This window comes from Rutidosis leptorrhynchoides, chromosome 8 (assembly GCF_046630445.1).
Source record: "Rutidosis leptorrhynchoides isolate AG116_Rl617_1_P2 chromosome 8, CSIRO_AGI_Rlap_v1, whole genome shotgun sequence".
Classification (NCBI taxonomy): domain Eukaryota; kingdom Viridiplantae; phylum Streptophyta; class Magnoliopsida; order Asterales; family Asteraceae; genus Rutidosis; species Rutidosis leptorrhynchoides.
Window position 1 is genome coordinate 193,969,357 of NC_092340.1, and position 72,089 is coordinate 194,041,445.

The window sequence follows — 72,089 nt, forward strand, 5'->3', positions numbered from 1 at the left end:
CTTTGGCATAGCTATTTCTGATTGTTGTTGTTGTTGCGGTTATTATTGTTGTTAAGATGATTGTTGTAGTTGCTGTTGCTGTTGTTGTTGTTGTTGTTGTTGTTGTTGTTGTTGTTGAGCCTTTTGTTGTAGTTGCGATTGATGTTGCGATTGTTAGGATAGTTGTTGCGATTATTGTTGTAATTGCTGTTGTTGTTGTATTGGTGATTCTTATCACCGTTTTCCTCCCACTTTCTTTTGACTTGCTTCACATTGGCCTCTTCAGCAGTCTGTTCTTTAATTCTTTCTTCAATCTGGTTCACTAGTTTGTGAGCCATTCTGCATGCCTGTTGTATGGAGGCGGGCTCGTGTGAACTTATATCTTCTTGGATTCTTTCCGGTAATCCTTTCACAAACGCGTCGATCTTCTCTTCCTCATCTTCGAACGCTCCCGGACACAATAGGCATAATTCTGTGAATCGTCTTTCGTAAGTGGTAATATCAAATCCTTGGGTTCGTAACCCTCTAAGTTCTCTCTTGAGCTTATTGACCTCGGTTCTGGGACGGTACATCTCGTTCATCAAGTGCTTGAATGCTGACCACGGTAGTGCATAAGCATCATCTTGTCCCACTTGCTCTAGATAGGTATTCCACAATGTTAACGCAGAACCTGTGAAGGTATGCATAGCGTACTTCACTTTTTCCTCTTCAATACACTTACTTATGGCAAACACCGATTCGACCTTCTCGGTCCACCGTTTCAATCTGATCGGTCCTTCGGTTCCATCAAATTCCAAAGGTTTGCAGGCAGTGAATTCTTTGTAGGTGCATCCTACATGATTTCCTGTACTGCTAGATCCAAGGTTATTGTTGGTATGTAGCGCGGCCTGTACTGCGGCTATGTTTGAAGCAAGAAAGGCACGAAATTCCTTTTCACTCATATTCAAGGTGTGTCGAGTAGTCGGTGCCATTTCCTTCAAAATAGTCAAATGAAATGAGTTAATCATATAGAATATCAAGAGTAGTCAATAGTATTTCGTAGCGTAATATGAACTTATTTATAAAAGCTCTTTCTTCATATTAGCGTTTTATACTCTTTAATTCGGGTAGTACCTACCCGTTAAGTTCATACTTAGTAGCTAACATACCATTTCAACTACTACAATTCTATATGAAAAACTAATCCCAAAAAAATATATATATCATATTCAAACCTTTATACAATAACTTGTAAACTTACAATACCGCTATTTTACATATAGCATGAAATATAGCACATAAAACTTTGATACAAAGTAGTTGCGAAGATAATTCTAGTTAATAAATAAGGCGTTCAGTAAAGGCAACAATGACACGTAATTCATACGTCCAGAAACAAGTCATGCATTCTGGTTTTACTAATACCACTTCCCATCCTTGGTCTTGTGGAACGTAACCGTTGTGACCGATAGTATGACAACGTGTTGTAACGTCATCAAAAAGACGAAGGTTACGTAATGACCAACAGTCTTGTAATAACCTAAAAACCTCATTTCTTACCCCAATTACCGACTCCGTCACTTGTGGGAATGTTTTGTTTAATAGTTGTAGCCCGATGTTCTTTTTCTCACTTTGGTGAGAAGTGAGCATTACTAACCCGTAAGCATAACATGCTTCTTTATGTTGCATGTTAGCCGCTTTTTCTAAATCATGAAGTCCTATATTCGGATACATTGAGTCAAAATAATTTCTTAACCCGTTGCGTAAAATAGCATTTGGGTTCCCCGCAATATATGCGTCAAAGTAAACACATCGTAACTTATGGGTTTCCCAATGTGATATCCCCCATCTTTCAAATGAAAGCCTTTTATAAACCAAGGCATTCTTGGAATGTTCTTCGAATGTCTTACAAACTGATTTTGCCATAAATAGTTGTGCCGAGGAATTCTGACCGACTTTAGACAAGATTTCATCAATCATGTCTCCGGGTAAGTCTTCTAAAATATTGGGTTGTCTATCCATTTTGTGTTTTTATACTGTAAAATAGACAAGAGTTAGATTCATAAAAGATACTTATTAATACAAGCAATTTTTACATATATCGTAAAGCATAAGCACACTATATTACATATATTACACCGCACAAATACAACTATCTTATTCCGACTCACTCGTTTCTTCTTTTTCGAACTTGGTTCTTTTTGCTAAGTTTTTAGGGATATATGATGTTCCCCTAATACGAGCCGTCGTTTTCCACATTGGACTAGAAAAACCTGGTGGTTTAGAGGTTCCCGGGTTATTGTTACAACTTAAGAAATACGGGTGTTGACGATACATATAAAGTTCATCGGGGTTGGAATCAGATTTCTCTATTTTTATGCCCTTTCCCTTATTGTTCTCTTTTGCCTTTTTAAATTCAGTTGGGGTAATTTCTATAACATCATCGGAATCCTCGTCGGGATCCGATTCATCGGAGAATTGGTAATCCTCCCAATATTTTGCTTCCTTGGCGGAAACACCGTTGACCATTATTAACCTTGGTCGGTTGGTTGAGGATTTTCTTTTACTTAACCGTTTTATTATTTCCCCCACCGATTCTATTTCTTCTTCCGATTCCTCCTCCTCCGGTTCCGATTCTTCTTCCGGTTCCGATTCTTCTTCCGGTTCCTCTTCGGGAACTTGTGAATCAGTCCACGAATTATTCCAAATTACATTTGACTCTTCATTATTATTAGGTGAGTCAATGGGACTTGTATTAGAGGTAGACATCTATCACATAATATCAAACACGTTAAGAGATTAATATATCACATGATATTCACATGTTAAAAATATATAGTTTCCAACAAAATTTGTTAAGCAATCATTTTTCAAGTAAACATGGTCGAAGTCCAGACTCACTAATGCATCCTAACAAACTCGATAAGACACACTAATGCAAAATTCTGGTTCTCTAAGACCAACGCTCGGATACCAACTGAAATGTCCCGTTCTTATTGATTAAAAACGTTCCATATTAATTGATTTCGTTGCGAGGTTTTGACCTCTATATGAGACGTTTTTTTTTAAAAAAATTGCATTCATTTTTAAAACAAACCATAACCTTTATTTCATAAATAAAGGTTTAAAAAGCTTTACGTAGATTATCAAATAATGATAATCTAAAATATCCTGTTTACACACGACCATTACATAATGGTTTACAATACAAATATGTTACATCGAAATCAGTTTCTTTAATGCAGTTTTTACACAATATCATACAATCATGAACTCCAAATCTTGTCCTTATTTTAGTATGCAACAGCGGAAGCTCTTAGTATTCACCTGAGAATAAACATGCTTTAAACGTCAACAAAAATGTTGGTGAGTTATAGGTTTAACCTATATATATCAAATCATAACAATAGACCACAAGATTTCATATTTCAATACACATCCCATACATAGAGATAAAAATCATTCATATGGTGAACACCTGGTAACCGACATTAACAAGATGCATATATAAGAATATCCCCATCATTCCGGGACACCCTTCGGATATGATATGAATTTCAAAGTACTAAAGCATCCGGTACTTTGGATGGGGTTTGTTAGGCCCAATAGATCTATCTTTAGGATTCGCGTCAATTGGGGTGTCTGTTCCCTAATTCTTAGATTACCAGACTTAATAAAAAGGGGCATATTCGATTTCGATAATTCAACCATAGAATGTAGTTTCACGTACTTGTGTCTATTTTGTAAATCATTTATAAAACCTGCATGTATTCTCATCCCAAAAATATTAGATTTTAAAAGTGGGACTATAACTCACTTTCACAGATTTTTACTTCGTCGGGAAGTAAGACTTGGCCACTGGTTGATTCACGAACGTATAACAATATATACATATATATCAAAGTATGTTCAAAATATATTTACAATACTTTTAATACATTTTGATGTTTTAAGTTTATTAAGTCAGCTGTCCTTGTTAGTAACCTACAACTAGTTGTCCACAGTTAGATGTACAGAAATAAATCGATAAATATTATCTTGAATCAATCTACGACTCAGTGTATACGTATCTCAGTATTGATCACAACTCAAACTATATATATATTTTGGAATCAACCTCAACCCTGTATAGCTAACTCCAACATTCACATATAGAGTGTCTATGGTTGTTCCGCAATATATATATATATAGATGGGTCAACATGATAGGTCGAAACATTGTATACGTGTCTATGGTATCTCAAGATTACATAATATACAATATAAGTTGATTAGGTTATGGTTGGAATAGATTTATTACTAACTTTCACGTAGGTAAAATGAGTAGTTTTTATCAATCTTGTTTTACTCGCCATTTCTTCGTTTCTAATCCGTTTTGAGTGATTCCAGTGGCCACGGTTTCGTATTGAACTTAAATTTATGAATATAAATAGAAAATTATAAGTTTATAGTTGGAAATACAAGTTACAAGTCATTTTTGAAAGAGGTAGTCATTTTCGTCGAAAGAACGACATCTTGATGACCATTTTGAAAAACATACTTTCACTTTGAGTTTAACCATGATTTTTGGATATAGTTTCATGTTCATAAGAAAAATCATTTTTCCAGAAGTATAGCTTTTAAATCAAAGTTCTTCTTAGTTTTTAATTATCCCAACCAAAACAGCCCCCGGTTTTACTACGACGGCGTATATCCAGTTTTATGGTGTTTATCGTGTTTTCGGGTTTTAAATCATTAAGTTAGCATATCATATAGATATAGAACATGTGTTTAGTTGATTTTAAAAGTCTAGTTAGAAAGATTAACTTTATTTACGAACAAGTTTAGAATTAACTAAACTATGTTCTAGTGATTACAAGTTTATAACGTTGAATAAGACAGCTTTTTATGTATGAATCAATGATGTTATGGACATCATTACTACCTCAAGTTCCTTGGATAAACCTACTAGAAATGAGAAAAATGGAACTAGCTTCAAAGGATCCCTGGATGGTTTGAAAGTTCTTGAAGCAGAATCATGACACGAAAACAATTTCAAGTAAGATTTCCACTCGAAATAAGATTGTTATAGTTATAGAAATTGAATTAAAGTTTGAATATGATTATTACCTTGTATTAGAAATATAACCTATTATAAGTAACAAAGGTTTCTTGATCTTGGATGATTACTTGGAATGGATTTAGAAAACTTGGAAGTAAACTTGCAATCTTGGAAGTATTCTTGATTTTATGAAACTAGAACTTTGGGAATTTATGAAGAACACTTAGAACTTGAAGATAGAACTTGAGAGAGATCAATTAGATGAAGAAAATTGAAGAATGAAAGTGTTTGTAGGTGTTTTTGGTCGTTGGTATATGGATTAGATATAAAGGATATGTAATTTTGTTTTCATGTAAATAAGTCATGAATGATTACTCATATTTTTGTAATTTTATGAGATATTTCATGCTAGTTGCCAAATGATGGTTCCCACATGTGTTAGGTGACTCACATGGGCTGCTAAGAGCTGATCATTGGAGTGTATATACCAATAGTACATACATCTAAAAGCTGTGTATTGTACGAGTACGAATACGGGTGCATACGAGTAGATTTGTTGATGAAACTGAACGAGGATGTAATTGTAAGCATTTTTGTTAAGTAAAAGTATTTTGATAATTGTCTTGAAGTCTTTCAAAAGTGTATGAATACATATTAAAACACTACATGTATATACATTTTAACTGAGTCGTTAAGTCATCGTTAGTCGTTACATGTAAATGTTGTTTTGAAACCTTTAGGTTAACGATCTTGTTAAATGTTGTTATCCCAATGTTTATAATATCAAATGAGATTTTAAATTATTATATTATCATGATATTATGATGTATGAATATCTCTTAATATGATCTATATACATTAAATGTCGTTACAACGATAATCGTTACATATATGTCTCGTTTCAAAATCATTAAGTTAGTAGTCTTATTTTTACATATGTAGTTCATTGTTAATACACTTAATGATATATTTACTTATCATTTAACATACTTAACCAAGTGTATCAATATCTTAATATGATTCATATGTACCTAGTAAGACGTTATAACGATAATCGTTATATATATCGTTTTCGAGTTTTTTAATTTAATAGTCTCATTTTTATGTATATAACTCATTGTTAAAATACCTAATGAGATACATACTTATAATAAAATCATGTTAACTATATATATAACCATATATATGTCATCGTATAGTTTTTACAAGTTTTAACGTTCGTGAATCACCGGTCAACTTGGGTGGTCATTTGTCTATATGAAACCTATTCCAATTAATCAAGTCTTAATAAGTTTGATTGCTTAACATATTGGAAACACTTAATCATGTAAATATCAATTTCATTTAATATATATAAACATGGAAAAGTTCGGGTCACTACAATATACATACTTGCAAACACTTACACACATACCGCATACATGCTAGCAACACAATTAGCTTATCATCTCAATACAAAGCTATTAACCTCTGATGCCACAAGCTAGCACAACAATAACATATATATAACTCGAACAATACAATATGCTTACGCTACAACACAATAACCATGGTTAACCAATCATACAAGGGAATGACACTCGCGAAAGGCCATCGGTGTTCATAACATCCGTTAGTGCACTTAACACCTCGTATCACTAAACCCTCGGGTGACATCTTAACACCTCGATGCTTCACCCTTTATCTTACGGAGTGGTGCCTTAACACCTCGGCACTTCACTCCTAGGTGGCATCTTAACACCTCGATGCTTCACCCCGAGTGGCATCTTAACACCTCGACGCTTTACTCGTCGCGTGAAACGTGGTGTCTTAACACTTCGACACTTCACATCTCGCGCTACAACAAATAAATACATTATATACCTACGCATATAATTATTCCACTCACCTTATAGTCTTTTGTGAAAGTTAGCCGAACTTTCAACCTTCAACGTAACGTACCTATTACATTAGGAACATAATCAAACACACAATCAAGTTGGTCAACCAACTCACTCACCAATCTAGCGTCATTTTGACCCTTGGTGCAATTCCAACCCGTTTGCACACTTAACCCTAAAATTTGGGTCAACTTCGACAAAACCCTAACGCTAGCCAATTATGGTCTTAATACCCATATAATCACAAGTTTAGTGTGTCAACATACTTATTTAACAACTTAGGTCATCAAAGACCCGTTTGACCCATTTCGAGGTTTACACCCCCGTTCGGGTCACCACATTCCCAAATAACACCCACATACATAACATCTAGGCGTGCTAGTAGTTAACTAACCAATTTAAGGTTCATGAACACATTTAACATTTCAAAACCCTAGGTTAGTCAAACCTTTGAGTACTCATGACTCAAACTTACCCCAAAACCCCCAAATTACTAACAAATGGGTTTTATGTTCATCACCATCCCAAACCCTAACCCCTAACCAATTAAAATAAGGAAATCAAGGTTAAGACTTACCACTACCCTCAAAATGTAGCTAGGGACTATATGAACAACTTTAAAGCACACGCCTTGACCCGAAACAAGCTTTTTCCTCCACGATTTGAGCTTTCTCACACAAGAATCACTCTCTCTCTCTCTAGAATTAAAGTGGTTATGAAGTGGTGGTTGAAAATGGAGTAATGGCACTCCATGAACTGATATTGTGGCCTTAGATTCGTCCCACAAGTAAAAAGACCAAACTAACCATTTAATATCTAAAAGAACACAGCTGGCCCGCCAGTTCAACTGGACGGCGTCCAGATTTCATGACGGCGTCCAGTGCTTCACATTGGGACGACGTCCCACCTGTTTGGACGGCATCCCACACTACTGGAAAATAGGATCTTACATAACCCCTCCCCAGACTTGAGATCATGTAATGCCCTCATTTGCATGAAATCAGATAAAATTAAATTCGAGAGGGCAAAAAGTGTAGGAATGGAGTTAAAACCTCTTTGATTTAAAAATGAAGATCATGGAATGTTGTTTAACTATGAAGAACATCGTCTATTCTTCACATTATATTACACATGTGTTTCGTCAAAATGGTAGCTTTTGCTGAACTTAATGATATTTTTTGAAAATTGATCCTTTTACCCTGATTTTACAATCAATACACACAATAGAAACAAACATGATTTTGAAATTGGGTTTTATTTACCCCACTTCAAATATGAAACCCTGATATTCTTGCGTAAATTCCTAAAATTAAGCCCTAATATTTTTTATTTTATTTTTTATTTTTTTATTTTTACTTTTAGAACAACTAATTGTTAATAACTTAAAAGTTTGTTTCCTTTCGTTAGGTAGAGGTAGTTTCGGTGTTTTACACCTAGTCTTTCCCACGACAAAATTTATAAATTATTAAAAGTTATTGAATTAAAAGTAAAAATTTTATATTTTTTTATATTTTTTTTGTTTTTATTGTTTTTATATTTTTTTTATATACTTTAAATAAATAAACTTAAAATAATAATAACAAAATTTTTGTCCCGCCTTTGGGTAAAGTGATTTCAATTTTTACACTTAGTTTTACTCACGAAAATTTTTCAGAAATCATCATTTCAAGTTACTCACGAAAAGTAAATTTTTGATTCTGTTTTCAAACAACAATTTTGAATTTCGTAATTTAATTTGTTCTATCTTGATAAATAGCAATTTCAGCTGTAACGCTTAGTTTTACCATATACTAATTAAATCCAAAGGTTTATCATTTTAGAAATAGAAGTTTTAAATCACACAACTGTACAAACAAACTTTTGATTCTATTTTAGAGTTTTAGAATTTCACAGATTCAGTTTTCTCGCTTCGTCAGTAAGGCGACCGAGTTGATTCTCCATTGCTACATAAGCATACCCTCTTTTGTTTAATAATTTTTCTTGCAGACACATAACAGGGCTTTCTCTACATAGAGTTACGAACTCGTAATTGGAATCTGTTTGATTCTTTGAGCATTTTCCCTTGTGGGACCATTTTTCACACTTGTAACATCTTTCAAGATGATGCCCTCTTCGTTTTGAAGCAGATTTAGACGTTCCTTGTGCAAAATGTTTTCTATTATGTCTTTGCCTTAATTCTCTCCTCACTTTATTACATCTATTTTTAATTTCTAAAACTAATTCAATCGGCAAACGGTTTTTATTATATTTACAAATTATCGCGTATATTACTAGAAAATGATTATACTCAAATGGATCACACATTTTGAAAGTTGAAAATTTGAAATTTTAGAAGGGGGGAGAAGACTAGTTCTTTAGGGTCTGCTAGGGAAAGACTAATCGGGCTCCACTCTCGAAATATATTATCATCTAAAAAAGGTGAGTGGTTAGCTAAAATTACCCCGTATTCATTTGTCCTTAGGGTAGAATGTGATGTCATCTCTTTCAGTGTTGTTGAACCCTTCATAATAGAATTTAAGTCTATTACCGTTCACATTAAAAGTTCCACCATTCTTGTCATAAAACTCTACGTATCCAGATGGAAATGCATGTTTTACTTCATACGGTCCCATCCATCGGGACTTAAGTTTCCCAGGTGAAAGCTTGAAATGTGATTGAAAAACTAGAACTTTGTCACCCGGTTCAAATGCTTTCTTCTCCTTTAAGTGAGCATCGTGCCATTTCTTAGTTTTCTCTTTACAAGATCTTGAGTTTTTGTATGCTTGAAGTCTTAGCTCGTCTAATTCATGCAATTGTAAGAATCGATTTTCTCCGGCTTCCATAAGGTCTGCATTACATTCTTTTAGTGCCCAATACGCTTTGTGTTCAACCTCGACAGGTAGATGACATGAAATGTCCCGTTCATATTGATTATAAACGTTCCATATTAATTGATTTCGTCGCGAGGTTTTGACCTCTATATGAGACGTTTTTCAAAGACTGCATTCATTTTTAAAACAACCATAACCTTTATTTTATCGATAAAGGTTTAAAAAGCATTACGTAGATTATCAAATAATGATAATCTAAAATATACCGTTTACACACGACCATTACATAATGGTTTACAATAAGAATATATTACATCAAAAATAAGTTTCTTGAATGCAGTTTTTACATAATATCATACAAGCATGGACTCCAAATCTTGTCCTTATTTTAGTATGCAACAGCGGAATCTCTTAATAATCACCTGAGAATAAACATGCTTAAAAGTCAACAAAAATGTTGGTGAGTTATACGTTTAACCTATATATTATCACATCGTAATAATAGACCACAAGATATCATATTTCAATATACATCCCATATATAGAGATAAAATTCATTCATATGGTGAACACCTGGTAACCGACATTAACAAGATGCATATAAGAATATCCCCTATCATTCCGAGAAATCCTTCGGACATGATAAAAACGAATTCGAAGTACTAAAGCATCCGGTACTTTGGATGGGGTTCGTTAGGCCCAATAGATCTATCTTTAGGATTCGCGTCAATTAGTAGATCGGTTTACTAATTCTTAGGCTACCAAGCAAAAGGGGCATATTCGGCTTCGATCATTCACCCATATAATGTAGTTTCATTTACTTGTGTCTATTTCGTAAAACATTTATAAAACTGCATGTATTCTCATCCCAAAATATTAGATTTTAAAAGTGGGACTATAACTCACTTTCACAGATTTTTACTTCGTCGGGAAGTAAGACTTGGCCACTGGTCGATTCACGAACCTATAACAAATATGTACATATATATCAAAGTATGTTCAAAATATATTTACAACATTTTTAATACGTTTTACTGTTTTAAATTTATTAAGTCAGCTGTCCTCGTTAGTAACCTACAACTAGTTGTCCACAGTTAGATGTACAGAAATAAATCGATATATATTATCTTGAATCAATCCACGACCCAGTGTATACACATCTCAGGCTAGATCACAACTCAAAGTATATATGTTTTTGGAATCAACCTCAACCCTGTATAGCTAACTCCAACATTACTGCTTATAGAGTGTCTATGGTTGTTCCAAATAATATATATACATGGGTCGATATGATATGTCAAAACATTTACATACGTGTCTATGGTATTCCAAGATTACATAATATATCAGAATACATATATAATACAATATAAGTTAGCTAGGATATGATTTGTATAGAATTGTTACAATATTTTCCGTAGCTACAACAATCAAAAAATATCCAATCTTGTTTTACCCATAACTTCTTCGTTTTAAATCCGATTTGAGTGAATCAAATTACTATGGTTTCATATTGAACTCTATTTTATGAATCTAAACATAAAAAGTATAGGTTTATAGTCGAAAATATAAGTTACAGGTCATTTTTGTAAAGGTAGTCATTTCAGTCGAAAGAACGACGTCTAGTTGACCATTTTGGAAAACATACTTCCACTTTGAGTTTAACCATGATTTTTGGATATAGTTTCATGTTCATGAGAAAAATCATTTTCCCATAAGAACAACATTTAAATCAAAGTTTATCATAGTTTTTAATTAACTAACCCAAAACAGCCCGCGGTGTTACAACGACGGCGTATATCCGGTTTTACGGTGTTTTTCGTGTTTTCCAGTTTTAAATCATTAAGTTAGCATATCATATAGATATATAACATGTGTTTAGTTGATTTTAAAAGTCAAGTTAGAAGGATTAACTTTTGTTTGCGAACAAGTTTAGAATTAACTAAACTATGTTCTTGTGATTACATGTTCAAATCTTCGAAGAAGATAGTTTTATATGTATGAATCGAATGATGTTATGAACATCATTACTACCTCAAGTTTAGTAGGTAAACCTACTGGAAGTGACACGAAATGATCTAGCTTCAAAGGATCTTGGATGGCTTGAAAGTTCTTGAAGTAGAATCATGACGAGAAAACAAGTTCAAGTAAGATTATCACTCGAATTAAGATAGTTATAGTTATAGAAATTGAATCAAATTTTGTATATGAGTATTACCTTGATTTAGAATGATATCTTACTGTAAACGACAAGGATTTCTTGAGGTTGGATGATCACTTTACAATATTGGAAGTGAGCTAGTAAACTTGGAAGTATTCTTGATTTTATGAAACTAGAACTTGTAGAATTTATGAAGAACACTTAGAACTTGAAGATGGAACTTGAGAGAGATCAATTAGATAAATAAAATTGAATAATGAAAGTATTTATAGGTGTTTTTGGTCGTTGGTATATGGATTAGATATAAAGGATGTGTAATTTTGTTTACATGTAAATAAGTCATGAATGATTACTAATATTTTTGTAATTTTATGAGATATTTCATGCTAGTTACCAAATGATGGTTCCTACATGTGTTAGGTGACTCACATGGGCTGCTAAGAGCTGATCATTGGAGTGTATATACCAATATTACATACATTTAGAAGCTGTGTATTGTACGAGTACGAATACGGGTGCATACGAGTAGAATTGTTGATGAAACTGAACGAGGATGTAATTGTAAGCATTTTTGTTAAGTAGAAGTATTTTGATAAGTGTCTTGGAGTCTTTAAAAAGTGTATGAATACATATTAAAACACTACATGTATATACAATTTAACTGAGTCGTTAAGTCATCGTTAGTCGTTACATGTAAATGTTGTTTTGAAAACTTTAGGATAACGATCTTGTTAAATGTTGTTAACCCATTGTTTATTATATCTAAAGAGATGTTAAATTATTACATTATCATGATATTATGATATATTAATATATCTTAGTATGATATATATACAGTTAAATATTGTTACAGCGATAATCGTTACATATATGTCTCGTTTCGAAATTCTTAAGTTAGTAGTCTTTTTTTACATATGTAGTTCATTGTTAATATACATAATGACATGTTTACTTATCATTTATCATGATTAAACATAGTGTATCAATATCTTAATATGATTCATATGTATTTAGTAAGACGTTGTTATAACGATAATCGTTATATATATTGTTTCGAGTTTCTTAATTCAATAAACTCAATTTTATGTATATAACTCATTGTTAAAATACCTAATGAGATACTTACTTATCATAATATCATGTTGACTATATATATAATCATATATATATCATCATATAGTTTTTACAAGTTTTAACGTTCGTGAATCACCGGTCAACTAGGGTGGTCAATTGTCTATATAAAACCTATTTCAATTAATCAAGTCTTAACAAGTTTGATTGCTTAACATGTTGGAAACATTTAATCATGTAAATATCAATTTCATTTAATATATATAAACTTGAAAAAGTTCGGGTCACTACAGTACCTACCCGTTAAATAAATTTCATCCCGAAATTTTAAGCAGTTGGAGGTGTTGACGTATCTTCTGGAAATAAGTGCGGGTATTTCTTCTTCATCTAATCTTCTCGTTCCCAGGTGAACTCGGGTCCTCTATGAGCATTCCATCGAACCTTAACAATTGGTATCTTGTTTTGTTTAAGTCTTTTAACCTCATGATCCATTATTTCGACGGGTTCTTCGATGAATTGAAGTTTTTCGTTGATTTGGATTTCATCTAATGGAATAGTGAGATCTTCTTTAGCAAAACATTTCTTCAAATTCGAGACGTGGAAAGTGTTATGTACAGCCGCGAGTTATTGAGGTAACTCAAGTCGGTAAGCTACTGGTCCGACACGATCAATAATCTTGAATGGTCCAATATACCTTGGATTTAATTTCCCTCGTTTACCAAATCGAACAACGCTTTTCCAAGGAGCAACCTTAAGCATGACCATCTCTCCAATTTCAAATTCTATATCTTTTCTTTTACTGTCAGCTTAGCTCTTTTGTCAACTTTTGGCGGTTTTCAACCGTTGTTGAATTTGGATGATCTTCTCGGCAGTTTCTTGTATTATCTCCGGACCCGTAATCTGTCTATCCCCCACTTCACTCCAACAAATCGGAGACCTACACTTTCTACCATAAAGTGCTTCAAACGGCGCCATCTCAATGCTTGAATGGTAGCTGTTGTTGTAGGAAAATTCTGCTAACGGTAGATGTCGATCCCAACTGTTTCCGAAATCAATAACACATGCTCGTAGCATGTCTTCAAGCATTTGCATCGTCCTTTCGCTCTGCCCATTAGTTTGTGGATGATAGGCAGTACTCATGTCTAGACGAGTTCCTAATGCTTGCTGTAATGTCTGCCAGAATCTTGAAATAAATCTGCCATCCCTATCAGAGATAATAGAGATTGGTATTCCATGTCTGGAGATGACTTCCTTCAAATACAGTCGTGCTAACTTCTCCATCTTGTCATCTTCTCTTATTGGCAGGAAGTGTGCTGATTTGGTGAGACGATCAACTATTACCCAAATAGTATCAAAACCACTTGCAGTCCTTGGCAATTTAGTGATGAAATCCATGGTAATGTTTTCCCATTTCCATTCCGGGATTTCGGGTTGTTGAAGTAGACCAGATGGTTTCTGATGCTCCGCTTTGACCTTAGAACACGTCAAACATTCCCCTACGTAATTATCAATATCGGCTTTCATACCTGGCCACCAAAAATGTTTCATGAGATCCTTGTACATCTTCCCCATTCCAGGATGTATTGAGTATCTAGTTTTATGAGCTTCTCTAAGTACCATTTCTCTCATATCTCCAAATTTTGGTACCCAAATTCTTTCAGCCCTATACCGGGTTCCATCTTCCCGAATATTAAGATGCTTCTCCTATCCTTTGGGCATTTCATCCTTTAAATTTCCCTCTTTTAAAACTCCTTGTTGCGCCTCCTTTATTTGAGTAGTAAGATTAGTGTGAATCATTATATTCATAGCTTTTACTCGAATGGGTTCTCTGTCCTTTCTGCTCAAGAAGTCGGCTACCACATTTGCCTTTCCCGGGTGGTAACGAATCTTAAATTCATAATCATTCAACAATTCAATCCACCTATGCTGCCTCATATTCAGTTGTTTCTGATTAAATATGTGTTGAAGACTTTTGTGGTCGGTATATATAATACTTTTGACCCCATATAAGTAGTGCCTCCAAGTCTTTAATGCAAAAACAACCGCGCCTAATTCCTAATCATGCATCATATAATTCTGTTCGTGAATCTTCAATTGTCTAGACGCATAAGCAATTACTTTCGTTCATAGCATTAATATACTACCGAGACCTTGCTTTGAGGCGTCACAATATATCACAAAATCATCATTCCCTTCAGGTAATGACAATATAGGTGTCGTAGTAAACTTTTTCTTTAACCATTGAAACGCTTTCTCTTGTTCATCTTTCCATTCAAATTTCTTCCCTTTATGCGTTAATGCAGTCAAGGGTTTTGCTATTCTGGAAAAGTCTTGGATGAACCTTCTGTAGTAACCAGCTATCCCTAAAAACTGGCGTATGTATTTTGGAGTTTTCGGGGTTTCCCACTTTTCAACGGTTTCAATCTTTGCTGGATCTACCTGAATACCTTCTTTGTTCACTATATGACCGAGGAATTGAACTTCTTCCAACCAAAATGCACAATTTGAAAACTTAGCGTACAGTTTTGCTTTTCTCAGCAACTCTAGCACTTTTCTCAAATGTTCTTCGTGCTCTTGATCATTCTTTGAGTAAATAAGTATGTCATCGATGAAAACAATGACAAACTTGTCAATATATGGCCCACACACTCGGTTCATGAGGTCCATGAACACAGCTGGTGCGTTAGTCAATCCAAACGGCATAACCATAAACTCGTAATGACCGTAACGCGTCCTAAAAGCAGTCTTTGGAATATCATCCTCCTTCACCCTCATTTGATGATATCTAGAACGTAAATCGATCTTCGAATAAACAGACGAGCCTTGTAGTTGATCAAATAAGTCGTCGATTCTCGGTAGTGGGTAGCGGTTCTTGATGGTAAGTTTGTTCAACTCTCGGTAGTCGATACACAACCTGAATGTACCATCTTTCTTCTTGACAAACAAAACAGGAGCTCCCCATGGTGATGTGCTTGGTCGAATGAAACCACGCTCTAAAAGTTCCTGTAACTGTGACACCGCTAATTTTTTTTTTTTTAAACGTGGCGGAAGCATAATATTAATTAAATACGATATCCACATTAACTATTGTTAATACAACCCGTGTCACGTGTCATTACATGATACTTGTTTATACGGAGAAGACATATTTACAAAAAGTTTACAAAAGATTATTGTTTTCATAAAGCAAGACAACATCAGAGTTGACTCCTGTCAAACATAACATCACCATGCCCGTCTTCTCCCAAAAAGCATTATCTACAAAAGCTATCAACCTGCAGGGAGGAGACGGAGGGGAATTAGCACGAAGCTACGTGAGTACGACTAACTACAGGCCATAGCATACATAAGTGTTATACTAATCATGTCACAATAGTCTAACACACAAGCATCACCCAAGTGCCGTCTACAGAGACTCTGGCGGCTCGACCAAATCATTAACCAGCAGCTGATCGGACTGGGGCTTACCAGAAGTTCCTCCACCACCGTATGTATATACATAATCCACACGCGACGGACGCGTCATTCACATATATATACACCACGATTGTCTAGGCCACCACATGAGGAACCCAACCCGCAAGTTGATCTCTCCTACCGAGGCCACCACACAATAGGGACGCACTGGGCTCCAGCAGACAAGCATCAACCAACATGCAGTCATCACAATGTACTAACTAACCACATCAATAAGTATATCTAACAAGCATGGCAATCATAATATAACATGCTTCTATATACTATATTCTTCAGTTAGTCCCACTCACCGATTACCAGCAAACGAGAAGGTGTTTAGTTATCTAATCACTGAACCTTCTCTTTCTCCTTTTCTCCTGAGAAATACATATACACGAGTTAGTTTATGTCCATAAACACAAAATAACACAATACAGAAAATTTTGTCAGAAAACTGTCCACTAAAAATTTTCTCCTTAACACTTCTGCACTTTCAAAATTTACATCATAAACATCAAAATACAAACGGACAGCATAACGGCTAAAAATCAACACTTTGGTAAAATATTCTGCCCTGGAGACTCAGTCGGTCGACTGACACTGACAGTCGATCGACTGTCTACACAGTCGGTCGACTGACCTTCTCAGTCGGTCGACTCACTTGGTATTACATCAATCGGCCGAATGTAAATCTCAGACGGTCGGTTGTCTTCGTTAATCGGCTGGTTCGACCCTCAGTCGGTCGACTGTCGACCGACAGTCGGCCGAGTGTGTTCATCTTCATCAGAAACTGAACAAAGGCTACGGACTTCACGATAAAATCCTCAAATCTCGATCTAGAGCTCGTTTTAAACACCAAAATCGACCACAACTTGTTCACTACATGTTATAGACTAAAAACCCACAACAATTTGACCATAACAACACTTAAATCACTTGTTTTGACACAAATTTACACTTTTATGAAAACTAACACAAAAACTCCATTTTCTTGAAGATTAAAGCATGAAAAGCTATGAATCTTACCTTGTTAGAATCAGTGAGTCACAAGGAACACAAAGATATGAACAATTTGAGCTCTAGCTAAAGATTAAGGATTAGGGTTTGATTGTAGGTGAAAGGAAGGTACGGGAGTGTTTTGGGAATTTTCTGGAAAATGCAAGAAGGGGATAGACATCAGTCTATTATTTGGGATTAAATCCCATACTGTGTAACTCACGGGTATTTATCAATTATCTGATATCTTTCGTACATCATTTGGCAACCCAAACGAAGTCCAAATTAAATAAACAAACCTGTTCTGTGACCCTTGTCACAAACTGGTCCTAATCACATTATTATTTAATAATAAATATTAAATAAAAATAAAAACATATAATAACACAATTCTAACTTAAGGGCACTTTAGTAATCTTACATCTAGGCCCGATTGAGGATGTTACAAATCTACCCCCCTTAAGAAGATTCCGTCCTCGGAATCTGGTCAAGGTCAAATAAATGGGGATAGCGCGCCCTCATTAACTCCTCGGTTTCCCATGTCAAGTTAGAACCTAAACTGTGTCGCCACTCTATTAATACCATTGGAATCTGCTTCTTTCTTAACTTGGTGACTTTCCTGTCTACTATTCGAATTGGCTCTTCTACTAACTTCTTACTTAAATCCAGTTTCAAATCCTTCAGCGGAAGAATCAAACTTTCGTCGTCTACTTTACACTTCCTTAAATAACACACATTAAACGTGTTGTGAATTCCTGCTAACTCTGAAGGAAGATCTAAAACAACAGTCTATTCATTCATAATTTCTTTGATTGGAAATGGCCCAATAAACCTCGGAGCTAGTTTACCACGTTTACCAAATCTGATCACTCCCTTCCACGGTGAAACTTTCAGATAAACACGATCACCTACATTAAATGTCACCGGACGTCTGCGCAGATTAGCATACATCTTTTGTCGGTCTCTGGCTGCTTTTAACTTCTCACGTGCAATTTCGACTTTTTCTGCAGTTAACTGAACAAATTCGGGACCTGCAAATTGTTTCTCACCAGCCTCTAACCAACACGTCGGAGTTCTACACTTACGACCATACAACATTTCATACGGTGGCATTCTGATACTCGAATGATATGAATTGTTGTAAGCAAACTCTATCAATGGAAGATGCGAATCCCAAGAACCACCATACTCTAAGACACTTGCTCTCAACATGCCTTCTAACGTTTGAATCGTTCGTTCCCTCTGACTGTCTGTTTGTGGATGATATGCTGTACTTAAATTCACACGCGTACCCAGATTCTGTTGCTCTGATACCAACTTGTGACACCGCTAATTTTTTTTTTTTTTAAACGTGGCGGAAGCATAATATTAATTAAATACGATATCCACATTAACAATTGTTAATACAACCCGTGTCACGTGTCATTAAATGATACTTGTTTATACGGAGAAGACATATTTACAAAAAGTTTACAAAAGATTATTGTTTTCATAAAGCAAGACAACATCAGAGTTGACTCCTGTCAAACATAACATCACCATGCCCGTCTTCTCCCAAAAAGCATTATCTACAAAAGCTATCAACCTGCAGGGAGGAGATGGAGGGGAATTAGCACGAAGCTAAGTGAGTACGACTAACTACAGGCCATAGCATACATAAGTGTTATACTAATCATGTCACAATAGTCTAACACACAAGCATCACCCAAGTGCCGTCTACAGAGACTCTGGCGACTCGGCCAAACCATTAACCACCAGCTGATCGGACTGGGGCTTACCAGAAGTTCCTCCACCACCGTATGTATATACATAATCCACACGCAACGGACGCGTCATTCACATATATATACACCACGATTGTCTAGGCCACCACATGAGGAACCCAACCCGCAGGTTGATCTCTCCTACCGAGGCCACCACACAATAGGGACGCACTGGGCTCCAGCAGACAAGCATCAACCAACATGCAGTCATCACAATGTACTAACTAACCACATCAATAAGTATATCTAACAAGCATGGCAATCATAATATAACATGCTTCTATATACTATATTCTTCAGTTAGTCCCACTCACCGATTACCAGCAAACGAGAAGGTGTTCAGTTATCTAATCACTGAACCTTCTCTTTCTCCTTTTCTCCTGAGAAATACATATACACGATTTAGTTTATGTCCATAAACACAAAATAACACAATACAGAAAATTTTGTCAGAAAACTGTCCGCTAAAAATTTTATCCTTAATACTTATGCACTTTCAAAATTTACATCATAAACATCAAAATACAAACGGACAGCATAACGGCTAAAAATAAAATAACCAGATAATCCATCAAGGAAACAATAGTAATCTTTTCCCGCTAAACGTTCTAGCATTTGGTCGATAAAAGGAAGCGGGAAATGATCTTTCCTTGTGGCGTCGTTTAGACGATGATAGTCTATACAGACTCTCCACCCAGTTACTGTTCTCGTAGGAACGAGTTCGTTCTTTTCATTCAGAATGACAGTTGTACCCCCTTTCTTGGGTACCACTTGTACAGGACTAACCCATGGGCTATCAGATATAGGGTAAATTAATCCGGCATCAAGTAACTTGATAACCTCCTTTTTAACAACTTCTTTCATGTTAAGGTCTAGCCTTCGTTACCTTTGTACCACAGGTTTAAAATCTTCCTCCATGAGGATCTTGTGGGTACAATAAGCAGGGTTAATTCCTGGAATATCAGTTGTTTTCCAGGCAATTGCCTTTTTGTGGGTTTTTAAAACAGACATTAACCTACCCTTTTCTTCATCAGAAAGATTTGGTGAAATAATGACCGGTAATTGTGACGTTCCTTGGAGATAAGCATACTCCAAATGTTCCAGGAGTTCCTTAAGTTCCAAGGCGGGTGGTTCTTCCAAGGAAGATTTTATCCGAAACCTATCACCATTTGTGATTTCTTCAAAAGGTTCAACTTCCTCGGGAATATCTTCTTTCATGTATTCTTCATCCGTGACTATCTTCAACAGCTCGTCTAACTCCATATCGGCATCAAAATCTTCACTCTCACCCATCACGGTGAAATTCGAGGTGTCAACATTTAATAATTCTTGTAATTCTTCCTCAATACAACAATCAACAATGTCTATTTTTAAACATTCGTCATCAGATGAATTAGGGTATTTCTTAGCCTTATCTATGTTTAAGATAATTTTATCATCACCCACACCTAAACTGAGTTCTTTATCTTTAACACGTACAATTGCATCTGAAGTATTTAGAAATGGTCGACCTAAAATTAAGGGAACCTTACTATCTTCTTCCATTTCAAGGACAACGAAATCAGCAGGAAAGATTAAGTGATTCACTTTAACCAGCAGGTTTTCAGCAATGCCAATAGGATAGTTGTAAGTTCTATCAGCTAATCGTATACACATCCTGGTTGGTTTTAAATCAGCTAAATTCAGTTTTAAGTACAATGAGTGAGGCATAAGATTAATGCTCGCTCCTAAATCAGCTAATGCATCGTACATTACTGAATCTCCCATCAGACATGGAATGATGAAACTTCCAGGATCTCCAAGTTTTGGTGGCATCTTTTGTTTTTACAAAATTTTCGAGCATTCCTCATTAAGGAATGTGGTTGAAACTTCTGCATATTTTCCTTTGTCAGCTATGAGATCTTCGATAAACCTCCCATAATTCGGCATACCCGCAAGAACATCTACAAGTGGTACATTTATACAAATTTTCTTATGTCAGCAAACTTGTTGTATTGTGCTTGTAATTTATCTTTCTTCAAACGTTGCGGGTATGGAATTGGAGGTTTGTATACCTTCAATGATGGTTGAATTTGAGTTTTAGGTGCACTTGTGGTTGGCATCGTATTTTCTTCCACCATAGGTTCTTTGTCTTTTGAAACACGAATATGAGCATGAGGGTTTTGAATATTGTGGTTAATGGTTAACCCACTTTTCATAGTAATGGAATTAACTTGCAAAAAAATACTTGAATTTTGAGTTTCCTTGCCCTTCGGGTTTAGTTACGTGTTGGATGGTAAAGTTCCCGATTGCCTTTCAGCAAGCAATTGGGATATTCTTCCTATATCTCTTTCAAGGTTTTGAATTTACGCTTGATGATTCCTTTGCACTTGCTCGTTTCCCGTTTGGACTTGTAATTGTCTCTTCACTTGCTCATTCGTTTCTGATTGACTTTTCTCAAAATTTATCATAACTTCTTCAAAGTTAGATTTCTTCTCTATTGGCTGCGTGTTATGATTTTGTTGTTGATATGGTAACTGAGGTAATGGTTGTTGTTGGAAATTTTGTTGAGGTGGAAATGGAGGTTGGTTTCTATTGAAAAAAACCAGGTGGTCCATTTCTTTGAAAAACAAAAATTTTCAGGTTTTGATACCCAGGATATTGATATCTAGAGTTTGCAGGTTGATAACCAGAACTCCCTCCTTGAAAATTGCCTTGTCTTTGATTGGCAATAAAATTAACTTGTGCTACTGAGTTCATTGGTCGATCATTGATATAACAATCTTTCGTGAGACGTGGCTGTCCACAGATTTCACATCCTACTTGCAATGCTAAAACTGTTGAATTTAGCTTCTCTATTTCTCTTCCAAACTTTTTGAATTGGTTTGACAGTGAAGCTATGATTGTGTTGTTATCTTCATTTTCTTCAAGGCTTGCTACCATCCTTCTAGGCTGTTGATCTCTAGACGGTGTCCATTCAAAAGTATGAACTGACATGTCTTCTAACATGTCATATGCTTGATTTGGTGATTTGTACATAAATACTCCTCCAGCGGAGGAATCTAATATACCACGAGTATGTTCATCAATACCTCGATAAAAAGTTTGTACTATTTGCCCTTTTTGCAATCCGTGTTGCGGACAATTTCGTAACATTCTTTTTAATCTTTCCCAGGATTCATAAAGAGTTTCATCCGACTTTTGTTTAAAAGTGGTGATTTCAGTTCTAAGCCTTTCGGCTTTTGCCGGTGGAAAAAATCGGGTAATGAATTTTTCTCTTAATTCGTTGAAAGTTGTGATGGAATCATGCTTTCAACCATGCTTTTGCGTCTCCTATTAACGATTATGGAAAAGTTCTTAACTTAAATGCATCTGAAGAAACATCTTTGGTTTTGTACAGTTCACATAAATCTTTAAAAGCTTCTAGATGTTCTATCGGATTATTATTAAGTCTTTCGTCAAATTGGTTCTCACGAACCATGTGCATAAACTGTCCCTTGACTTCCCAGTTTTCAGCCTCAATTTCAGGTCTTCTTATAGGTGCAAGAGCGAGACGGGGAACAATTTGTCTGGTATTCCACATCGGTAGGTCATTTGGATCACGTGTTTCTTCAGCCATTTCTTCTTTAATGACGATGGTTTCAGATTCAATTTTGATTTCTGGTTGACCACTAGTGTTTCCTACTTGTTTATCTTTTTTGTTGTTTTTCGGTGTTTTCGGTTGACTAGTACTATCTAATTTTTTTTGTTTTTCCTGTTTTAATCTTTTGTTCAAGTTTCTTTCAGGTTCTAGATTAGGTGTAACGAGTTTAGAATTTCCTGAACGGGTCATACAATTAAAAAATTGTATGTAGTCTTGAAGGATTTATTCACTAAGTGTATAAACATTGAACTTTCTTGAAAAATGAATTTTCACGAAAGGATCGAATAACTAAATACAAATAAAAACCTTTAAACAAACAGACTTTTTTTTTCCGATTTTGCTCACGTTTTGAATAGCCAAAAGATGTAGCAGGTAGCCAGGATCCTTTAAATCGGAAAATTCACAACTTGCCACTAACAAATCCAACTATTACTATGAATCAGAAAATCATCTATTTCGTTTAACTGCCAACTCCTCGGCAGCGGCGCCAAAAAGTTGATGCGCGTTGAAACGATACCTTTTATTATGAACGGATTTGGATTGAATTTATTACACGAATTCGAATGTGTTTATATGGTGTTTTTATGATTTCGGATTGATTTAACACATATAGGCAACTAGTCATATTCATGTAGTAATAGTTCGTTGGTAAATCCGGTTCGTTCCACAGGGAGACGGAGTTTTTGAGAATTTTTAATCGCTAAAAGTTAAACTATTAAAAGGGGGTTTTAGATTATGTTTTAATTTTAACAAAACGGAATTTAAATGTAACTAAAACGAAATTACTAAATTAACGAAACTAAATAAAATTATAAAATTAAATGCTATCGATATTAAAACTACACTATATTAATCAAAATGCAAATAAACTAATTAAAACTAAATTTTGTAAAAATATAAATTAAAAACAAACTATTCATACTATATATTAAACTTATTGTAATTAAAGGTTGTATGTAAAAAGTAGTAAAATGGTAAAAAGTGAGAAGTGAAAGTAATTAAAGTTTATCTATGTAGTGAAAAGTGAAATTGATGAGATTTATAAGAAAATCAAGTAGTGGTTACTAAAATATGTCCCCTCTGGATTATGGATCGTTTTTAAGTCCGATTACGATGTTTTTATATATAACTTTATATTTTATCTTTCGATTTTTTTAAACTTTTAACTAACTAAAATTAAATCTAACTTTCGTTAGATCTCGTTTTAGCGAATTAAACTATACCCCGACGATTCAAATTGAGATTTTATCCAGTTTTAACTTTCGTTAAAACAAAAATTATAACGGTTTCCCTTTTTATAACTACACGATTATATAAACTATAATATTACCCAAATCACCGAATCATATTTCTAAATTGTTGTCAATAATTTGTTCATATGTCTGTCTAGATCACTAAAGTGTTGAAGCACAATTTATATAAATTTAATTAACTTTCGTTATCAATTTAATAAATTATGTGATAGGGGCAAAAATATTAAATTATATAATAATTGATCGGTGATTAAACTCAATGTTAAAAATAGTCAAAGTTACATCGTAATATTATAAATGATTCGGTCCATTGTCAACAGGTTCTACATTTTAGTAACCACTATGGTATTTAGTTGGACATTATAATGGTAGTATAAAAATATAAATTATATAAAGTGAACATGGGTACAATAATGACAATAATAATAACGATAGCAATAATTTAAAGGGAGATGATACTTACACACCAATTTTTGAGCCATACACATTTCTTACCATAAAACTTACAATAATATCCTCAAAGTTATCTAGGGAGTTGAACCACTATTATTGTAAGTAAGGACATATTAGTAAATTAAATGTGTATGGATTAAAAACTGGTGTGTGAGTATCACCTCCCTAATTTAAATGATACGACTTACAATAATCTTCACTTTCATTATCTTCAAACGGTTGAAACTAGAACTTAAAATACTCGTACAGTACTAAATTACAACAATACTTGAAAGCTAACTTAAATTTACGGAGTAAATTAAAATGTTCTTAAGGAATTGAACTGAAATATGAAAATTGGGTTTGTGTGTTGACTACCACACTTGTCTCCCCCTCTTTCTTGTGAATATACGGAGTATATATAAACGTCCAGTTGACCAAGTCAAATGGCTGTTCATCTCAAATAAGGCGAAGGTTCGATTCTTGAATCGGCCACCATTTGTGCTTGGCGCTGGAACAGGGGTTGGTTCCGACCACACTTGCCTGGGACTGCACACGACCCGGTAGGCAGTTGGCATCCAAAGGGTGCACGGGGTTAAAGGTTCCCCGCCGATCTAACCTTTTATCTCAAATATATATAGATATATTAGAGAGTGTTTTTTGTGTGTGTATAGTGTGTGTTTTGTGTCTAGTGAGTGTGTAATGTGTTTGTGTGTGATATTACTCAGCTCCCAATTACATTTACTCCCTCCGTTATTATTATTATTATTATTATTATTATTATTATTATTACTATTATTATTATTATTATTATTATTATTATTATTGTCGTGCAAATGTGCAAAATCATCACAACTTGTCCAATGGTTAGCTTTGATCTCTTGTACTTTGTGTTTGTTGACTTGTAAATTTTTGTCTTTAACTGATTTCTTAACATAATTTTCACCTCGAAGCTTCGTTTACATTCTCGAATTATTTATACAATTACAACTTGAAAATGAAACAATTACAATTAAAAACATATTATTTCGGACTGATATTGTTAATAGAAATGTGTACGTTTTTAGCAATATCAATCATAATATATTGGCCCGTTTAGATATATGGGTTAAAATAACTATCTATCAGTTTGCCAACCATGTGCACACTAAAACATTAGGTAAATGGGTCTACCATCAATTATGCAAAATTGTTTTATGTTGGTTCAACATAGTTAATTGGCTTCTAACCCTGAATTACATTCTATCAGATAAACAACGAAAAAACTACCACAGCATTTATTTAACATACAAGGGGAATTGTGAATTGTAAATACTGTAAGTCTGTAACAAGTTAAAGAAATGTACAAGCATCTGGTCAGGTGAGACGAGTTATAAATATTGAAATTAACATTTCATAGCCTTTTTTAAAAGGAAATCTTTAATAAAAATAGGCATATGGTACATGATAGCCATTATAGTGGAGAATTGCCCCAATGACAACCAAGAAGGAGGATCTTCTTTCACTATTGCATCTACCGTCTTGTCTGCAAACTCTTTTGATGGCATTGACTTTTCACCTTGTGATAAATAGGCTCGTGCTTTAATTGCATCTTCGTATTTCTTGTACAGTTTCGATTCGGGCATGCTATTGTAGCTAGCTGCAGCTGAACTGCCAATATTTGATCTTACTGCTCCAGGTACAACGTTGATTACGTTGATACCGAGCGGCTTCAATTCCAACCTGTTCACCTCAAAAGTAGGTTAATTTCATTTAAAGAATTGGATAGTGAATGGAGGATGTAGTTCCGTTACATTATTACCGACAGAAGTTAATACATTTTCATTTAGACGTTATAATATTTCCAGATCTATACATCAACGTGCATTAGTGGTGGCAATTTCAGCCCATTAACTAGTCAAAAGTGTTATTCAATGTTTACAGCAGCGTAAGTCATGTTTTTCAGAGGATTAACTTCCTATTGTAGTAAACATGGGTTTTATACTGAATGTGACTTGCATCTCTAATTTCAAGGTACACCACCGAAATATTTGAAGTCAATCACAATCTTGGAACTTCAAGAATCAAGTCTCCTACCCTAGATTCAACTTAGCTTTTGCATTATGTTACATTTATCAAGAGATTGCCTTAAAAGATTTTGCTATGATGATGTTTTCTTATATATATAGAGCATAATATAAAATAAAACAAAATCTGAAGGCGGGTGTTTAGGTAGAGGATGGATGGCATAGTTATGGGTTGAAAGTTTTGGGATAACAAACCTTAATGTATCCGTTAGCGCGTGTATAGCAGCTTTAGATGCAGTGTAGACACCTGACCATGGTCCAGGTGCCAACACAGTCACACTTCCAACATTCACAATCTTTCCCTTTCTTCTTGATGCCATGTGAGGAACTACTGCTTGAATCAACCTCATGGAACCTACATGGAATCCATGAAAAGAAAGCGATACTTTAAGAATCCAAGATAGCAACTAACATTAATAGATGATAAGATAGTTATATATTTTTAAAATCATGCAAACAATTGGGGCCACACCAATGGGGAGCATACCGAGTCTAATAGGTGTAGGCAGCACTTTGCACTATTGCGAATTAAATCAATACCAAACTTTTTAAGCATAATTTATGAAAAACAATACTAGCAGTTTATTGGGAAGGTTTATGACAATTATGTTCTAGCCATAAGATCAGTTCTTCCTCCTCAATATTCGAAGAATGCAGAGTTAAATTATTGGAAGTTCCATGTTCAAACATTTCCTTAATGCAGACGACAAGTCTGATACATTAATGCAAGCATTTTAACCGCTTCAACAGATAAAAACTGTCAGTTTGCTATCTATAAATATGTACTTTGTGGTAAGATATGGATGCCATTTTTTTCTGTTCCTATCATGACTTTGAAAACACACAAAAATTGATGTTTAGTGAAAACTTAATACAACAACAAAACCCAATACCACATGAGTGGTGTATAGGGAGGTGAGATGTAGACAATTCTTCCCCTATCCGAGAATAAAAACAAGTCATTTCTCCACCCAGAGTAAAAACACACTCAAAGTAGAGAAAGTCATCCCTCTCTATTCAACGGATAAAGAGATTGCTTCCGAGTGGACCTCCGGCCAATAAGTAGGGGATTTTTTTAAAAAAATAGTAAAATAAAATTGAGACGTCATGAAAATGATAGAATCAAATTTCCATGGGTTTTATATCTTGCATGGAATTCAATTTAGGCTCTAAACGGCAGCCAAGACGCTAATAAATCGACGCTTGCTATTGACTCAAAAATAGAGCCGACAGTGAAAACTTAATAATCCCTGCTTAAAGTTCTAAGCTTGGACGACTCGTGAAGGGATTTAGTCGGACTATCCAGCAGCTAATAATTGGGGCTTATAATCCTGAAGGTTGGTGTTCACTCACATAATTATCTAGTCTTTATGTTCATACCGAATTCTGCATACTTTCATATATAAGTTCAAACATTATCTAGGGCTACACCTCTAACATTGATGACCACATCTGTCTAACCTAGGCTAATAGCTGAAAGTAAATACCTAGAATTCTAAAATAAACAACTCCAACTTCAATCAATATTCGCCCTATTTTTAGAAAAATATTCATTATCTTGTAATTAAACTCTCATCTACGCAGTACCAAAAACAATACCTAAATACGGAATATAAAATAGTATAAAATAATGAGGTATACATCTACAACTAGCTTCGTAAACAGAAAATAATGAGGTAAACAAGAATACTACCATAAACATTGGTATTGAAGGTATGTTGAACAGATGAAATAGGGATTTCAGCAAGAGGACCAATACACTGAACACCGGCATTATTAACAAGCACGTCAATACGCCCAAACTTATCCATTACATTCCTTACAACTTGTCCAACATTCTGATCCAACAACACATCAAGCTCTTGAAGAAAAAAGGCATCGGGATCACCATTCAAATCGTCCATAGATTTAATCGAACGCGCAGTCGCGACAACGATACAGTTTCTGGCGGCGAAAGCGCGGGCAAGAGCGTTTCCGATGCCGCCTGATGAGCATCCTGTGATGAGCACCACCTGTTTGTGTAAAGTCTCCATTCAGAAACTGGTGAAAGTAATTGGGGGGTGCGGGTGTCATTTTATTGACATTGCAAAATAATAAATAAAAGCAAGTGGTTAAGCAGACAAAAATGGAAATCTCAACTTATTCTAGAATAGATTATTATTGTCTTAAATTCTGAATTTTTTTTTGAAACGGCAAAATTATATTAAAGAAAAACTTAGCAAGAAGCTAACAAGGATAGAAGGAATACAATGGCGAGTGTAACCACGAAGTCCAATTTAAGGAAGACTTGTGGTACCTCGAAAAAATCTAATTAAAAGCGGACAAAACAATGTAATCGAAAACATATGATTTTCTAATGTTGTGATCATTAAAAATAATGCCGTTCCTGAGCCTCCAAATGTGCCAAAGAGTTGAGATCGCCGCCACTTTAACAATGAAACTTTTGTTGCCGTTCTGAGGAAGGGAATTGATCCAAGACCATAATTCTTCCACCGAGTTCAAGATTGGGATCGAAACATCTAGCCATATGCCTACCTTGCACCAAATTTGATGACTTGTGTCACACCTTATGAACAAGTGATTACGGGATTCTTCTGAAACGTCACAAAGAGCACAAGTGTTTCTGTCCACGAAAATATCTCTATGCTCAAGGTTTGGGATGGTAGGAAGACGGTCAAGATTAAGACGCCATATGAAGATGTTTATTTTGATCGGAACAGTCTTACACCACATGGAAAAGGTGGAAGTACTGACCGAATTTGAGTTTTCAATGGGACGTCTAGCTTGAGCAACGGTAAAAGTGTTATCAGGGGGATTATCCCATGTCCAGTGATCCGAAACTGCAGAAAGGGAAACCGAGTGAAGAGCTTCGCATAATTCGGTGAATTCACTATCTTCCACACCTCCTCTTGGAGGCCGACGCCAAAACCACAACCAAGACCCATTAGAAAATCTAGAGGCTACTGAGCTTGTTCGATTCTGATCAAGAGAGAATAAACGCGGAAAACGAGAAGCAAGAGAGATGTCAAAAATCCAAGGGTCATGCCAAAACAGTGCGTGTGAACCATTACCCAATTTTAGGCGTAAACTGCGTGTTGAGATGTAATTGTTGGTGTGTGTCAATTCTATACATCTAACAATGTTCGCCCATGTGCCTGAAGCATTTTTAGCGCATGGAAGATTTCCGCCAACAGTGTTTCCATGTAGTGCACATATGACCTTAGCCCAACACGTGTCTCGATTATTTACTAGACGCCATCGCAATTTGTAAATTAAAGCTAGATTTGCGGCTTTTAAACTTGCAACCGAAAGCCCTCCTTTTTCTATTGGATTGAGAATGGTGGTCCAACTCACCCAATGTACTTTATGGATTTGGTCTTTTCCACCCCAAAAGAAGGAAGCGCGAAGAGATTCGATTTTATTGATCACATTATTTGGAGCTTTAAAAAGCGACATGTAGTATGTTCCTAGAGAACCCAAAACCGACTTGATCAAGGTTAATCTACCTCCAAAAGAGAGTAGATTTACCTTCCAAGAATTAAGACGCTTCTTCACTTTTTCAATAATAGGAGTCCATCCTTTTGAATGATTCATATTTTGACCGATTGGAATACCAAGGAAAATGAATGGAGTTGTCGCCGCTGAGCAACCCATTAAATTTGCCTGTTAACTTCACTAGAATTATCTCCTAGCCCGAATAGGAAAGATTTTAGGAGGTTAGTTTTTAAACCTCTTGTGTCGTCTATTGTGAATATAAACATTCGTAAATCAATTTGTGTCGTCTATTGTGAATATATATATATATATATATATATATATATATATATATATATATATATATATATATATATATATATCACAACCAAATACTATATAGAAGATCAAACATCTTAAAAAATAATGATAAAAATGTGTATTTATATAACTCTATCAATTGTTTCATTTGAAAAGTGTCATTATTTCATTTGAAAAGTGTAGTGAGGTGAAAAATGAAAAATAGTATTTGAAGACAACAATGACTATCAATTTAATTAGGTACTATATATAAGGTAAGTGAAAAGGTTAAAACTGTTGTTATTATTTATGACATAACATAAAGTTATTATGAATGTTTAGGAAAAATGAAAAGTTTAAAACTATTGTTATTATGCATAACATGCATCAATTTTAGTTATAATTAAAAATATTTAGGATCAAATGTATGATAATAACTTAATATCAATAATCAAACTGAAAGACTTTATATGCAACATTTTATTATTAATTTTTTAGTTCTAAATTGTCTTATCCTGATTAATTAATCAACTATTTTTACCATCTTTATATTTTTATTTTCTTAAACACATCTATTATGAGTAATAATTAAGTAATTATAGTTACATGAAAACTCAAATATTTGATACGTAGTAAGTATTCACTTAATATTTAATAGTAAGCTGGTTAATATTAAACTTGATGTAGTAAAATTAACAATTATATGCTAATTAAACTACTCCGTAATAGCTACTCGATCAAACATAACATATAATATGGTTGACTTATTCAATACATGTTAAATTATCTTTGTTATTCAAGAATCAATTTTTTTTACCATCGTTAATTACATTAATAATCATTTTACTATAATTTATCATAATAATAATAATAATGTTATATTGTTATTCATCATCATATAAAGTAAGTATTATCCATGTATAGAAGGCATAATTTTTTATATCATATTATCTATCAAAGAACTCTATGATGTAAATGATTGCTAAAAGATTAAGTTTAATAATTAAACATAAAAAATATTAAGAATCAAGATAAAAGTCAATTAAACAAAACGTACATACAATTCAATAGAATAGTAAAAAAAAATTTGCATTCTTTAATATTTGTAACCTACATCCATAACAAATATGATACAAAAAGAAGGCATAATTTCTTTATCCAGTATCAAAGAACTATATGATGCAAATAATTGCTAAAGAAAATATTTAATAATACAACGTTAAAAGGAAATATTGAACATTAAGAGAAAAGCTAAATTAAACAAATCATACTTACAATCCAATACAAAAGTGAAACAATTTGTGTTCTCTAATATATGTACATATTCGTAATAGGAAATACTCCGCAATACTTTGTCCCTTAATGTTGTAATATCTGAAACTTGTCCGAGTAAGATGTTGACATCACTACATATTAACAATAAAAGAAACCTAAACAATAATAATAATAATAATAATAATAATAATAATAATAATAATAATAATAATAATAATAATAATAATAATAAATAATTAAAAACACAACAAATACATTATTGACGAAGATCTATAATCGACGTAAAATTAACACCAAAGATAGTATACAACAATAATATAAATCACATACAAATCTAATATATATATATATATATATATATATATATATATATATATATATATATATATATATATATATATATATATATATATATATATATATATATATATATGAATTCTAAACAACTATCAAAACGGATAAATTTCACATGATAATAGAAAAATACTCATGTACACCAATAACTTGTTAATAAAGTCATACCGTACCATAAGTCTAACGTTCGTGTGATAGATGAATATACAACATTACATGAGGAAATAATCTTACTAAATTGATGATGATGATGATTAAGAACTAACATATATAAAACTCTATCAATTATTAGTTAGTATTTGCAATGTATGTGGTGAAATGAAAAATGTGTATTATGAAAATGAATAATGAGTATATATAGGCAGTATTATAATAACTTATTTAATATAAGGAAAATGAAAAGGTTAAAACTTATTTATTTATTATAAGAATAATGAAAGGATTGAAATTAATCAATTTAATACATGAAAAATGAAAGGATTAAAACTTAGATATTATTATTAATGAATTTTCTAATTCTTTTATTTTTTTAATTATTACTTTATTATAAAATTAAGTAGGAAATAAGGAAAAATGTTTTTTTTTAGTTGTAAATGATTAAATTAAGAGGTTTTAGTGCCCTCATTATGACTCAAGGAGTCACTTTTATATTATATATAGAAGATTTGTCTCATATTTATATTCATAGTTCAAAATTAAATTTAAATAAAAATAACAAGTTAAAGTTCTTTAATATCCTTAACTTTACATATAAAATGAAAAATATAGATAAAAAATAAGTACTAAATGTAAATTAAATGCTAATAACAATGTCATATCATATACTTAAATGTTTGATGCCCCGTGTGTTTTGATAAAAATAGTTTTGATGATAACAATAAATCCATATATGTATAAATATGGTAAATAACACAACTCCATAAATTTTCACCTTTTTTAGCAAACAACGAACACTTTTAATGGGTCTAAATGAGTCAAAAATATAAAAGTCGTTTGTTAAACTAAGTCTTCAACAGTCGATCTTAAACTAGTTATTATGTTTGTCGTACTGAAGAGTAAGCAGTTCAATACTGAGACAACATCACGTTGTGCTCACTCACTAGAAGACGCATCATTGAACTGTGTTGACCAAGAAGGGACAACACTTGATTTGTGCTGATCCAATTAAGAGACGGCAGGAAAGCTCTGCTGACTCAACCTAGACTCAGCAACAATGGTCTAAGAGGAAGTAAGAAAGCTCTACTGGCCATTAAGAAACAACATGAATACTCGGATGGCTTAACATAACACAACTTATGCTGATTTCATTTCACATAACAAATTTGTTGGAAAATTTGGTTGAAAATGTGTGTTTTCACCAATTTTGGACATGTATTAGTATATGATTAAGTGATATATATTAATAACTACTTAACGGGTTTTGTAGTCCTTGATGAGGATCTTATATGATTAAGTGATATATATTAATAACTACTTAACGGGTTTTGTAGTCCTTGACGAGGATTTTAAAATGAATTAAGATATGTCCAAAATGGAGTAATGGTGAATGAGATGTCGATCTCAAAGTGTGTTGTTTTGTGTATGTGATCAGTTGGAGTTTCAACCAAATTAATCATTAAGATTAATGACTTGAAACTGATAATTTATGGGAAATTAATCATGACTTAATGATGTCAATTATTAAGATTAATTCAATAATCAGTTACAAGTTTGTTGGTTTGCTAACTTGGTATATAAATTGACCATTCTTATCATTTATACATATATAGAAAAACACTAACACAAAACACACACGCATCTGCAACAAGCTTTCCTTCTCGGTTCAACACGGTCTCCCCTTCCAATAATTTTTCAGGCAAGTTCAAGTCCGGCAGTACGCTACTTTGGACCGGTGTACCCTGGGTACAGACGAAGAATCTGTTTAAGGGAATTGTGTCAAACACAATCCCTGTTCAACCTATATTGGTTAGATCGTTTCAACTTTCTCTTATTTTGATTATTTATTAGTGATAGTGCTCCAAATGAACATATATTTAGTCACAATATCATCCCAATATGTAAAGTTTTTAGTTGTAATTATTATATTTTTAAGTTGTAATCGTTTAAATAAATAAATGTGAAGACGAAGCACGAAGATTAAAGAATTGAAGAAAAAGTGCCACTAAAGCTTGAAAAGTACCACTAAAGCCATAGTGCACTCAAAAGCGCCACTAAAAGTGAGTTAAAGACTTGCGCGGATTTTGGGAGTTAAGGAAAATATAGTTTTGTGCAAATTACGAATTGCGAAACATAAAGTATGAGATATTAAAGCGTACGAAAAGACATTTGAAAATTCGGAACCGAGACATAAACCGAGCATCAACGTGCGAGACAACGGACCTAAAATTACGAGTCAACTATGCACAAGAATATAATATAATATATATATAATTATATAAAATTATATATATTATATATATATATATATATATATATATATATATATATATATATATATATATATTAAATAATCGAGCAGCCCACATTTTAAAAACAAAATATCTAAGTGCAGCTGGCCATGCGATCGCATGGCCAGGAAGAAGAAAAAGCATGCGATCGCATGGCTTCAGAATCCTGGCCAAGTCTATAAATTCAGCAATTTTCGAACGAGTTTACACACCTCCTAACACTATTTCTTTCTTTCTCTGTAATTTATATTTATATTTATAATATTAAGTTTAATTTAAGATTAATAATAATTGGCTTATTGTAAGAAATGTTTTACGGGTTTTAAAGTCGAAATTATGTCCGGGTAATGCTACACGATAAATAATCACTGTAAGTTATGTTCAACCTTTTTAAATTAATGTCTCGTAACTAAGTTATTATTATGTTTATTTGAGCCGAAGTAATCGTGATGTTGGACTAAATATTAAGACTGGGTTATTGGATTTTGTACCATAATTAGAGTTTGGACAAAAGACCGACACTTGTGAACATTGGACTATTGACTATTAATAGGTAGGGGGTATTGTCTAATTGAATGACAACTCATTGAAACCTTTCGAACCTATCTTCAAATTAGTTAATCTAATAATTATTAAATTGATTACGAATATCCTATTTAGTGACGTTTATACGACATCGTTTACAATCATTTCATTAATCAATTGGATTGGGTAATTTATTATTCATTATGGACAAGTGAATAAATTAATGTATCATGGATTAATTAAAACAGGGGTGGATTACATACAAGGATAATTGGTGTAATTGTTAACAAAGTATTAAAACCTTGGATTACACGCAGTCGATAACCTGGTGTAATTATCAACAAAGTATTAAAACCTTGTTACAGTTCGAATCCCTAATTAGTTGGAATATTTGACTTCGGGAATAAGGTTAATTTGACGAGCATTTTATAATTATGACTGATAGACTATTATGGGCAAAACCCAGATAGGTATCAAATAAGCCAGGATAAAGGACAATTAACCCAGAGTAATAAATTAAATTCAAAACGTCAAACATCATGGTTACGGAAGTTTAAATAAGCATAATACTTTTATTTCATATTTCATCGTACCTTTATTTACTGTCATTTTAATTACTGCAATTTACTTTATCGTAATTTAAATTCTGTCATTTATATTATCGTAATTTATCTTTACGCTTTATTTAAAATTGACAAACCAGTCATTAAACGGTAAAACTCCTTTTTATAATAATAATATTACTATATATAATTATATATATTTTGTAAAAATATAGTTTTATAAAAAGATAGGACGTAATCACTAGCTCCCTGTGTAACGAACCAGACTTACAAAAAACTACACTACTCTACGATTAGGTACACTGCCTATAAGTGTTGTAGCAAGGTTTAGGTATATCCCATCTGTAAATTAAATAAAACTTGTATCATATTTCGTCGTATTTCGTAGAAAAAATAATAGCATATCACGTGCACCTCTGCTGCATCATCAAGTTTTTTGCGCCGCTGCCGAGGAGCTGAAAGCGAAACGCTATAAAAAATATATATATATAAATTTTAATCTATTTTTGTAAAAATATAATTTTTTTTAGTTTTAAATATATAAAATAGAAAGAAAATATATATATATATATATATATATATATATATATATATACATATATATATAAGTTATATTTTTAATATTTAATTTATAAAATTATTTTTATTTTTAAGTTTTTAAAATATAAGTTTATTATATTTTATATAAATATTTTCTATAAATTAAAATCAGAAAAAAATAAAAAATAAAAAGTAATCGGGCTACAACACTGTAGCAGCCCAATTTCTTTTCTAGATCCACAGTCCATGCGATCGCATGGCCGTATCAAATAATCCTCATGCGATCGCCTGAGGTGAAAAGACACTTCTGAAACCTACACTGAATCGAAATTAGGGTTGTAATTATATATAATTAATAATAATTAGGGTTTAATTTTTATATTATTTAGTTTTAAGTGTTTAATTATAATTTGTATTATTAAGTTTATTAGTTTTATTAAAATTAATACTTTTATAAAATAATAATATAAAAATAATATTTTTATAAAAATAAGTAATTTTATCATTTTTTGTTTATTTTTATAAATTGTATATTTGTATCATTTATTTCGTAGTTTTTATATTTGTCATTCGTAGTAATTAGTTTTAAGATTAGTTTTGCCGTAGTTAATTTTAGATTCCTAGATTTTTAAGCTTTGCCGTAAAATTCCTTAAGTGCTTTTTCTTTAGATTAAGATTTAGGCGCTTTAGAATTTTGCGACGCAGTTTATAATTTTTAGTGCCTTTTTAAGTTATTGCCGTTTTGGATTTAGAATTCTTTTAAGCTTTAATGCCTTTAGACGTAAGTATTAATTTTTAATTTTTAGACTTTTAAGTTTCGACGCTTTACTTTCTTATTATTATTTTTCGACTTTTTATTTTTCGACGTATTTCGACGCGCACTTTTTTCTTTCTCATTTCTACGCTCTAGTTTTTAAGACATAGAATTTTCGTTATTTTCTTTAAATTTCGACGAAAAATTATAAAAAGCGATTAAATTAATAGACATCCAAAATTTTCTGATTCGTAGTAATAGTTGGATTTGTTAGTGGCGAGTTGTGGGCTTCCGATTTAAAGAGTCCTGGCTACCTGCTGCATCTATTGGCTATTCGAAACGTGGACAAAATCAGAAAAGTCTATTAATTTGATAACTTTAATAATTTTTATATTTATAACTAATAGGATATTCAGTGAATGCACCGAGCAAAACGTTCACCACCCTTCATACGTTCACCACCTGTAACCCGATCAAGACATCTAGCCAATATTGCCGCTGTTGATTTTTCTTTAGAATCATCATCTAGTCGAACAAGTACTCCAATTCAAATTTCCGATAATCCATTTTTTGAACTCGACCTCACAATTGAGAACTCGGAGGATATTCAAGGACAATTCCAAGATCCTGAACCACTAATCATTCCTCCTGAACCATAAACCATTAAATCAGAATCATCTAGTGATTCGTATTCAACAAATTCAATTATGGAAGTAACAGAACCTCAAAGTATGAAAGAACGAATGAGAGCCACACGCACTGGCCAAAGACATACCATTATTCAACCAGACATTAATGCGCCAGATTATGAAATCAAAGGACAAATCCTACACATGGTAACTAATCAATGCCAATATAGTGGTACGCCAAAAGAAGATCTAAACGAATATCTTCGAACCTTTAATAGGATCTGTACTCTATTCAAAATCAGAGAAGTTGAGGATGAACAGATCTATCTCATGTTGTTTCCCTGGACTTTAAAGGGAGAAGCCAAAGATTGGTTAGAATCGTTACCTGAAGGAGCGATTTGTGACGATCCGAAAATTTTCGACCAAATTTAAACCTAATCTTATTATGATTTCGACACGATAAGCAAAGTTTGTAATGTTGAGTCTCAAAAATTTTGAACTGTTTCATATATTCAATTGACCTTCGACTACTTTCGATGATTCACGAACAATTAATTATAAATAGATATGTGTGTATGTATATATAAATAATAATTCGAAATATAATTTGAAGTATTATATGTTGTTATTATTAAAAATTAATAAAATAAAAATAGGATAGTATAATAATTATTATTTAAAATATATCTCTATATATAAATAAAGTATATTAAAAATAAATATTAAATGATTTTAATACTCGTTTGATGTTTCGATGATATTAAGCAAGTTAAATTCAAACTTATGTAATTTTAAAATAAACGGTGATACGAAAATGAGTTCTATAAATTTTAGGCTTATTAAAAATGTATTTAGGAACTATTTGTTATATAATTAATAGATGAAATTAATAGATGAAATTACTTGAGTACAATTATATGTGTTAATATATATATATTTGATATAGGTTCGTGAATCTGAGGCCAACCCTGCACTTGTTCAGTGCCGTCGTATGCATATTTTTACTACAAAATATCGTATAGTGAGTTTCATTTGCTCCCTTTTACTCTTTACGTTTTTGGGATGAGAATACATGCAAATGCTTTATTAACTGTTTTACAATATTTATATGCGTGAGTTCATTTGATTCCCTTTTACTCTTTACATTTTTGGGACTGAGAATACATGCGCTGTTTTTATAACTGTTTTATTAAATGCTTTTGAGATATATTTTTGAACTGAGAATACATGAACTGCTTTTATAAATGTTTGACGAAATAGACACAAGTACTAAAAACTGCATTCTATGATAGAATTATTTGGATTCAGAGGTTCGATTTCTATAAAGATTGTATTATCGACCATCGGTGAGAAATTTTGGCATTGCACGACGCATTAGCTACCGAAATGGTTCGATTTAGTAGTTACTATCGGTGATAAATTTTTGCATTGCACGACGCATTAGCTACCGTTTTAGCTACCCTCGGTGAGAAATTTTTGCATTGCACGATGCATTAGCTACCGTTGTAAGATTGTTTACAGTGAGAAATTTTTGTATTGCACGATGCATTAGCTACCGTTGTTGAAATTATTTACGGTGAGAAATTTTTGCATTGCACGATGCATTAACTACCGCTGGTGAGATTGTATTGTATTTCCCTCGGTGAGAAATTTTTGCATTGCACGATGCATTAGCTACCGTTGGTGAAATTGTATTGTATTAACTACCACGGTGAGAAATTTTTGCATTGCACGACGCATTAGCTACCATTGGTGAGTTTTTTTGAAACATTCCAGTGTTCGTCATATGAATGATTTTTACAGCAGTGAGCAGACCTACACAGATTGTTTTCAAAATATGAGTATCTTGTGGTCTATTATATTATTGGAAATGATTGTTTATGATAAACTAGTGAACTCACCAACCTTTTGGTTGACACTTTTAAGCATGTTTATTCTCAGGTATGAAAGAAATCTTCCGTTGTGCATTTGCTCATTTTAGAGATATTACTTGGAGTCATTCATGGCACATTTCAAAAGACGTTGCATTCGAGTCGTTGAGTTCATCAAGATTATTATTAAGTCAATTATAGTTGGATATATTATGAAATGGTATGCATTCCTGTCAACTTTTGATGTAATGAAAGTTTGTCTTGTAAAAACGAATGCAATGTTTGTAAAACGTATCATATAGAGGTCAAATACCTCGCAATGAAATCAACTATTGTGAATCGTTTATAATCGGTATGAACGGGTCCTTTCACGATTGACACATGGGATGTCTTAGTTGAAAATTTTCTTAAAAGATTCTTTCCGGCATCTAAAGCCGTGAGACTTCACGGAGAAATTGTTACATTCGCGCAAAAGCCAAATGAAACATTATATGAGGCGTGGACAAGATTCAGAAAGTTGTTAAGAGGATGTCCTCAGCACGGTTTAGACACTTATCAAATAGTACAAATATTCTACCAAGGTGTCGACATTGCTACACGAAAAGACATCGACACACCAGCTGGTAGTTCCATTATGAAGAAAACCGCAACCGAAGCTCACAAAATTATTGATAATACAGCCTCCCACTCGCATGAGTGGCACCAGAAAAAAGATATTTTTCGTTCATCTAAAGCGGCTAGAGCCGATTCTAGCCATGACTTTGATTCCGTTTCCGCAAAAATAGATGTTTTCGAGAGACGAATGGAAAAGATGACTAAAGATATTCACGCAATACGAATCAATTGTGAGCAATGCGGTGGACCACACTAAATGAAAGATTGTCACATTGAACAAACCATGGAACAACGAGAGAATGTTTCCTACATGCACCAAAGGCCGGGAAATAATTATCAAAATAATTATCAACCGCCAAGGCCAAACTTCAATCGAAATAAAAACATTTTTTACAATCTAAATGGACCCAACAATAACTCGTACAACCAACAAGGTCTGAATAACCAACCAACTCAAAAAACACTTTTAATCAACAAAGACCTGGCTTGTATAAACCACCACAACAAACCGAAGAGAAAAATTCAAATCTGGAAGAAATGGTACTAAAGCTAGTTGAATCTCAAACACAATTTATTGCAACTCAAACCCAAACGAATGAAAGGTTTGATCAGTCATTTAGAACTCAACAAGCTTGCATTTTGAATCTAGAAAAACACGTAGGTACTCTTGCTAGCATGATGAGTGAGAGGGAACAAGGAAAGCTACCGAGTAATACTGAAGTAAATCCTCGAAATGAAAACGTTAACATGGTGTCAACAAATTTTGAAAAACCAGCACCAGAAGATGGAAAGGTTTTAGATGTGAGTAACAATGAAGAAGTTACGCCACCACCAGCACCCGAGTATGTAAAGCCAGTGGTGGCACCATACAGACCACCCATCCCGTTTCCAAGAAAAGGAGTTAAGTATGAGCAAGTGATAGGTAATAAAGTTTGTGATACCTTTGGAAAGAAGAAGAAGAAGAATAAGAAAGTGCAAGAAACAAAAACCGTAGAAGTAAACCCGGTGAAGACAGTTCCACCAAAACTTCCACCAAAGTTGGGTGATCGAGGTGAATTTATTGTTCCTTGTCTACTTAGTGATTGTGTCATGTATGATGCACTAGTAGATTTAGGTGCGAGTGTGAGTGTTATGCCTCTTTCATTATATAAGAGATGGTAGAATGACACTTAGTGATGGTGACAAATCGGTCACCTTTGTGATTCGAAAGTCTAAATCTCTACCAACCAAAACCGTTGAACCAATAAAAATGATCGATGAGAAGCATATTGTTTTACCAACTTCAACGGTAGTGCTTAGCAATAATAAAACGCCTAAATGTGGGGAAGATGAAGTAACACCTAATGATGACCTGATAACAAAGAACCCCGTTATTGATACAAAATTAAATGACTCCGTTATTAACAGTTTAATGAAGAAACTTATTAAACGGATTCGCGATGCTAGAACCAAGGGGAACTCTAAGTTATGTAACCGGTTAGTATCTAATATATCGCCTAAGGAAAAGGCGAAACTAGTTGAATTTGTGGATATTACACAAGAATCCGACCAATGGCTTAAAGCAAAAGTCACAGATATGCAAGTTGATTATGGTCCAAAAGAAATTGACAATGAAGAAAATGTTGCTAAGCACTAAGTGTGGGGAGATTCAAATGTGGGGAGATTCAAATGTTCTAAAAAGAAAATGTTGTCTAGAGTTAGTTGTTCTGTTCTTGTGTAGTTCCGGGAATGGAATCTGATTGGTCTTTTCTACTAGCAGACACTAAAGAACTAGTTTTCTCCCCCCCATTCTGAATTTTTTTGTAGGTGTTGTATGAAATTAATATGCTTTCTAAATTTAAGTTTTGTGTGAATTTAAAAACAAAATTTACTTTATTTCATTAAGTTTAAAAAATAATTTCTAAAATTCATCGTAAGTTAAAGACTAGGTCATGGAACCGAAATTGCTTTACCAGAGGGCGGGGCGAAAAATTTTATTATCATTATTTTAATTTTATTGATCTAAAGTATGCCAAAATAATAATAATAATAATATATGTATATATATGTTTGTAGTTTATCTTATGTAAAATAGGGTAAAACAGCGCACTTTCAAAAACTGACATTAAGTTAAGCAAAAGCTACTAATTTTGACGATAAGACGCAAAACATATGTGAAATTACAACAAAAGGAATGAACGATGAGGCACGCCATCTATCATTCGACGAGCTTAGTAATTATAAACTGAGTATTTTTAATCACTTTTCTACACTAATCACCCTCATAAATTTATAATTATAGTCTGATTTCATGCAAATGAGGGCATTGCATGATCTCAAGTGTGGGGAAGGGTTATAAATTCTCTCGGGTTTACACTTGGTTTAATTGCCAAATTTTATGAAAATTTGAAAATTTTTCAACTAAATGAATTCAAAATCATGTTTATACATATTTATGTACGATAAAACTAGGTGTTAATACCAAAATTATTGTTACCTCAGGAAGGACATAATTTGAGAAACAACCCAAAACGCTAGAATTCATTTAAAATGGAATAGAGGAGAATAAAAAGGCAAAGAAAAGAATAAATAAAAGCTAAGTGTGGGAAGAATTCACCAAGTTCTTTAAAACATATATCACATATTTTTGTACAGATTATTGCATGTACTTTTGTTTTGAACAATACTGATCAGTTTTATCCGATTTATTGTAATATACTTGAAAGAAATGTGCCACTTGATTTAAAAGGAAGTAAAGTCTTTCGGAAAAAGAAATAAAGGAAGTAAAGTCTTCCAAAAACGACACGCGTTACTTGATTTAGGTCAAGAAGTTGTCGTCCAGACCAGCTGTAGGTTGACAAAAAATCTAGAAAAGTCATCTCTAAAATCAGCAGGAAATCCACGAACCTCGGCATCAAATAGGGTCGCCAAGTGGTCAGACTTATCCTAACTATGAGAGGATCTGTTTCATAAAATGGGGAGGGCGCCGTGCAAATTAGCTTGATAAGACTAATGAATCAGACCCCCAGAAAGGATAATCTCCTTAAAGATTAAAAATCAGCATTTAAGCCTGATATTACTCAATCCTTGAGATTGACCTTAAAGATTAAGAATTACAAACTCATGGAATTCGATGATATCTAAACTCGAGCTTGAACGAGAAAATATTTTGATCACAATTAAAACCGATTTGTTTTTTGAAAACCTATTTTTAATGCGTTCATTACCATTGAACGTAAAATCCTAAGAATTCACCGGAATTCATTAGTTCTCCTGAACCAAATCGAGTGTCAACCGTAAGAACGGTGGCTGCATAGCATGGTCGAAGACAGGACCTTGTGCCAGACAGAAAAATTAAAGAGTGATCTTTACTATTTCTCCTACAAAGAATAGTAATTGCATTCGACACGTTTTTGGACCATGAACATCTGCATGTCATTAGACATTGCCTTAACAGTTGCTTGTTCAACGCTTTCCTTTACAACCGGACGGTAGTTTACCGAAAGGTAATATAAGGAGCAAGTATACTGGACGTGTTGCTTTCCTAATACAAGGTTAGCAAGTGGGTGACACAAAACCACAAGTTTTGAGCTAAAATTTTAAAATCTGAAACCCACAAAACCCACAAACATTTTGCAAACACCGGTGAAGGGTTATTCCGGAAAACTTATCTAGGGTAAAAGCTAGAATGAATTTTCAAAAGATCAAATGTTTTCATAAAGATCCAATTTCCTTAAAGGATCTAAGTTTTCATAGTCATGTGGGACTGTAAACCACATCGTTACTATCATTGTTCATACCGCTGTATCAAAATCACTGATGTATAAAGTGTGAGAATAAAAAAGTGATTCGAGTGAAGTGTGATTTAATTTCAAGTTCTGTATTGCTTGAGGACAAGCAACGTTCAAGTGTGGGGATATTTGATAGTGCTCCAAATGAACATATATTTAGTCGCAATATCATCCCAATATGTAAAGTTTTAAGTTGTAATTATTCTATTTTAAGCTATAATTGTTTAAATAAATAAATGTGAAGACAAAGCACGAAGATTAAAGAATTGAAGAAAAAGTGCCACTAAAGCTTGAAAAGTACCACTAAAGCCATAGTGCACTCAAAAGCGCCACTAAAAGTGCGGATTTTGGGAGTTAAGGAAAATAATTTTTTTTGCAAATTACGAATTACGAAACATAAAGTACGAGATGTTAAAGCGTACGAAAAGACGTTCAAAAATCCGGAACTGAGACATAAACCGAGCATCAACGCAAGAGACAACGGACCTAAAATTACGAGTCGACTATGCACAAGAATATAATATAATATATATAATTATATAAAATTATATATATTATATTATATATATATTAAATAATCGAGCAGCCCACGTTTTAAAAGAAAAATATCTGAGTACAGCTGGCCATGCGATCGTATGGCCAGGAAGAAGAAAAAGCATGCGATCGCATGGCTTCAGAATCCTGGCCAAGTCTATAAATTCAGCAATTTTCGGACGAGTTTACACACCTCCTCACACTCTTTCCTTCTTTCTCTGTAATTTATATTTATATTTATAATATTAAGTTTAATTTAAGATTAATAATAATTGGGTTATTGTAAGAAATGTTTTACGGGTTTTAAAGTCAAAATTCTGTCCGGGTAATGCTACGCGATAAATAATCACTGTAAGTTATGTTCAACCTTTTTAAATTAATGTCTCGTAACTAAGTTATTATTATGCTTATTTGAGCCGAAGTAATCGTGATGTTGGACTAAATATTAAGACTGGGTTATTGGATTTTGTACCATAATTAGGGTTTGGACAAAAGACCGACACTTGTGAACATTGGACTATTGACTATTAATAGGTAGGGGGTATTGTCTAATTGAATGACAACTCATTGGAACCTTTAGAACCTATCTTCAAATTAGTTAATCTAATAATTATTAAATTGATTACGAATGTCCTATTTAGTGACGTTTATACGACATCGTTTACAATCATTTAATTAATCAATTGGATTGGGTAATTTATTATTCATTATGACCAAGTGAATAAATTAATGTATCATGGACTAATTAAAACAGGGGTGGATTACATACAAGGATAATTGGTGTAATTGTTAAAAAAGTATTAAAACCTTAGATTACACGCAGTCGATAACCTGGTGTAATTATCAACAAAGTATTAAAACCTTGTTACATTTCGAATCCCTAATTAGTTGGAATATTTGACTTCGGGAATAAGGTTAATTTAACAAGCATTTTATAATTATGACCGATGGACTATTATAGGCAAAACCCAGATAGGTATCAAATAAGCAAGGACAAAGGACAATTAACCCAGAGTAATAAATTAAAATCAAAACGTCAAACATCATGATTACGGAAGTTTAAATAAGCATAATACTTTTATTTCATATTTCATTGTACCTTTATTTACTATCATTTTAATTACTGCAATTTACTTTATCGCAATTTAAATTCTGTCATTTATATTATCGTCATTTATCTTTACGCTTTATTTGAAATCGACAAACCAGTCATTAAACGATAAAACCCCCCTTTTAAAATAATAATATTACTATATATAATTATATATATTTTGTATAAATATAGTTTTATAAAAATATAGTACGTAATCACTAGTTCCCTGTGGAACGAACCGGACTTACTAGAAACTACACTACTCTACGATTAGATACACTGCCTATAAGTGTTGTAGCAAGGTTTAGGTATATCCCATCCGTAAATTAAATAAAACTTGTATCATATTTCATCGTATTTCGTAGAAAAAATAATAGTATATCACGTACACCTCCGCTGCATCATCATTTAGCAATCTGATTATTACGTATGTGATAACATGTGTTAATTATTTCAATGTCAAACCTAGAATATGACTAAGAATTGCTCAAATGTGCTAAAATATGGATCACAAAAAGATGCAAATCTTATGTGTGGACATTTGAACGCTTGATTGATTAGAATCATATTAGATATATGATTATGATATCAAGTTGCAAGAAATGTGGGGAAGCTTTGAAACGATAAGCGGTAACTCTAGTTAGTTCTGCAAAATGAATACAATAACTTTAAATGTGGGGGTGTCTTATATTTGATATCAAGAACATGATACATGATGACGCGTTCTAATGTGTCTAATGAGTTGTACCAGATCCGACTTAGAATATATTGTAAGCAAGCTAAGTAGATACAAGAGTAATCCAAGTACATCGCATTAGAGTTAAGTCAGTAACAGATATCATGCAGTGATCAAGGTACACTGTGATGCAAACTAGATATCTGATACGAATGATTCCATAGCGACAAGTGGATGTATTCACACTTGGAGGTGCAGCTATATCGTGGAAATCGTCTAAACAAACGATTATTGCTAGATCCACGATGGAATCAGAATTCATCACTTTAGATAAAGCTGGTGAAGAGGCAGAATGGCAACGTCAATTCATTGAGGATATACCAAGATTGCCTAAGCCGGTGTCGGCCATATGTATACATTGTGATAGCCAAAAGGTGATTGGTAGTGCTCATATTACAATGTGTAATGGTATGAATAAACATATGAGACGTATACATAATGAAGTACGACAACTAATCTCTAATGGAACTATCACTATTGACTATGTGAAGTCAAAGGATAATGTTGCAGATCCGCTGACAAAAGGCTTAAGCAGAGAGTTGGTATATGAGTCGTGCTTGGGAATGGGACTGAAGCCCTTGAAAGGCTAAGTTTATATGAAGGAAAACCTAACTAAGTTTACTGGATATCCCAAGAATTGAGTTCAATAGAAAAACCTACTTGTATGAACTGGCGAAGTCACTGTGGGGGAGTTAATTACTTAACTAGCAACCCTTGCCCTTTTTATAGGGAGTTTACTAATTGAGAGTAGACTTCCTAGTCCATTCCTAAGAGTGACAAGTAAGACGATAAGCCTATGGCTTTTAATGATTCAACTAAAATAACCATGCATGGTTAATCAATAGCCATTTGGTGGTGAATCACCTATGTGAGAGAGAAGTGGGGTCGCTTCGAAGGGTATTGTTGAGGCACAATACTTGATAAGCTCTCGCAGAACCAGGCTAATGTTCATAACCATAATAAACATAACTATGAGGACTTTACGTTGTCAGGGAGAGTCTTGTGTGAAGCGTATTGTCGCCTACACAAACGACAGACGAGTTCAAAGACATAGCCGTCTACTCAGAGCCAGTAGACTAAGTGCGTTTTCAGAAGCGGAAGTTTAAAGGGTAACACATACTTATCGTATGCAAGATTCAACCGTTGAAACTTAATCAGAATATTTTTATTTCTGAGATCAATCTTTATTCATGTGGGGGATTGGTGGAAAATTTGGTTGAAAATGTATGTTTTCACTAATTTTGGGCATGTATTAGTATATGATTAAGTGATATATATTAATAACTACTTAACGGGTTGATATGGCCGAAACAGACGGTTTTATTTGTGCGGTGTTGTTAGGTCGCAACACGTCAGAATCAACCACCAAGAGGGGGTACTGTTTTAAATTTATATTTAGCGGGGGCTAAATCGTACTACTCCTTATCATAAGTAAGGGAAGTATGACCTAGAGTCGTATTTTTAAGATATCAGTAGAATCGAACCTATATTAAAGCTTAAGATAGTTATAAAGGAGTAGTGGTTACCTAATTTTTGGGATTTTCTAGTTTATAAGACAGATAAAGTAAATGCGATAAAATTCGTAATTCAGATAAAGTTAAAACAAGTGCATACTATGATTTCATCAGTTATTCTACCGAGATTATGGAATGCTGGCTCAAGAATAGGCAGAGGCCTTATATTCATTACACTGGTCCTAAACGCCCCTGTCGTAAGACATGTCACTGGGTAATGCAATAGGCTTGAAGATTCTGAATAGACAGCAACGTCCCTTACCCCCGATGCCCGTGCAGTCTGACTACAGGCATACACGTTCAGACGACTCATCTAATTGAGCGACTCGGTTGGGTGACGTATTAACATTTCACAAAGGTCTAAACTTTCTTAAGCATAATAGAATACAGGGTTTACCATATCCGAGAGACGTGATGTGTTTCAATGCTTTCGTTAATGATTGGTTTTAAAAGATACTTAGGCCCTTAAAAAGAGTTCAACCATAGAGAACACCATGGCCAAGTCAGGTTGACTTCCATGAACATGTTCAGGTTATCCTAACTGTCCAATCCTTTATGCGTTTAAACAAACAGTTCCTTAATTAACTAAGAATCCCTCAAGCGGGGTGCAATTCTTGAGACCGCGTTATGGTGCAGTATACTAATCAACACTGGCCGTGTTCCATGGCCTTACTTAGCAGAGGTACAACTTACAACAACTTTTGTGCTTCAGTATGCACGTACGAAGTTTATATGCTTGGTGACTACACTAGCATGGTCTGGGACCGACAATGTACTAAAGGTCTAGTCAGATGTTTCACTACGAAAGAGTCCTTAGTCGGAATCCAAAGCTTGATAGACTTACTACAAACGGTGTGCCTCAGTCGATCTTACGTTGCATCCGATAGACTTCTCTTACCAAGGGGTGACACAAATAGTGTACTCTGAATCGGGGTTCGCGACTTCCCAATAACAGAGCCAATAACTACGTTCTATTAGTTGGAAAAGCGATTGAGTTCAAAGCATAATCAGAAAGCATTTCAACAACATACACAAACCATAACATTATTTCGGCATTATAACTGCTTACATCATAGCATACATTAAAGATAATTACACGCTAATCATGGCAACAATATCACATAACATAATGATAGAAGACATTATATAAAGATAAAGGATAGAAGTACTAGTAGATTAAACGAGTTCCGAATACAAAAGTTTTAACTTCAAACTCTAGACAACTCCTAATACAATCTTCGACGTTCTTCTCCGGGTACTAAGTTTCCCGCACGGAGTGCCAACAAAAGGAGCTGAGTTCTATGATACGAAGAATCATATAAAACTTCTTCTCAAGTTCATTCCAAGAAGAGCACTAACCTCACTCTTCATTGATCCAGAACTAAAACTAGGAACTCTCTGTCAAGAAGGAGTTTTTGACAATGACATTCAACCAGAGTATGGGACATGCAAAATGATCATAAGTTACAACATCTTCTTCAGGAAAGAAGATGACGATAAAGTATCCATGACTGAACTTGGACTCATGTGGTGCTTAACCAAGTCCATACAAGTAAATCTTGCCTACATAATGGCTTCCAGGATGCAAGATCTTAAACAAGATCCTATGCAACCTTTTCCCTACGGTTGCCGATTGACACTCCTGTTCAAACACCTCAACGCATTGACTCCTACATCGTCTTCTGGGAACAATTGTATTATCACTCATGCATGACTCCATTGAGTGTGGCTTAAAAACATTTTAGACTAGGAACAATTTGTTGCGCTATATGCATAACTATGTTTCTTGCTTGCTTTAAATAAAATGTGTGCTTGTTATGTTTAAATAAAAAAATTTCAAAGTGCACAATTTAAGGGGGAGCTTTGCTCTAAGGGAGAGCATAGTTCTAGGGGGAGCTAACCTTTTGTTTCGATAAAAGGGGGAGAAAGATGGATACTAAAATGCCCCGTTCATATCGATTATAAACGTTACATAATAATTGGAATCATTGCGAGGTATTTGACCTCTATATGATACATTTTACAAAAATTGCATTCGTTTTTAAAATACAAACTTTCATTTCAACGAAAGTTGATAGGCATGCATACCATTTCATAATATATCCAAACTATAAATGACTTAATAATATTCTTGTTGAACTCAACGACTCGAATGCAATGTCTTTTGAAAAATGTCATGAATGACTCCAAGTAATATCTCTAAAATGAGCAAATGCACAGCGGAAGATTTATTTAATACCTGAGAATAAACATTCTGGGTGGGGGTGTTAAACCCGGTAGCTACCTTTAGGATTCGCGTGAATTAGGGGCCATACCCGTTTCCTAATTCTTAGGTTACCAAGCTATAATAATCAGGGGAAAATATTCACATCAATTAGTGGCAATTATAACGTCCAACTAATTCGGATTTAATAATCAACAGAACCTCTCGTCTGTATAATAATTCATTCGAGGAATGTTTTGCTTGTGTCTATCTCGTCAAACATTTATAAAAGCATCTCATGTATTCTCAGTCCAAAAATATAGATTTCAAAGGCATTTAATAAAACAGTTGTAAAACAGCGCATGTATTCTCAGTCTCAAAAATATAAAGAGTAATAGGGAATCAAATGAACTCACGATACAATATTTTGTAGTAAAAATATTCGTACGACGGAACTGAACAATGCAGGGTTGGCCTTGGATTCACGAACCTATATAATTTGTATATTCATTAATACATATAATCGTAATCGAACAACTACTTATATTATTATTAGTGATAATTTTTATATTATTAACTTATATATTTTATTATTTGATATTTTATATATTTTAATAAATAAGATATTAATATAGTTTAATTACATGTGTTAAATATATTTTTATATAAGTATCAAACATTTGTTAAAACAGTATTTTAATAATACTAAGATAATATTTTAAATGATAACAATAATAATAATAATGATAGTACTAATACTAATAATAATGATAATGGTATTAATAATTCTATAAATGATAATATTAATGATAGTTTTTATAATAAATCACATAATAATGATAATAACAGTAGTTTTTAATAAGATGAATAATTTAATAATAATAATAATGAAAATAATAATTTTGATAATAATACCTAATACTTAATAATAATAATAATTATAACAATCTTATTACTAGTGGTAATCTTAAGGGGTTTTTGTTTTTGCGATTTGAATTTGATTATCTGATTATTACGTTTACAAGTCACAAAAAATTTGTTTTTAGTGTTTGGCAAACTTTTAGATAAAATTGATTAATCACGTTTTTTGCCCCTTAAATCGTGAAAACCCAACAGTAGGGGAGAGGTAACTGTGTGAAAACGCGCTTATCAAAACACTTTTCCTGCCATTGACTTTACCCATATGCCCTTATAAAACTCTTAGAACCCCCTTTTTTATACCCCAAAATAAAAAAAACCCTACTTTATTATTTCTTCCTGCGGCATCTACTTCTGATCTCTGGCCACCCTACGTAAGCTTTTTTATCAACTCTATTTTCTTTCACATGACGATAGTACTTATATACCAATTTAATAATACTAGACCTCTACTTTTTATGGTACCAAGGTGACATGTTGCTTGCTTTTCTTTTTTGTCTGACATTGTTGTCATGTATGCCATCAAAGTGTGACTTTAGTTTTTTTATTTATCTATAAAAAAATTAACCTTATGTTATTTAGGAAATATTTAAACATAGTACATAGCAAGAGTGCCAAACAAAGCATTCATCCTCTCACCTAAATCCTATTTGCTATATACAATATGTGGACCCAAGTTTAACAAAGAAAATATGTGTCTGTTAATATGAATCATATTTGTTTTTATTATGTTACTTATTTATTTTACTATTGCAACATTATACGAATAATGTGTTTTTCCAAATTGCTTGTTACAGGTTATATCAGTTCTAATTTATGTCTTTAATTATATGTGTCTAACTAACATTTCTTGAAAATTATTGAGTGCTAGATATCATGATAAAGAGATGTATGTATGTGTAAAATATTTTCAAGTACTATACAATTTATGTGTACTATAATTTTTTGGTGCATTTTATGCGAATCTACTTTTTATAGTTGGATGGTGTGATATTATTAAAATACAGGGTATGGAATCAAACAATGAAAATGCTAGTATGAATCAGACTACTATGAAGGTCAATCCTAGAAAAATTGTTTGGGATCCTAACACCCATATCACATTTGTTCAACTATGTATTGAGGAGGTAAAAATTGGTGATAGGTCAGGGAACACCTTTACTAAGGTTGGATGGGCAAACTTAGGAACCAAGCTAAAAGATAAAACTGGAAAAGTTTACTCTAAACAACAACTTAAAAACCATTGGGATTCAATGAAAAGAGATTGGAAATTATATGATCGACTAATGAGAATTGAGTTCGATCTTGGATGGGATCCTGCTAAAAAGACAATCAACGCAACAACTGAGTGGTGGGATGAGAAAATACAGGTAACATATAATTTACATTTTATTACAATTTTTTATTCAAGAGTTCCTAGAGTATATAAACAAATTCTCAATATTTTGTAGGCGAATCCGGATCTTGCAAAATTTATAGAAAAAATTCTAGAGATGTATCAGATGTATTATGAGCCTTTGTTTCGGGATTCGATTGCAGTTGGTGATAGAACTAAGACTGCTTCTCAGTTACAGAATGAATTTGATACAAATAACGTTGAAGATGAAATTGGTTATGTGGATGTAGAAGAGAAAGATGATAGCGATGATGTGAATTTAGGTGATGATGTTGAAATATCTTTTCCAGAAAGTAGTGTTGCTAAGAGGAAGAAGATAGATACTAACGATAATTCTCGTATTAAAAAGGGTAAAAAATGTTGCAGCTTCCTCATTTGAAGTAAAATTGGATACACTATTACAAGCGTTGTTATCAAGAAGCACACAAGTTACTCCACCTGCTCCTTCTATTGCAGAGTGCATGGATATTGTTTCATCATTTTCCGGTTTTGAACCAAGTTCAGTGGCTTATAACAAAGTGATGCGGATATTTATGAAAAAGGAGGCAAGAGAATGTTTTATGTATCTGCCAAATAACGTCGACAAGATGCACTTTCTTTTAACACTTATGAATGAGTGACATGATATTGTGTTTTTGTTATGTGATCGTGTTTCTAGTTTGATGCATCATGGATGTTTATTTGATTTAATTTCGTTATTTTATGTTTGAGATATTAAAATAAACTCTTTGATATTTTCTAAATAAAATTCAATATGGTTATCTCATTATGTACTAGTAATGAAATAATGTTTTATGTTTTCTCATTAATAGGGTGGAGAGAATGAATGACATATATATTAACTCGGACGGTGATGATTATAACAACAACCCAGATGAAGAAGATTTGATCGATGATGAGAATAAGTGGCTATTGTTATATGGTATAGCCATTCAAGGAATAATTATAGGTCAAAATTTGCTAAATAAGACTCGTATTCCTTGTCGCACCTCTTGTCGTATAGGAAATATTTTTATCCATGAGATACTAAATGGCCATCCTCGGAGATGTTATGAAGATTTCAGGCTGCATATTGGTGTGTTCAAGAGTTTATGCTTAGATCTTAAAACGCGTTACAACGTAAAGTCAACTCGTAATGTATCTATAGAGGAGTCCGTTGGTATTTTTTTTTGCTAATACTAGCACATGGATGTGGAAATAGATTAGCTCAAGAAACTTTCAATCATTCTGGAGAAACTATTCATCGACATTTTCATAAAATTTTGAAGGCGGTTCTTAAGCTTAGCGGGGACATTATTAGGCCAAATGCAACCTATAACAGAGAAGTACCACCCCAAATTTTAAATGATTCACGCTATTATCCAATGTTCAAGGTAAGTGATATATCTCATTTTAAATTTATATTGCATCTAATTTATGATATTTATATATTACTTTTAGGATTGTATTGGAGCTATTGATGGAACACATGTGAGAGCGTCTGTTCGAGAGCATGAACAAGCAAAATTTATCGGGAGAAAAGGCTACGCAACTCAAAATGTTATGGCTGTCTGCGATTTTAACATGTGTTTTACATTCGTATGGGCTGGTTGGGAAGGCACGGCACATGATACAAGAATTTTTCTAGAAGCGTTACGAAGACCAGATGTTAATTTTCCACGTCCAGAGGGAGGTTAGTTAATTTATATATTTTATGTTGTATCACTAATATTTTAATTATATGTTTAAAATGCCATGTTTTCTAATTGTTAACAGATAAGTACTACGTTGTTGATGCTGGGTATCCAAATACTAGGGGTTATCTTGCTCCGTATAAAGGAAACAATATTCGTTATCATATACCCGATTTTTGTCGTGGTGAAACTGCTGCTCAACGTGCTCCTAAAGGAATAAAAGAGAAATTTAACTATCATCACTCATCATTGAGAAATGTGATTGAACGAACATTTGGAGTGTGGAAGGCGAGATGGTCAATATTAAAAGATATGCATGTAAATTACTCATATGAAACACAAGTCAACATCATGATAGCATCTATGGCAATTCATAACTATATTAGAATGAACGGTCACTTTGATGAAGCATTTGACATAGCACAACAAGAAAATTATCGTCCAAATCAAGAGTTAAACAACGGATCCAGTACTAGCATTAACGTAACTCAAGGAGAGCTAAGTACCCGTCGTAAAACTGATGATCTATATATGAGTGTAGTAAGAGATAGAATCGCAAGTCATTTTATGGACTCTTGGTGAATGTCATTTTACATATATGTTGGCATCTCTTTAATTTGGAATCATCATCATGATATATGATCATTGTGGTTTTTTATCTTAATAATTATAGTTAAAGTTAATTATAAATATAATTATAAATAATAATATTGTTTACTCACTGCAGGAGTATAGGTTGATACATTTATATTACTATATACGAGCATTTGATAACATCTTGTTAAAATTCATAAAAGTTTTACATATTTATGCATCTTAAATATATGTATTTAATTATTTTAAAAGAATACCCCTTTTGGTAATTTTACATGTTAACATTTTATATAATCATATTTTTCCAAACACTAAAAAAGAGATTATCTGATTATTGCGATATCAAATAGCATAATTAAATCCAAACACCATTTATCAAAACCACGTTTTGATACAGCTGATTATTTGATTTTGATTATCTAAAACGCATAATCAATTTTCAAAACGCTAATCCAAACACCCCCTTAATAATAATACTTTTGTTAATAATAATAATAATAATAATAAAAATTCCAAAATGATACTAATACTAATATTAATGATAATTATAATAGTTTGTATTATTTTTATACCAACAGTAATAATAATAATCCTAATCATAATAATACTTATATTAATATTAATAATACAATAATAATACTTAATGATGTTACTTAATAACAAAAATGATAATAATATTAACCATGGTATTTATGTTAACATACTAATAATAACATAACAATAATTAATGATGATAATAATAATAATAATAATAATAATAATAATAATAATAATAATAATAATAATCATAATAATAATTATTATAATAATAATAATAATAATAATAATAATAATAATAATAATAATAATAATAATAATAATTGTAAGAAAGTATACTACCTTGTAAAGCCTTTCTAAAAAAAATTTGTCATGAACCGGACTCGAACCCGAGACCTCTCGCTTACACAAACACTCCTAAACCATCCCACCATTTTCTGTTTTTCTGAATAAAAACCATTTTAATTGTATTTAACCCTCTTGTGTTTCATCTTCATCTTTTTCTTCTTAATTTACAAGTCGACCAGAGGTAATCCTAATATCTAATTTAAAATATGATTTATAACTTTCAAATGAAACAGAAACGATTATATGTGATGAATTTGGAATTAACAGAAAAGAATTTGAAAAAAAAATTATAAGCAGCAGCAGTTCTGAATTACCACGATGAACACCAAATTGATTTCAAATTTTAGGCTGTTTTAACTGATGACTTCTACACAAAAAAGTTTGTAAATCGTTTAAGGAAACTTATGAAATCATTAATTGGATTTGAATCATAACAGATAACTTAAATTCGATCGAAGAACAATTGTTGACTTTTAAATTTTGAAACTTTGACTCAGAAATTAAGACTCGATATAAGGAATTGGAATTTGAAACTTTGCAGATAGTTTGATTGAATGATTCCTAACAAAACTACATTAATAGATTTTGAATTTTGATTCGAATTCGAATTATAAGTAAAAAGTGAAAAGAACAGAGTGTCGAGCTTCTTTATTTATTTTTTTTGTTTAATTCCACAATTACTAGAAGTAAAAAAAAAAAGGTTGCAATTGATACTGAAGGTGTAAAGTTGATTGAATTTTTACAATGTCCTTGAAAATTCGTTTGATTTATAGAAGGTGTTCTCGACAGAAAGATTCAATCAGGTGAAGAAATAAACAAAATAAAATAAAAAGCAGATATGGACTTCTAACTGAATTCGTACATTTAACTGTTATTGATTATTGACAATTTCATACAAGAAACAAAATTAAATAAGGATTGAAAGGAACGTGCAACAGATTCTGATTTCCAGTTCATATATACGATTTTATTTATAAAACTTAATTTAAAAAAATAATTCTATTATTATTAAATAATAAGAATACTGATTATTAATAATAATAACATAATAATAATATTAATAATAATTATCCTAATAATAACAATTTTTAGAATAATAACACTAGTAGTTATAATAATGATATTATTAATAATAATATTAATAATTTGTATTATTGATATATCAATAATTATCTTTATAATATTAATACTGATTTCCTAACATGTATCTGTACATAACGGCATATATATATATATATATATATATATATATATATATATATATATATATATATATATATATCTACTTATATATGTGTTTGTATATCTTTTATATTTATATAAATTTATTAATAGGTTATAATTAATCTTTTAAATATAACTATAAATAATAATACTCTTAATAATAATAATAATAATAATACAAATATAATAGTAATAAAAATAGTACTAATGATACTAATAATAATTACTATATAATGTATACCATAATATTGTTAATAATGTTAATACTAATAATACCAATATTATTAATAATAACAATGATATTAATAATAATAATAATACTATATTAATCTATATATATCATGTTAGTATCTTTAGATTATTAATAACACTAATGTTGGTATTAATATTAGAAATAGTACAATAAAAATTATATTTATACTTGTGTTATATATATATATATATATATATATATATATATATATATATATATATATATATATATATATATATATATATATATATATATATATATGTATCATTACTTATGTAATATAATATATATATATATTATATATTATATATTAACTTTTATTGAATAATTATTATCTATACATTCAAAATATATTACAAAATATATATAGTTTCATTTTTAATAACAACTTTTTATCTTGTATAATATTTTACATAATTAACTCATTTGATTAAGTTGTATATATATATATATCTGGTTACAACACTCGTTTGTGAATCATCGAGAATAGTCGAAGGGTAATTGAATACATGAACACAGTTCAAAATTTTTGAGACTTCAATAGACTTTGCTTATCTTGTCGGAAATGTAGTGACCCGAACTTTTCCATGATTATATATATTAAATGAAAACTATATTTACATGATTAAATGCTTCCAACATGTTAAGCAATCAAACTTGTTAAGACTTGATTATTTGAAATGAGTTTCATATAGACAATTGACCACCCATGTTGACCGGCGATTCACGAACGTTAAAAACTTGTAAAAACTACATGATGATATATATATTGACATATATATGGTTAACATGAGATTATGATAATTAAGTATCTCACTAAGTATATTAACAATGAGTGATATGCATAAAAAATGAGATTATTGAATTAAGAAGCTCGAAACGATATACATAACGATTATCGTTATAACAACGTCTTACTAAATACATATGAATTATATTAATATATTGTTACACTATATTTAACATGATAAAATGATAATTATATATATCATTAAATATGTTAACAATGAACTACATATGTAAAATAAGACTACTAACTTAAGAATTTCGAAACGAGGCATATATGTAACGATTATCGTTGTAACGACATTGTAATGTATATATATCATATTAGGATATATTCATACATCATAATATCATGATAATGTAATAATTTAACATCTCATTTCTTATGATAAACAAGGGATTAAATACATTTAACAGGATCGTTAACTTAAAGGTTTCAAAACAACACTTACATGTAACGACTAACGATGACTTAACGACTCAGTTAAAATGTATATACATGTAGTGTATTAAGATGTATTAGTACACTTTTGAAAGACTTCATGACACATATCAAAGTACTTCTACTTAATAAAAATGCTTACAATTACATTCTCATTCATTTTCATCAACAATTCTACTCGTATGCACCCGTATTCGTACTCGTACAATACACAGCTCCTAGATGTACATACTATTGGTATATACACTTCAATGATCAGCTCTTAGCAGCCCTTAATGAGTCATCAAACATGTAGGAACCATTCTTTGTAATCTAGTATGAATTATTTAGCAAGATTACAAAAATATTATTAATCATTCATGACTTATTTACAAGAAAACAAACTTACATATCCTTTATATCTAATCCATATATCACGACCTAAAACACATACAAACACCTTCATTCTTCAATTTTCTTTATCTAATTGAACTCTATCAAGTTCTATCTTCAAGTTCTAAGTGTTCTTCATAAATTCTATAAGTTATAGTTTCATAAAATCAAGAATACTTTCAAGTTTGCAAGTATACTTCCAAGCTTTCTAATCCATTCTAAGTAATCATCTAAGATCAAGAAACCTTTGTTACTTACAGTAGGTTATCATTATAATTCAAGGTAATACTCATATTCAAACTTTGATTCAATTTCTATAACTAGAACTATCTTAATTCGAGTTGAAAATCTTACTTGAACTTGTTTTTGTGTCATGATTCTACTTCAAGAACTTCCAAGCCATTCAAGATCCTTTGAAGCTCTAGATCATTTATTGTTATTTACAGTAGGTTTACCTACTATACTTGAGGTAGTAATGATGTTCATAACATCATTCGATTTATATATATATATATATATATATATATATATATATATATATATATATATATATATATATATATATATATATATATATATATATATATATAACTATCTTATTCGAAGATTTAAACTTGTAATCACTAGAACATAGTTTAGTTAATTCTAAACTTGTTCGAAAACAAAGTTAATCCTTCTAACTTAACTTTAAAATCAACTAAACACATGTTCTATATCTCTATTATATGTTAACATAATGATTTAAAACCTGGAAACACGAAGAACACCGTAAAACAGGACATACGCAGTGGTAGTAAAACCGGGGGCTGTTTTAGGTTAGATAATTAAAAACTATGATAAAATTTGATATAAAAACTGTTCTTCTGGGAAAATGATTTTTCTTATGAACATGAAACTATATCCAAAAATCATGGTTAAACTCAAAGTGGAAGTATGTTTTTCAAAATGGTCATCAAGACGTCGTTCTTTCGACTGAAATGACTACCTCTTACAAAAACGATTTGTAACTTATATTTCCAACTATAAACTTATACTTTTTCTATTTAGATTCATAAATTTCAGTTCAATATGAAACCATAGCAATTTGATTCACTCAAAATGGATTTAAAACGAAGAAATGATGGGTAAAACAAAATTGGTTAAAAATGGTTAATTTGACTACGGGATGAATTTACAAAAATCTATACTAACCATAACTTAACTAACTTATATTACATTATACATGTAGTCTAACATATATTATGTAAACTTGATAGACTATAGACACATATACAATGTTTTGACATATCATATCGACGTCATCTATATATATTATTTGGAACAACCATAGACACTCTATATGCGGTAATGTTCGAGTTAGCTATACATGGTTGAGGTTGATTCCAAAATAATATATATACTTTGAGTTGTGATCGAGTCTGAGACTTGTATACACTGGGTCATGGATTGATTCGAGATAATATATATTAGATAATATATATTGATTTATTTCTGTACTACTAACTGTGGACAACTAATTGTGGACTACGAACGTTGGACTGTTAACTTAACAAACTTAAATCGTTAAAACATAATAAAATATATTGTGAATATATTTCGATCATACTTTGATATATATGTATATATTTGTTATAGGTTCGTGAATCGACCAGTGGCCAAGTGTTATTTTCCGACGAAGGGATAATCTGTGAAAGTGAGTTATAGTCCTATTTTTACTATCGAATATTTTTGGGATAAGAATAAATGCAGTTTTATAAATGATTTACAAAATAGACACAAGTACGTGAAAATTACATTCTATGATTGAATTATCTTATTGAATATCACCCTTTTGCTTGGTAACCTAAGAATTACTGAACGCCACTAATTGACGCTAATCCTGAAGATAGATCTATGGGCCTAATGACCCCATCTAGGTTATGGATTCTTTAGTACTTCGATTTTTATATACAGATGAGTGTACCTGTATATTTGGGGATATTCTATATGCATTTGTTAATGTCGGTTACCAGGTGTTCTTCATATGAATGATTTTTATACAGATGAGTGTTCCTGTATTATATTTTTTTGAAGATGAGTGTTCCTGCAGTTAATTATGAAAAAAAAAAAATGAAATCTTGTGGTCTATTAATATAATTTGATATATAGGTTAAACCTATATCTCACCAACATTTTTGTTGACGTTTAAAGCATGTTTATTCTCAGGTGATTATTAAGAGCTTCCGCTGCTGCATGCTAAATAAACACATGATTGGAGTCTGCATGCTTGTACAATATTGTTTAAAAACTGCATTCGAAGACTTAAGTTGTTGTGTAATATTATTGTAAACTATTATGGAATGGTCGTGTGAAAACGCTATATTTTAGATTATCATTATTTGATAATCTTCGTAATATTTTAAACCTTTATAGCAAATATAAAGGTTATGGTTTGTTTCAAAAATCGAATGCAGTCTTTGAAAAACGTCTCTTATAGAGGTCAAAACCTCGCAACGAAATCAATTAATATGAAACGTTTATAATTATTATGAACGGGACATTTCAGTTGGTATTCGAGCATTGGTCTTAGAGAACCACAAATTTGCATTAGTGTGTCTAACCGAGTTTGTTTGGATGCATTAGTGAGTCTGGACTTCGACCGTGTTTACTTTAAAAATGATTGCTTAACACTTTTGTTGTAAACTATATATTTTTTTACATGTAAATATTATGTGCTATATTAATCTCTCAACGTGTTTGATATTGTGTGATAGATGTCTACCTCTAGTACAAATCCCATCGACTCACCTAATAATAATGAAGAGTCGAATGTATTTTGGGAAGATTCACAAATTCCCGAAGAGGAACCGGAAGAAGAGGAACCGAAAGAAGAAGAGGTTCCGGAGGAAAAATATTAATAACTATAGAAAAACGGTTAAATAAAAGAAAATTCTCAAACAATGGACCAAAGTTAAAAATGGTCAATGGTGTTTCCGCCGAGGAAGAAAAATATTGGGAAAATTACCAATTTTCTGATGAATCGGATCCCGATGAGGATTCCGATGATGTTATAGAAATTACCCCGATCCAATTTGAAAAAGCAAAAGAAAACAATATGCGAAAAGGCATCAAAATAGAAAAATCTAATTCCAACCCCAATGAACTTTATGTTAACATGAAATATCCCGATGGGAAATACCGTCAACACCCGTATTTCTTAAGTTTTAACTATAACCCGGGGACATCTAAGCCCCCAGGTTTTTATAAATAATTTGTGAAAACAACGGCTCGTATTAGAGGAACACCATATATCCCTAGGAAATTAGCGAAACGAACCAAGTCCGAAGAGGAAGAAACAAGTGAGTTGGAATGAAGAGTAGTAATCATGTTGTGTAATATATGTATTGTAGTGTGCTTGTACTTCGATGATATATGTAAAAATTGCTTGTATTGCTTGTTAATTATCTTTTACAAATATAATCCTTGTCTATTTTACAGTATAAAACACATAATGGACGTTAAGGATAGACAACCAAAAATTTTAGAAGACCTACCAGGGGATATGATTGATGAAATCTTTTCTAGAGTCGGTCAGAATTCATCGGCACAATTATTTACGGTGAAATTAGTTTGTCGAACATTTGAAAGACGTTCCAAGCATGCCTTAGTTTATAAAAGGCTTTCCTTTGAAATATGGGGTATATCACATTGGGGAGACTTTAAGTTACGCCGTGTTTTCTTTAAGGCATTAAATGCAGGAAACCCAGATGCAATTTTACACTACGAGTTGAGAACCTATTTTGACTCCACATATCTCAACATAGGACTTCGTTCTTTAGAAAGAGCTTCAAACATGCAACATAAAGAAGCATGTTATGTTTACGGGTTAGTGATGTTCGCTTCTCACCAAATTGAGAAAAAGAACATCGGATTGCAACTGTTAAATAAAACATTCCATTCCCACAAGTGACGGATTCAATAGCTGGGGTGAGAAATAAGGTTTTTAGATTATTACGGGGCTATTGGGCATTACGTAACCCTCGTCCATTTGACGACATTACAACATGCTGTTTTGCCAACGACCACAACGGTTATTTTCCACAAGACCAAGGATGGAAAATAATACTAGTAAAACCCGAATGCATGACTTGTTTCTGGACTTATGAATTACGTGTCTTTATTGCTTTTGCTGAATGACTTGCGTATTAACTAGAATTGTCTTCACAACTGCATTGTATCAAATTTATTGTGTAATATATTTCATGCTATATGTAAAATAGCGGTATTGTAAGTTGTAATATTTTTATGATAGTTTGAACGGGAAATATTATTGTAATCAGTTTTTCTTATAGAATTGTAGTAGTTGAATTGTATATTAGCTACTAAGTATGAACTTAACGGGTAGGTACTACCGAATGGAAAATTATAAAATGCTAATATGAAGAAAAGGCTTTTATAAATAAGTTCATATTATGCTACGAAATACTATTGACTACTTTTAATATTCTATATGATTAACTTAATTATTTTGGCTATTTTTGAAGGAAATGGCATCGACTACTCGTCAGAACTTGAACATGAGCGAGGAAGACTTCCGTGTTTTCCTTGCAGCAAACATAGCCGCAGTGCAGGCCGCAATGTAAAATAACAACAATAACTCTGGATCTAGCAGTGGAACTAATTCCACAAGAAATCGTGTGGGATGCTCCTACAAAGAATTCACTGCTTGTAAACCTCTGGAATTCGATGGAACCGAGGTTGCAATCGGATTAAAACGGTGGACCGAGAAGGTCAAATCGGTGTTTGCCATAAGTAAGTGCACCAAAGAATACAAAGTAAAGTACGCTACGCATACCTTCACAGGTACTGCGTTAACATGATGGAACACCTATCTCGAGCAGGTGAGACAAGATGCTGCTTACACACTATCGTGGTCAGCATTCAAGCACTTGATGAACGAGTAGTACCGTCCCAGAAACGAGGTCAATAAGCTCAAAGTAGAGCTTAGAGGATTACGAACGCAAGGTTTTGACATTACCACGTACGAACAACGATTCACAGAGTTGTGCCTATTGTGTCCAAGAGCGTTCGAAGATGAAGAAGAGAAGATCGACGCATTTGTAAAAGGGTTACCAGAAAGGATTCAAGAAGATGTGAGTTCACACGAGCCCGCCTCCATACAAAAGGCAAGTCGAATGGCTCACAAACTCATAAATCAGATTGAGGGAAGGATTAAAGAACAGGAGGTTGAAGAAGCCAACACTAAACAAGTCAAGAGAAAGTGGGAAGAAAACAGTGACAAAAGTCACCAACACAACAACAGTAACAATCATCTCAACAATCATCACAACAATAATCACAAATTCAATCGCACCATTTATCGCAACAACAAACGCCCCAACAACAACAACAATAACCACTACAACAACCGTCCCAACAACAATTTCAACGGCAACAACAACCCCAACAATAACAACAACAACAACAAGAGGCAGAAAAATTGATGCCTAAGGTGTGAGAAATATCATTCGGATGAATTTTGTAGGGAGTTATGCACCAAATACAACAGAACGGGTCACAGTGCTACAAAGTGCGAAGTCTACGAACCAGCGGTTAACAAAAATAAAGGAACGTATAACGTCGGAACAAGAAATGCCGACGTTACATATTTCAGATGCGGGAAGAAAGGTGATTACAGAAATACGTGTCCAAACCCGGGGAATAATAATGGTCAAGGACGAGGAAGAGTATTCAACATAAATGCGGTTAAAGCACAGGAAGACCCGGAGCTTGTTACGGGTACGTTCCTTATTAATGAAAAACCTGCTTATGTTTTATTTGATTCAAGTACGGATAGAAGCTGTATGAGCAGAGATATTTGTACTAAATTAAGTTGTCCATTGACGCCTTTGGATAATAAATTTTTACTCGAATTAGCAAACGGTAAATTAATTACAGCAGATAAAATATGTCAGAACAGAGAAATTAAACTGATTAGCGAAACGTTTAAGATTGATTTGATACCAGTAGAGTTAGGGAGTTTTGATGTGATAATTGGCATGGACTGGTTGAAAGAGGTGAAAGCAGAAATTGTTTGTTACAAAAATGCGATTCACATTATGCGCGAAAAGAGAAAACCCTTAATGGTGTACGAAGAAAAGAGCAACGCGAAGCTAAACCTTATTAGTAACTTGAAGGCGCAAAAACTAATAAGAAAAGGTTGCTATGCCATTCTAGCACACGTCGAGAATATATAAACCGAAGAGAAGAACATCAATGATGTTCCCGTCGCAAAAGAATTTCCGGATGTATTTCCGAAAGAATTACCGGGACTACCTCCACACCGATATGTGGAATTTCAAATAGATCTTGTACCGGGAGCTGCACCAATAGCTCGTGCTCCATACAGACTTGCACCCAGCGAAATGAAGGAATTACAAAGTCAACTACAAGAACTTTTAGAAAGTGGTTTCATTCGACCAAGCACATCACCATGGGGAGCTCCTGTCTTGTTTGTCAAAAAGAAGAATGGTACATTCAGGTTGTGTATCGACTACCGAGAGTTGAACAAACTTACTATCAAGAACCATTACCCACTACCACGAATCGATGACTTATTTGATCAACTACAAGGCTTGTCAGTTTATTCGAAGATCGATTTACGTTTCGGGTATCATCAAATGCGGGTGAAGGAGGATGATATTCCAAAGACTGCTTTTAGGACTTGTTACGGTCATTATGAGTTTATGGTTATGCCATTTGGATTGACTAACTCACCAGCTGTGTTCATGAACCACATGAACCGAGTGTGTGGACCATATCTTGACAAGTTTGTCATTATTTTCATCGATGACATCCTTATTTACTCAAAGAATGATCAAGAGTACGGAGAACATTTGAAAAAGTGTTAGAATTGTTGAGGAAAGAAAAATTGTACGCTAAGTTTTCAAAGTGTGCATTTTGGTTGAAAGAAGTTCAATTTCTCGGTTACGTAGTAAACAAGGAAGGTATTCAGGTGGATCCGTCAAAGATTGAAACCGTTGAAAACTGGGAAACTCCGAAAACTCCGAAGCATATACGCCAATTTTTAGGATTGCCTGGTTACTACAGAAGATTCATCCAAGATTTTTCCAAAATAGCAAAACCTAACGCATAAAGGGAAGAAATTTGAATGGAAGGATGAGCAAGAGAAAGCATTTCAATTGTTGAAGAAAAAGTTAACTACGACACCTATATTATCATTGCCTGAAGGGAATGATGATTTTGTGATTTATTGTGATGCTTCAAAGCAAGGTCTCGGTTGTGTATTAATGCAACGAACGAAGGTAATTGCTTATGCGTCAAGACAATTAAAGATTCACGAACAAAATTATACAACTCACGATTTGGAATTGGGCACGGTTGTTTTTGCATTAAAGACTTGGAGGCACTATTTATATGGGGTCAAAAGTATTATATATACCGACCACAAAAGTCTCCAACATATATTTAATCAGAAACAACTGAATATGAGGCAGCGTAGGTGGATTGAGTTGTTGAATGATTACTAATTTGAGATTCGTTACCACCCGGGGAAGGCGAATGTGGTAGCCGACGCTTTGAGTAGAAAGGACAGAGAACCTATCTGGGTAAAAGCTATGAATATAATTATTCGTACTAACCTTACTACTCAAATAAAGGAGGCGCAACAGGGAGTTTTAAAAGGGGGAAATTTGAAGAATGAAATACCCAAAGGTTCGGAGAAACATCTTAATATTAGGGAAGACGGAACCCGGTATAGGGCTGAAAGAATTTGGGTACCAAAGTTTGGAGATGTGAGAGAAATGATACTTAAGGAATCACATAAAACCAGATACTCAATACATCCCGGAGCGGGAAAGATGTACAAAAATCTCAAGAAACACTTTTGGTGGCCGAGTATGAAAGCCGATATTGCTAAATATGTAGGAGAATGTTTGATGTGTTCTAAGGTCAAAGCTGAACATCAGAAACCATCAGGTCTAATTCAACAACCTAAAATCCCGGAATGGAAATGGGAAAACATTACCATGGATTTCATTACTAAATTGCCAAGGACTGCAAGTGGTTATGATACAATTTGGGTAATATTCGATCGTCTCACCAAGTCATCACACTTTCTACCAATGAGAGAAGATGATAAAATTGAGAAGTTGGCACGATTATACTTGAAGGAAGTTGTCTCCAGATATGGAATACCAATCTCTATTATCTCTGATAGGGATGAAAGATTTGTTTCAAGGTTTTGGCAAACATTACAACAAGCATTGAGAACTCGTCTAGACATGAGTACTGCCTATCACCCACAAACTGATGGGCAAAGCAAAAGGACAATACAAACGCTTGAAGACATGCTACGAGCATGTGTTATTGATTTTGGAAACAGTTAGGATCGACATCTACCGTTAGCAGAATTTTCCTACAACAATAGTTACCACTCGAGTATTGAGATGGCACCGTTTGAGGCAGTTTATGGCAGAAAGTGCAGGTCTCCAATTTGTTGGAACGAGGTGGGGGATAGACAAATTACGGGTCCGGAGATAATCCAAGAAACTACCGAGAAAATTATTCAAATTTAACAACGGTTGAAAACCGCCCAGAGTCGACAAAAGAGCTACGCAGACAGTAAAAGAAAAGGTATAGAATTTGAAATTGGAGAGATGATCATGCTTATGGTTTCACCTTGGAAATGCGTTGTTCGATTTGGTAAACGGGGGAAACTGAATCCAAGGTACATTGGACCATTTAAAATTATAGATCGTGTCGGACCAGTAGCTTACCGACTTGAATTACCTCAACAACTCGCCGGCGTACATGATACTTTTCACGTATCGAATCTGAAGAAATGTTTAGCCAAAGAAGATCTCACAATTCCTTTAGACGAAATTCAAATCAATGAAAAACTTCAATTCATCGAAGAACCTGTCGAAATAATGGATCGTGAGGTTAAAAGACTTAAGCAAAATAAAATACCAATTGTTAAGGTTCAATGGAATGCTTATAGAGGACCCGAGTTCACCTGGGAATGTGAAGATCAGATGAAGAAAAAATACCCGCACCTATTTCCAGAAGATGCGTCAACACCTCCAACAGCTTGAAATTTCAGGACGAAATTTATTTAACGGGTAGGTACTGTAGTGACTCGAACTTTTCTATGATTATATATATTAAATGAAAACTATATTTACATGATTAAATGTTTCCAACATGTTAAGCAATCAAACTTGTTAAGACTTGATTATTTGAAATGAGTTTCATATAGACAATTGACCACCCAAGTTGACCGGCGATTCACGAACGTTAAAAACTTGTAAAGACTACATGATGATATATATATGGACATATATATGGTTAACATGAGATTATGATAAGTAAGTATCTCACTAAGTATATTAACAATGAGTGATATACATAAAAAATGAGATTATTGAATTAAGAAGCCCGAAACGATATACATAACGATTATCGTTATAACAATGTCTTACTAAATACATATGAATTATATTAAGATATTGTTACACTATATATAACATGATAAAATTATAATTATATATATCATTAAGTATGTTAACAATGAACTACATATGTAAAACAAGACTACTAACTTAAGAATTTCGAAACGAGGCATATATGTAACGATTATCGTTGTAACAACATTGTAATGTATATATATATATATATCATATTAGGATATATTCATACATCATAATATCATGATAATGTAATAATTTAACATCTCATTTCTTATGATAAACAATGGATTAATTCCATTTAACAGGATCGTTAACTTAAAGGTTTCAAAACAACACTTATATGTAACGACTAACGATGACTTAACGACTCAGTTAAAATGTATATACATGTAGTGCATTAAGATGTATTAGTACACTTTTGAAAGACTTCATGACACATATCAAAGTACTTCTACTTAACAAAAATGCTTACAATTACATTCTCATTCATTTTCATCAACAATTCTACTCGTATGCACCCGTATTCATACTCATACAATACACAGCTCCTAGATGTACATCTATTGGTATATATACTTCAATGATCAGCTCTTAGAAGCCCTTAATGAGTCATCAAACATGTGGGAACCATTCTTTGTAATCTAGTATAAATTATTTAGCAAGATTACAAAAATATTATTAATCATTCATGACTTATTTACAAGAAAACAAACTTACATATCCTTTATATCTAATCCATATATCACGACCTAAAACATATACAAACATCTTCATTCTTCAATTTTATTCATCTAATTGAACTCTCTCAAGTTCTATCTTCAAGTTCTAAGTGTTCTTCATAAATTCTATAAGTTATAGTTTCATAAAATCAAGAATACTTTCAAGTTTGCAAGTATACTTCCAAGCTTTCTAATCCATTCCAAGTAATCATCTAAGATCAAGAAACCTTTATTACTTACAGTAGTTTATCATTCTAATTCAAGGTAATACTCATATTCAAACTTTGATTCAATTTCTATAACTATAACTATCTTAATTCGAGTAGAAAATCTTACTTGAACTTGTTTTTGTGTCATGATTATACTTCAAGAACTTCCAAGCCATCCAAGATCCTTTGAAGTTCTAGATCATTTCTTGTTATTTCTAGTAGGTTTACCTACTATACTTGAGGTAGTAATGATGTTCATAATATCATTCGATTTATATATATATAACTATCTTATTTGAAGATTTAAACTTGTAATCACTAGAACATAGTTTAGTTAATTCTAAACTTGTTCGCAAACAAAGTTAATCCTTCTAAATTACCTTAAAAATCAACTAAACACATGTTCTATATCTATATGATATGTTAACTTAATGATTTAAAACCTGGAAACACGAAGAACACCGTAAAACCGGACATACGCCGTCGTAGTAAAACCGGGGGCTGTTTTGGGTTAGATAATTAAAAACTATGATAAACTTTGATTTAAAAATTGTTCTTATGGGAAAATGATATTTCTTATGAACATGAAACTATATCCAAAAATCATGGTTAAACTCAAAGTAGAAGTATGTTTTTCAAAATGGTTATCAAGACGTCGTTCTTTCGACTGAAATGACTACCTCTTACAAAAATGACTTGTAACTTATATTTCCGACAATAAACTTATACTTTTTTTGTTTAGCTTCATAAATTTCAGTTCAATATGAAACCATAGCAATTTGATTCACTCAAAACGGATTTAAAACGAAGAAATAATGGGTAAAACAAAATTGGTTAAAAATGGTTAATTTGACTACGGGATGAATTTACAAAAATCTATACTAACCATAACTTAACTAACTTATATTGTATTATACATGTAGTCTAACATATATTATGTAACCTTGATAGACCATAGACACGTATACAATGTTTTGACATATCATATCGACGTCATATATATATATATATATTATTTGTAACAAACATAGACACTTATATGCGGTAATGTTCGAGTTAGCTATACAGGGTTGAGGTTAATTCCAAAATAATATATATATTTTGAGTTGTGATCGAGTCTGAGACTTGTATACACTGGGTCGTGGATTGATTCGAGATAATATATATTGATTTATTTCTGTACTACTAACTGTGGACAACTAATTGTGGACTACGAACGTTGGACTGTTAACTTAACAAACTTAAATCGTTAAAACATAATAAAACATATTGTGAATATATTTCGATCATACTTTGATATATATGTATATATTTGTTATAGGTTCATGAATCGACCAGTGGCCAAGTGTTATTTTTCGACGAAGGGATAATTTGTGAAAGTGAGTTATAGTCTCATTTTTACTATCGAATATTTTTGGGATGAGAATACATGCAGTTTTATAAATGATTTACAAAATAGACACAAGTACTTGAAAATTACATTCGATGATTGAATTATCTTATTGAATATCACCCTTTTGCTTGGTAACCTAAGAATTAGTGAACGTCACTAATTGACGCGAATCCTGAAGATAGATCTATGGGCCTAACGAACCCCATCCAGGTTATGGATGCTTTAGTACTTCGATTTTTATATACATATGAGTGTACCTGTATATTTGGGGATATTCTATATGCATTTGTTAATGTCGGTTAACAGGTGTTCTTCATATGATTGATTTTTATACAGATGAGTGTTCCTGTATTATATTTTTTTGCAGATGAGTGTTCCTGTAGTTAATTATAAAAAAATGAAATCTTGTGGTCTATTAATATAATTTGATATATAGGTTAAACCTATAGCTCACCAACATTTTTGTTGACGTTTAAAGCATGTTTATTCTCAGGTGATTATTAAGAGCTTCCGCTGTTGCATGCTAAATAAAGACAGGATTGGAGTCTGCATGCTTGTACAATATTATTTAAAAACCGCATTCGAAGACTTAAGTTGTTGTGTAATATTATTGTAAACTATTATGGAATGGTCGTGTGAAAATGCTATATTTTAGATTATCATTATTTGATAATCTTCGTAATATTTTAAACCTTTATCGCAAATATAAAGGTTATGGTTTGTTTCAAAAATCGAATGCAATCTTTGAAAAACGTCTCATATAGAGGTCAAAACCTCGCAACGAAATCAATTAATATGAAACGTTTATAATTATTTTGAACGGGACATTTCAGGAAAAATATAAAGATTAAGTTTAAATTTGGTCATAAATTTTCGGGTCATCACAGTACCTACCCGTTAAAGAAATTTCGTCCCGAAATTTGATCGAGGTCGTCATGGCTAACAATAAGAATATTTTTATGAAGAATAGGAGTTGTAAAATAGAGTTTTATTACCGTTGAGTGATATGAATAAATAATTCGATTATTCAAAGAGTACGAGTGAAGCTATCGCAAAAGAGTGAAATGAGGACAATAAAGATTTGTCTTAACTTTTGGCGTAGTCAGGGTTGAATTCCGTAATTCAAGGGATTTAAGGAAAATCTTTGTAATCTATAAGATTTGATCCTTCGGTAATTAAGGAAATTAGGATTCTCTTTAATTAAATACGATTATCTGCCTCAGTTGCTTCGTCTGATATTTCACTATAAATTAACCTCTTCCATTCCTTTATTTTCACCACTCTTAAAACTTTCTTCTACAATTCTTATTCTAAAGTTTGTGAAATGCTTAATCCAGTTCTAATTCTGAATATTATTCTGATTATTGTATCAATAATCCTTCTCTTCCAATTGCCACCAGAGGAATCTGTTTACTTCTATTATGCCCTAGGAATTATTGTATTCCTAATTCTCCCGTGTCTTTATGTTGCTATACGCATTGACATACACGGTTTATAATTTCTGTGTTGTTGTCGGGCTTTATATTTTCCCTTATATGTCAGAGTTCCACGCTTTTGTTTTCTCTTTCCGACTTAAAGTCAAGCGAATAATGGTCTAGAATTCGTAGGTATTTAATTTTGAATGAATATACTAATATTCTTAAGCAAGAATGATTTGTAATAGCACGATTTAATTAGCATCTGTTGGAATCACAGAAAGATAGATCTATCAAGGATATATGTTCTTGAAATGTTTAGAGGTTAAATAGAATGAAAGAAACGTGTAACATAGCACATGATGATGGTACTGTGAATCATCACATTCCATTAGAAACTCAACATGACTTATTGTAATATAATCACGTTGATCAAGTGTCATTATATTATACTAACTCATGCATCGATTTCCAGCATTACTTCAAAATCATTCATAACTCAAACTCTAAGTTTTCAGAGATTTAGAAACTAAAACAGTTTTTTTTTATGATATAACACAGATAGCGCGGAGAGATAATTAAAATCGGATAAGAATATTTATGAAGATATCTTCAGAAATATTGAGGATATTTA

The 72,089-nt window shown here is 32.6% G+C and overlaps 1 protein-coding gene and 1 non-coding gene across 2 annotated transcripts; one reads left to right on the forward strand and one right to left on the reverse strand.

Moving 5' to 3' along the window:
• The first annotated feature begins 22,242 nt into the window (after positions 1 to 22,242).
• Positions 22,243 to 22,349, forward strand: LOC139865253 (small nucleolar RNA R71). Its single transcript, XR_011764773.1, has one exon. It is a non-coding gene; the product is annotated as a small nucleolar RNA R71 (small nucleolar RNA).
• A 3,368-nt stretch (positions 22,350 to 25,717) lies between these two features.
• Positions 25,718 to 28,562, reverse strand: LOC139862604 (short-chain dehydrogenase ptmH-like). The gene is made up of 3 exons (XM_071851217.1): positions 28,203 to 28,562; positions 26,705 to 26,864; positions 25,718 to 26,165 (listed from the first exon to the last, which is right to left on the reverse strand). Exons 1-3 carry the CDS (start codon positions 28,540 to 28,542, stop codon positions 25,829 to 25,831), a joined length of 837 nt encoding a protein of 278 aa, XP_071707318.1. The 5' UTR covers positions 28,543 to 28,562; the 3' UTR covers positions 25,718 to 25,828.
• Between the last annotated feature and the right edge of the window lie 43,527 nt (positions 28,563 to 72,089).

What these genes read in the sequence shown, in the direction of transcription:
- LOC139862604 (XM_071851217.1), bottom strand. Translation starts at nt 28,542, where the DNA reads ATGGAGACTTTACACAAACAGGTGGTGCTCATCACAGGATGCTCATCA. An exon ending in CTTCAATACCAATGTTTATG is followed by an intron (nt 26,865 to 28,202) that starts GTAGTATTCTTG and finishes GATTCCATGTAG; the next exon opens with GTTCCATGAGGTTGATTCAA. An exon ending in GCGCTAACGGATACATTAAG is followed by an intron (nt 26,166 to 26,704) that starts GTTTGTTATCCC and finishes TGAGGTGAACAG; the next exon opens with GTTGGAATTGAAGCCGCTCG.